This window comes from Clarias gariepinus, chromosome 18 (genome assembly GCF_024256425.1).
Source record: "Clarias gariepinus isolate MV-2021 ecotype Netherlands chromosome 18, CGAR_prim_01v2, whole genome shotgun sequence".
NCBI lineage: Eukaryota > Metazoa > Chordata > Actinopteri > Siluriformes > Clariidae > Clarias > Clarias gariepinus.
Window position 1 is genome coordinate 19,047,726 of NC_071117.1, and position 57,827 is coordinate 19,105,552.

The window sequence follows — 57,827 nt, forward strand, 5'->3', positions numbered from 1 at the left end:
ATATTGCTATAAAAATGTTTCACAATATATTTTATAGAGGGCTGAAAAGAGTTTAAGCAATCTGTCTGCCTATAATAATCCCTGAGAAAATAAAAGATTATTGTGATATTATGGTTTATTTTATTCTGATCAATAATAAGGAACAATGTGTCTCCTTGCAATCTTTAAACCATTATCTTTAATTCTTTAAAAAAATAATCTTGGTTTATAAGGACGAATACAAACATTACCTTTTACATAGAGACTACCCCTTTGCCTTTGCACGCAACACCCACTCACTCACTTCCAAAAAAAAAAAAACATTGCTATTGTTAAAAAGACTTCTTAGATCTTATAAAGACATGTCTGTCTTGGTGTCTCACACACAAATGTGATAAAGAAAGGGAAAAAGGCAGCCAGAGGCTATGGCTCCTCACCGTTTCAGTACAAACCTTGCTTATTTCTTCTTATTGTCCAGTACAACCACATGTCACAACATGCATAATGATTAACGTGAACCTTGACTACAGAAGACTTTGTGTCTTTAAATCTACTCTGTTTTTTGTCCCATATTCACCGAGTCAGCATTCCAGCGTTGTCTAACTTGCAGGATGTTACCGCTTTCATCCTGCTCTAAGTGCATGGCCCCGCGACCAGACTCAAAGCAAAACTATTGTTAGGAAAGCTACAAAAACTGGTCTGAGATCAATATAAGGCAACTGCTCCAACATCTAGGGCTCTGAGGGGACCTTGAGGGGATTTGACAGTGTCACCATGTCAAGTGAAGGCAGATTAAATCCACAATGGGCCATTAGTGCTCTTAGAAGAAGGTAGGCTGCTGCGGGCTGGACCCCACACTGAGCTACCTCTGTATAACCACTGAGAGGGGTGACAGCTGACACCAGCTTTAAAAGGAAAGGGTCAATTAGAAGGTCAATCCTTGTAAAGATGGTCCCAAGATAAGGCGTCCTGGCCAAGACAAGATGTGAAAAAAATTCCTTCACGAATAATACTCTGTGACAGGGGTGTGCTATAAGTAATAAATAAAACACTGATTCATGCTGTTAGGGGAAAAAAAATAGGACAGGATTGTGTGATGCAATGTGACAGAAAGTGAATAATAGTTCATGTCGCATTTTGCACAAGTAACCAGAGTGATTCAATTTTAGCTAAAATGCAAACATTTATCTTCAGCAGAAAGCAGTTTCAAAAAAGATGCTTCTATGCTTTAGCCTAAAAAAACAGATGGCTTAGAGAAGGCGCTAGAAGTGCTGAAATAGGAAAGAGGAACAGAGGGAGAGAACTGCTGCCAAGCGGTGAGTTACTTCATCCCGTACACCCATAATCGAATTGCTGTCTGTGTTTCATAACGCACTGAGCCTCTTATTTTCTCTCTGGGTTGAACCATGTCCTGATAATCAGATGATGGTCTACCCTCAGCATGACCTGCATGCTGAGGCCTTGTTCGCAAAGACACTAGGACAGCCCTGGATAATACAAAGAGATATATAAAAAAAAGAAAGAAAATTACTGGGTGCATGGCCTTCTGATTCGCAGACCATAAAATTTCTATGAGTTTGCTAGGACAGTCTTTCTGCTTTGTCTACCTCATCTCTGAATAAAAAGGCATCACTATAGAACCACGGCTGACCAGATAATATACCTATAGCTTGTGTATGAATGTGCACTGCTGTTGGTTGACTATTTTCATCTGAGGTGTTTAATTTTCTGCATTAATGCAACAGACATTCACTATATGGTCAAATTTCTGAGTAGACCATCACATATATGTACAGTATGACTTCCCTAAACTGGTCCCACAATTTTAAGAGGACATTGAGAGGACTCAAATTTAAATGCTTTAAAATTGCAATTTCCCTTCACTTGAACTAACCGTCCATGAAGCAATGGTTTGCTGGTGGTTGGTGTAGAAATATCCTGCACAGAACCCTGACCTCAACCCCACTGAACAACTCTGAATCGAACTGGAATGCTGAGTGCACCCAAGCCCGCTCCTTCAACATCAGAGACTGACCTCACAAATGCTCTTTGGGCTGAATGGACAAATCCACAAAGCCACACTTGAAAATCTAGTGGAAAGCCTTACCAGAAGAGTAGAGGTTGTTATAACAGCAAAGAAGGGATTATATTTGAAATAGGATGTTGATGATTGTCAGATGTCCACAATTTTTTTATTATATGATGTTCTTGCACAAGTGTCACAAGCCTTGGCTGCAAAGTACAGTGCTCTATAATATAAAAAAAATACTAAAGCTTGGTAGTTTTCAATCCCAATGCATTTATGCATTTAACATTCATAATTAAATCCGCCTACAAAAATATTGACTTATGTTTTGCCAAGTTTGTACAACATGCGTTTAACCAAACACTAATAGAATGACTACAAGTACATACACAAAGCTTTGAAAAAGCTTTTACAATTATTTTAGGTTTTCATTTACTATAAAAAAAAAAGTTTGTCCAAAAACACACAAAAGACTTTTTAAGGTCTTTTCTCCACTTGGCAACTATATATGATAAAGTGCACCTCAGTAATCCAGCCAAAACCTCCCACCAAGGAGCACCAAGAAAGCACAAAGTGCTGTCCATTTCAGTAAACTGATTTGAATATACTAATTCTAATATATCAATACAGAAGTCCAAGGCAAATATAGCTCGCATGGACCAGAGAGTTATATTTCTTTTCACTGCAGATAACGGCTGAGACTCCCACATGTGGTGGAGCTGATGTTTTTGGAAGAGTTTGAAAAAGACGCCAAATTCCTGGATTGTCATGCAGTCAGCATGAGAAATCAGGAACAGGTGGAGGTGATCTTTGATCTCTCATGCTAAGGACGAGAGAATGAAAAATCTTTTTTACTGGATGGTATTATTTTGGTAACACTCCTGTATTTTATTTGAGTTGTATGTTTTCTCTCATTTTGAACCTGTCCAAATTTCTGTATCTCAAGAGTTTGTTTTCTATGTCAGCCATGTGTGTTAGCCTAAGCACTATCACAGAGACACGTATAGTATAAGAAATAGCGCCATGCCTAACCCCAAAATATTGTTTCCCTAAGCACTTACTGAATTTTTCATTAAAAAAAAAGTCCCATTAAACGTTCTTACATGAGCAAATGTGTGCAAATTCCCCTCATAAGTATATATGTACATGCATGTATTTAAAGTGTATGAACAGTTTGACATTTAAGATTTCTTTTCTAACAAAGAACCAAAAAGTGTTGCAAACTAATAACACATAATTTGTTATTGTATTCTTTCCGTCACAACAGTGTTAAAAAATACAAATGCCAAAATATTATGCCAAATTTGTTTTGGTTATTTCAGTGTGAATTTTGTGTGATTTTGCGAAAAGCTATAATCTATCTCCCACAGTTTTGTTACAATGGGTAAATTAGCCTGCAGTTGTGTTTGTGATTATTTAAGTATGGAAATTAACATTAATAATATGTTGATAATATGAGGGTTTACTGGCGGCCTTTTTTTGGCTCTCATTTCACACAGTCCAGTCCCTATATCTAAGCAGCTTCAGAGAAATGTTTTTTTGTTTGTTTGTTAAGCTATATAGTGACCTATGAATGATTCAAGCATAAAAAAACATCTAATGTAAGGCATGAACCAGTGAGAACCAGGTGCAGATGATGACAGATGATCAGGCCGGTGATTAGTATACTGGTGATGCTGAATGCTGAGCGGTTGGAACAGATAAAGAGGGGAAATAAGGTTTCTGCAAAATGGTTGTTACATAAATAACCAATTGTAGAATTATTTCTTTGGGCACTGTGCGACCTAGGACAGTAAAATATTTTTTCCACTATTCATTTAATCTGCATAATTTAATGTAACAGAAATTCTGCTATCTAATATCACTCAAATGAAATTGGGTTCCCTGTTAAGTCTGGTTCCTTTTAAGGTTTCCTCCTATTGCAATCTAAGAGTTTTTTGCAGCAGCCATTGCCCACAGCTTGCACATCAGGGACAATCAGATAATTTTGACATATTTCTGCTTATATGTACTTTATATACACATATGTATTTTTACAATTTTAAAACTAATTTCCCCAATTTTCTTTCTGATTCTGTCAAGCTGCTTTGCGACATTGACCACTGTTAGAAGCCGTATATAAATGAAAATGAATCAAATTAAATTGAATGTGTAATAAATAGGGAAAAAACATTACTACCTTAAGCTCACTTTGAAGAATGTTTCTATTTCCATACTTTGATTTAATCCAGCTTTAGTCTACCATTAGAGAAAGTCATTTCATAATCTGACAAGCATTATTGCAGTCAGTTATTAGAACTCGGCAGTCAGAACTCAGCCGAGATATGATTTGAATCATCTCATATGGTGTGACATGTAATAATCTTAAAATGCTGCTGTAATTGCAGTTTAATGCCAGCTTAAGTGATAAAAACTGTGTGTAGATATGACTGTGATGCATGTGCAAGCTGCTGTCTGGACCTCCCTTTTCTAAAGAAATCAGACAAGCTCAGTACGACTGATCTAGACACTTCAAGCTGTGCCTCACTTTTAGCTGTAGCCTTTAAAGCTCAGAGCATTTTAGCCATTATTAGTTTTGCTGGGTTTTTTTTTCATGTTTTTTTAAATAAAGGGCTCAGGATTGTGGAGTATAGCTTGACATGTCCTTTTTCAGGCAGAAAAACAGGCTAAATCTTAGTTCATTTTAACCAACTACCCAAACATGACTGAGCAAAAAATTTTTAAATGGGTCTCAAAGGAAAAGAAATAGCACAGATACACATGACCACATGTTTTTATTGCTGTTTTCTGTGGTTTCTATGATAAAAAAAAAATAATAATAATAACATGCTGTTCTGCCAGCATAGATCTGTGCCACTTGAGCTTTAAGGAATTTATTAAAATACATACATTTGTAAATTGTTTCTATAAGCTAACCAGAAGCTATACCTTTTCATAAATAAACACTTTAAACATCGATTGGCCTTTTTATATTTTCACCATCCTACTATGTCAGTGGTACTGTATAAGGATGAGGTAGGACAATATAAACTAATTCTTATGACCGTTTCAAGGATTTGTCTATTTATCTATTTATTTATTAACTGGAGGCTCCACCTGTGTGCAGATCCTGACACCTACCTGATCCTGACTACCATTACCTGCCAATGCAGTCACTGCCGCTCGTCATGCTGCTCTAATGTTTCAGCAGCTCTTGCTTTTCCCAGTCTTTTGACAGTCTGATCTGGGGTTTCAGTAGCTATGAACTCGGCCTGACGTACACGTTTTTGATGCTGCCCACTGTTAAATACAGTGAGGACGATGCCTATTTAGGTAAGAACGCCTGTGAAAGGACTACCTGCATAAATAAACAAGGGCACAAAGAAACAAATATATAAACAGAACTTTGGGTTGCATCGAACAGTGCATTTTACATATTACACAGGTCCAAAGGTCTGCATCCTTGAGCATTTTTTTTTTATTTGATTTACTTATTTGTTTATTTATTTCAAACTCAAGAAGACTTACAACAGGCACATTTCACAGTGTTGAATTAACACCCCGGTGACACTCATATAAACCCAGAAAGTGTTAAACAACACTGGGGAGTTTATTGTGAACAGAAGACTAAAAAGATCAAATTCAAAACATCACTTCACTAAAGGAGGAAATCATCTCTACATGTAACAACAGTTCTGGTATATTAATAAATGTGTAAAATCTCTGTATCAAAGCGCACAAGTGCCGCAAAGGGACCGTCAATGTAAGCATTTTACTCCAATTTATACTTTTGATTAAATCTTTGCCTACGGATCCAGACTTTTGAGTATTTAAGAGTCAACCAGAGCTTTTACATTATGTTGTTTGATATTTAATGAAGCGATAAATCTCCTACCCTCCGTAGGCACTGAACACATTAAGGCTTGTCTCCTCCTCGTCCTCCTCCTCCTCTCCCCCTCAGCACCCAGTGTTTGTGGTCATGTGGGATGGAGCTTACCTTAAAAAAAATGTAGTTTCTTGGGAAGCAGGACTGCGTAACACCAGGCATGTGTTTCTAAAGGAGAACATCAACATACACCATCAACATTTACTCTGAGGAAGGAGAAAAAGGAGGAGAAGCTGTGAATCCAAACCAACTTCATTTTCTTATTCCATTTCAATAGATGGAAGTTTGAGGCTTTTAACTCACCTGTAAGGAAAGGACTAAAGGGTGTTTTTTTTCTTCTTCTTTCATTCCTAAATGTTTCATTTTTACAAATACGGAAGAAGTGAAAGATACACAAATAGACAACAATAAGTATCTGTAACAAACATTTTGTCCATTTTTGACTGCCATTCGGGTAATATCATTTCATTCCGTTATTTTAAAAAGAAAAATACCTTAACTGACTTTCTTTATTCATTTATTTATGTATTATTTTTTGAAATGACTAAACTGGAGACTAAATTGATATTTTGGGCTCTCGCGCTGTTGGCGCTCACCTGCGCCGAAGCCGAAAACCCGGATGGAAAAACGACCGGTCTGCGCGCGCTCAACGTCACGGCCGCGCGACTACCGCGCGCGCCGCCGCCCATGTGCACGGGACCCACAGAGATCCGGGACGCGTTTAAGTACATAAACGCGGCCGTGTCGTGTCTCGTGTTCGTGGTCGGGCTCGTGGGCAACTCGGCGCTGCTGCGGATCATCTACGCGAACGAGCGCATGCGCAACGGGCCCAACCTGCTCATCGCGAGCCTGGCGCTCGGTGACCTCGTGCACGTCGTCATCGGCATCCCCGTTAACGTGTACAAGGTGAGAACTGCATACTCGTGCATTTTAGTGTGGACAGGAAGGAAACGTTTATTCTTTTAGTTATTAATAGCATGTTTTTGGAATTCTTGAGGAATTAATTATTCATTTACCTTTAAAGATAAACGTCTGTGATGTCTTAAATGTGTTAAACGTAATTAATGCCAAATATCCTATTATGCTATATATACTGTATATATATATATATATATATATATATATATATATATAGAGAGAGAGAGAGAGAGAGAGACGTAATCAGAGAGATATTATTATTTCAGGTTGAAGCCTACATACATGTCCGTCTGTCTTTCTGTACTCTGCCTAACTTATTAATACAAAGAAGTCAACTTTTGTAAGGTTGAGTATCTTGCGTCCAGTTTACGCTAAGTTGTGCATCTTTCATTGTCAGCCAAATACACTCCAGCGCTTGAAATTTACTTGCATATGACTCGTGACTTCACTTCTGTTAAACATTTTGATTTCATTTTATGGTGCACGTTAAACTTTAGGCAAATACCTCAGTACTGCCAGAATATCACTCAATTCTGTCCAGTCAGTTGCATGATGCTGTAACAAAATCCATCTGGACAGACATACAGGTAGACAGAAAATGTTCTGAGACTGAGTTCAGGTCCTCCAATGTGGTGGGTAAGAATATCATCAATAGAGAGAGTTCTGACCAATATGCAGACAAAACCTTTCTTCTACTCACCAACCATTTTATTACATACACCTGTTCAATTGCATGTTACCACAAATATCAGCCAATCATATGGCATGTATTCAGGCATGTAGACATGATCAAGGCAATCTGCTGAAGAAGAAGAAAAGTAATTTAAGTAACTTTGAACGTGGCATGATTGTTGGTGCCAGACGGGCTGGTCTGATTATTCTTAAACTGCTGATCTACTGGGATTTTCACACACAACTATCTCCAGAGTTTACAGAGAATGGTTTGGAAAAGCTGATAGAAAGGCACGAACGCTGCATGGTCTAAAGAGTCTCGATTTATGCTGTGACATTCAGATGTACCATTTGAGCATGGTTTAAATGCCACAGCCTGGTATTGTTGCTGACCGTGTTCATCCCTTTATGACATGCCATGTCCCAAAACTAAAATAAACTGGTTTCTTGAACATGACAGTGAGGTCACTGTACTCAAATGGCCTCCACAATCACCAGATCACCAAATCTATTAGAGCACGTCCAGGATGTGGTAGAAATGGGGAGTCACAGCAGGTATGTGCAGCGGACAAATCAATATATAGTATATATTCATCACCAAAAAAAAATCATACACCCTTCAGAAAAAGAAAAACTTGTATAAATATTTGAATACTTAATTTATTGCTTTATGTTATATATTGATATATATATGATAATATTATTAATATTATAATAATATAATATACATCCTATTATTTTTCTTTTCCTGAAGTGTACATTGGTAAAGAAACTTCTTTAAGAATAAAAGAATTTGATATAACAAATGACAAGTTTGTGATAGGCCCATTTGTCTTATAGAGTAATGGCCTCTTCAAAAACTTGCATCTTTCTTCTATGCCACATTATTCAAATTGGGAACCCAGAGGTAAAAGAAGAAATCAACATTTGCCAGCCTCTACTTAGACCTTTTTCTCTACTAAAACTAAACCTTATGAATTGCCGTAACGTCATGTCTTGGATGATGCAATGAAGGCTTTACCTGTGGTATCACATCAGCATACAGTAGTCAGATCTGTCGCCAACAAACTGAGACAGTATTGCGTACATTTTGAACATTAGTCATGTGCATTATATTACTTTAATGCTGAGGAGAAAGCAGTGGGTGTTTATTCATTTATAGGCGGTGGACTTTTAAATTAAATAATTTATATTATTATTGTCAAAGTGTAAAAAATGCTCCTTTATGTAGCTTGATATTATAAATGTTTTGCTTGGTGTCATGATATCTCAATAGATAAGACCTACCTAATATCAAACACTCACTTACTCACACATCATCTATACACGGAAAAAACCCACCAATCACAGGGAGAACATGCAAACTCCATGCACACAGACCCGAGGTGGAAATCGAACCTGGACCCTGAAGGTGCAAGCCAACAGTGCTAACCACTAAGCCAATATCAACCATATCAATCAAACATATTACATTATATTAATTATTAAGTATAAGTCTATAAAAGTGACAAGGATGGATAGGATCAAGAATAAGTCCATCAGAGGGACACCCCATGTTGGAGATAAAGGCAGAGAGGCCAGATTGAAGTGGTTTGGACATGTTCAGAGGAGAGAGGAGGTAAGTTCAGGGTAAGAAGGAAAGTCCATGAAGCGATGCCCCCCTCATGCAAAGTGCCCACAGGCTGGTGGAGGCAGTGTTATGATCTGGGGTTGCTCCAATTGTTTATGTCTAGGCTCAGCAAAGTTATGTGGCAATAAAATCAAGTAAGGTTCAAATAAGTTTTTTTTTCATGGATATTTCACATTAACCAAAACTTATTCCTTTTTTTTTAGCTTCTGGCTGAAGACTGGCCTTTTGGTGTTGGAATTTGTAAATTGGTTCCTTTTGTGCAGAAGGCATCGGTCGGCATCACTGTCTTGAGTTTGTGCGCATTAAGCATAGACAGGTATGTCTTATTCACAAATTAATTTGTATTTTACTGCATGTTACAAATGCATATATAAATGTAGACAGTAATATTGCACATTGTACAGTAATAATGGTATTAATTTTATAATTCTGTTTTGCTGTTGGTCAGCTAACTCTCAGAAATTCAATGAGAGATTAAAGGTCCATCAGTTTACTTTGACATACTACTATTAGATATGGACAGGTATCCTGTAGTATCTACTCAGTACTTTATACCATGTCACTATGTCAGAATTACCAAATAATTCTCTGTATGCATTTAGACCATGCAATCTATGTGATATTAAATAGTAGTTTAATTAATAGTTGCAATTATTACTGCCTGTCTTACTTTCACAAGGTACCGAGCGGTGGCATCCTGGAGCCGCATCAAAGGTATCGGAGTGCCCAAGTGTACGACCATCGAGATCGTACTGATATGGCTGCTCTCCGTCATTCTGGCAGTGCCCGAGCTCATCGCCTTCGATATGATCACTATGGATTATAAAGGAGAGCACTTGAGGATCTGCCTGCTGCATCCCATGCAAAAGAGCCAGTTCATGAATGTCAGTGTGTGTTTATTAAATGTATCCCGAAGCTTTGAAGCTTTAGATATCTGTATCTTATGGTTAAGTCTGTAGTTGAATATACTGTATACACATATTCACATACACACGCCTTGAATATTTCTGCAAATTAAATTGGAATCAAGTCATGCCTTGACTGTGGGATTGATAATGGATTAGCTGTCTGAGGTCTGATACAAATGAACAGCCATTACATTATTAAGTACAGTACTTAACTTAGAAGAATTCTTCAAATTTAAAAGCAAAACGATTTAATGAATCATTATGTAATTTGGTCATTTTCTCTAATGGACACATTTCTGAGAGATTTTAGTTTTTTTTTTTTAGATTACTGAGGTTTTCCGATCGTGTTTATTTCATATTAACAACATTAATCTTTTTTCTTACATATTTATTAAAAATGGGGGGAAAAATTAGGCAAGTTCACGATGATAAGAATTTTATTTACTCCATATGATAAAATATACTATATTAAATCCTAAGTGGAAGATTATGAGGCTGGGAATTAAGTTAGTGTGTCAGTAAGAAATTCAATTCAATTCAATTAGTTTAACAATGATTTTCTCACAAAAATTAAAAGAAAATCAAAAATCCTTTTGATGCTTAATACTAATGTGGTTTTTTTCTCTTCTCAGGTTTATAAGTCAGCAAAAGATTGGTGGCTCTTCAGCTTTTACTTCTGCATGCCGCTGGCCTGCACCGCCATCTTCTACTCCCTCATGACCTGTGAGATGCTGCGTAAGAAGGGCAGTGCACAGATTGCTCTGACCGACCACCTAAAACATGTTGGTGCACTTTTTTGACTGTTTACTGTTGGGACCTCTGAATCCAGTGCCTTAAACCGTAAACCCCCAATCGGCAGGTGGCAGTTTACAGAAACATGCATTGTACGCAATAACCCTTGCAAAATGTCTTTTGAAAATATGAAGATGAAGCCATTAAATTACCTCTTTATCCTTTCTCCAAGGTAGCCAAGATGAGACCTTTTGTGGACAAATCATTATAGGCCCCTGCTTATTGAAGCTTGAGTATAATCTGTAACAATTAAAGTGTGATACCGGTAGCCCTTTTCACACAGAAATCGCTTTGTAAAGGTGATAATTAGACCTCCTCAATATTGCACTTTTTCCTAAGGTTTGGTTATTCAGTGTTTCCAGGTTCAGAATAATAAAGGTATGGAGCTTATGACGTCAGTGTCTAGTGCGACATGTAACATACTGTTGCGTCGGAAATACCATGCATCACTTTGTTTTTTTAAACACACGGGCAGATGAACTAAGTGTTAAGGTGCTATCCATGCACATTTAAAGTACTCACCAAATTGAGCACTTTCTTACTGACCAGGCACTTAACTAAGCTGCCTTAAGGGTACGTCTTTGCGTTCTATGATTAGCTCCTATTTCAGAACTCTTACAATATAACCAATCATATACTTAGCCAAATATTAAGGAAAAATACTAATTACATCTTAGTGCATTTCTTAGTGCTAGCCTGAGCCCAGAGCTGTCAATCGTGTCAATCAAAAAACATAACCCTGAAACTGCTGATCAGTCTCAATCTGTCAGTTCTTTTTAATTTTTCTTGATGAACTACAGCTTTGGCGCTAATTAAGCGTGGTGGTTATATCTCATCTACTCCTTATAAGATATCAGCGGGTTAGCTGCTAAGTGTCGTTTAAATTTCCATACATCACGCTTCTCATGACATCTTGCGATGGGGGTTCTTTCTTTTCACACAGATCTCATCTCACCCTCGGGATTACAGTACCTCCATTTACAGATTCGACAAGATCCCCGTTTCATACAGAACGGCAATTTGCAACGGTGGTGCAATATTCCCGCAGTGAACCGCCTGTGTGAATGGGGCTACCGATTCTCTTCTCAAATGTATAGTTTAAATGATTGCTTAATTATTACCGCAATACTGTGTGTCCTTATACATAGTGATTGTTAAGGAGGAATAAAATAGGCATGCGGATATGGGAAAATAATCAGTAATGTGAAATGGGAGGGCACACTGAAGTTAAGTGTTTCGTGATAACACATCACAAAGTGTTTTATTCGTGTTTAGTTTGTTATTTTGTATAATAGTAGCTGTAAACAGCTGCTCCTTTACCAGCTACACTATCAATCTTAATAAGCCCCAAAAATACACACAAACGCAAAATCCTCCATCTAAAGGACTTTTTCATGGCGGCAATTGTGGCATTTAAAGTTGAAAGTAACTTGATGGTTGCAAAATGCTGACACTGGAGACTCCTTACGAAATGTCCTAACAGGACGCATAAACATTATTTTTTATTTTTTAATTCGTCAGTGTAAACCTTTGAAATGTCTGTGAATGTGTTACCATAGCAACGATAACCTGCATGAGCCGCTGTTACATAATTAATTATCTCCTTCTGCCAATTAGAATCAACCTGAAGGTTATACAGTTCGAATATTACGTAAATAAAACCTTTCTGAAGTGATTCTGTCAACGAACGCTGTTTACCTCGAAATCTTGCCCCCCCCCGCAACCCCCGCATTCTCACCTCCTCTGATCTTGCTCGCCTGAGCTCATCATGCTCTTTATGTGGCTGCTTTTCTTGTGTTTGTGAAGTCTCTTCTGGCATATACCGCACTTTGATAAATTGCCAGTTAATGGATAGAATGGAGTGAAATAACTCCAAATGATCATTCATTTTCCATCTCTCTATATATGAGGGGGAGCACGGGTTCATTAACTCGTCTCGTGTGCCTGTGCGTTTCTCCGCATGCTCCTCTGGGGGCAGGAAGTAAAAGGAAATGGCAAGAGAAGTAGTTATCACACCCGTTTGAAAATTGTGAAAAATAATCAGCTTTTTTTTTTTTATTTAGAGGATCAGGTCTAGTTTTAGTATCAAGGTACCAATTAAAATGATGTAAGGACTAATTCTCCAAATGAAACATCTTTATGCCTGGTTACAATATATTGCGTTATTTTTCGTATAAACTTTGATATCGAAATGTGATATTCTGTCCCGTAGAGACGCGAGGTGGCAAGGACGGTCTTCTGCCTGGTGTTGGTCTTCGCTCTGTGTTGGCTGCCTCTGCACCTGAGCCGTATTCTCAGACTCACCCTTTATAATGAGGACGATCCGAACCGCTGCGAGTTTCTGAGGTAAACCTCACACATATTAGCAGTTTCTTCTAGCAATTACCTGCCACTTTTAAAACTTTAGTGGCAGTTGTGTCACATTTCCTCTGACATGTTTTTCAATTACACTGATTTAATGGGTTTCAGAAAGAGAGTGTGGGGAGAGACAGGAGATATATATTTATATGTATTTTAGTCCATCAGCTCACAAAAAAGCAGCTCCGGATTTTTATTTATTTAATAAATAAATTCCCTATGTCTTTATGTTTGTAAAGATATTTGACGATTCATTTTGGGCATTTTAATTTAGATGTTCTTATCATTAATGACCAAAATACGTACAGTAGATGGAAACCCTATTATAGATTAATATATATATATATATATATATATACTCAATGCTCTGTATAGTATAAAATGTGTGTGTGTGTGTGTGTGACATGTTCCTTCAGCTTCTTCCTGGCCCTGGATTACATTGGGATCAACATGGCTTCAGTGAACTCATGCATCAACCCAATAGCTTTATATATGGTCAGCAAAAGGTTTAAGAGTTCCTTCAGGGTAAGAAAACTCATTTCATCATTTATAAATTCCTCATTCACACATAAACGTAATTTAGGCTGCTTTCGCACTGCTGGCCCAGGCACGGATCTCAGCAGACTTCACCCCAAAGTCCGATAGTCAAAATTGCGCCTACTGTTTTTTATTTTATCCAGACAGTCGCCAGTGGTGACCCTCCCCCATGCAAAAAAAAAGCAATCTTTAATTCTGTGAAAGACTCTCTCTCTCTCTCTCTGTCTTTCTTCTCCTGCTCCTGCCTTCACAGCATGAGAGTATAGGACTGTGCGTGATAGCACAGCAGGGCTGCGTTCAATAACAAGAACAGTAGCGAATATAAGATTAAACCAAACCATTTCACTTACACACATGCTCTCTTGATATTAAATACAGCCCTGCTGTACTATCACACATGTTCCTACACACTCATTCTTCTGTCCATACAAGCAGATAGTGAAGTGAATTGCAAAACAATAAAAGAGATTCATTTACCACTTAATTTGGCAGATTGGTGTTAAATTTATTTTAGGCAGGAACTATATTTTACGGGGCGGCATAGTGCCTTAGTAGGGTCTGTCGCCTTGCACCTCCAGGGTCTGGGTTTAATTCCCAGCCATGTTTGATTCCCGTCTTTGTGTGCATGGAGTTTGTGTGCGTGACTTGTCCAGCGTGTACCCCGCCTCACACCCTTCAAATCTTCTGAAATAGGCTCCAGACCCCCCACAACCCTGTATACAGGATTAAGGGTTATAGATGATGATTGAGAGACTTGACTGAATCCTTTTTGAGAGCTGTTGCCGGTTCAAAGAAGATAAGATGGCAAAGCGGCTAAAACTAAGTGTTAAGGTGCTATCCATGCACATTTAAGATAATCACCAAATGCAATACTCTGCTCAGAGCTTACTGTCTCCCCAAATCACTGCGATTTCTCACCACCAAGGCACTTAACCGAGTTGCCTTTAGGGCCCGCCTTAACGCTCTAGGATTGGATCCTAGACCAATCACCTAACCAATCATAGACAAAGCCGGATTTTCAAAAAAGGGTATTTTTACACCTTACTTACAACAGAAGAAATTAATTCACCACTTTATTTGGTAGTTTTTTTCTGATTATAGGACTATAAGGACTATATCTTACGGGATCGTAAGAAGTTCACAAGAAGGCTTTTTGAATGAGAGTTTTGGTAGAGTTCTGACTTGTATACTTTTTCAATAGATATTGCTTGTTCAAAAACAATAAGTTTATAAAATCCCAAAGGGACTTCAGCATTTCATTTCTAAGATGACTGTATAAATGGCATTCCAACATTCCAACTATTGCATATATCTAGCATATATATATATCATATATTGGAATATCTAGCTTTTCATATCTTTTGATCCTCTGTATGTAATTTATGACAACCTTAATATGGTAAAATTATTGCAGTCCTTAAACGTACTAAGACATTTTTCTAGCTTAATAAGTTATTACTTTAATAAAGTTTAAATGACCAAAAATTCAATTATTTCTTAATCTTTTCAATATTTTTGCCTCATTTTGCAGTTTTATTTATTTTTGCATAGCATTAAAGTTGTGAGTTTGGAACAGACCATGTGACATTAGTAATAAATTTGAGAAGTATGCTTGGAACTACAAATATATATATAGGGTGGAATTATTTTCCAAACTGCACACACACAACCAGAGAACTCTTAAAAATATCCTGCAGGGAACTCCTAACAGTCCCATAATAAATCCGCTGCCCTTATTTTAGTGATGTGCAGAATTTCCTTTTTGATTTTTTTATTCTCGGTAGCTTTTGAAACTCTCCCAGTGCCACGATAACTAACAGTCATATACATTTATCAGTAATATACAATGTGGAGACAAGTATTTGGGGAAATCTGTAAGCTATTGAATTCAGGTGTTTAAATCAGACGCCTTGTCCCTAGTGAAGAGCAATCTTAATGCTTCAGCATACCAAGACATCAGACATCTTGGGCAATGCTATGATTCAAACTTTGTGGTAGCAGTTTGGGGACGACCCTTTTCCATTTCAACATGACTGTGTCCCAGTGCACAAAGCAAGGACTATAAAGACGTGGTTTGATCATTTCTCTGTGAAAGAACTTGACTGGCCCAAACACAGAGCCCTGACCTTAATCCCATCGAGCACCTTTGGGATGAGCTAAAATGGAGATTGCAAAACCAGACCTTCATATAAATGCTCAATGAATGAGCAGGAATTCCCACAAAAACACTTTATAATCTTGTGGACACTGTGATTACATGTCCTTTACACCCATATGTGTTTTTTGTACACGCCAGTCCAGATTCAGTCCCCTCTTACTGTTGTAATATCCTCCACTGTTCCGGGTAGAATTTCCACTAGATTTTGGAGCATCGCTGTGGGGATTGGACCTCTCAGCCAGAGGAGCATTTAGTGAGGTCAGGGACTGGTGTTGGGCAAGGAGGTCTGGGATACAGCCTCTGTTCCAGTTTATCCCAAAAGTATTCACTGGCATCGAGGTCAGGGTTTTACAACAACCTTGGGAAACCATGTCTTCATGGGCCTTACGTCATGTACTGTATAAGGGTGTTGTTTGCTGGAATTGGTTAAAGAATCTTTGTTCCAGGAAACAGGGATGTAGAAGACCACAGCATGGAAAGACAGTGTATCAAGTTGTTTGCTTCCAGCTTTGTAGCAACAGTTTGTAGAATTGACAACTGGTTGATTGATTGATTGATTTGATTGGTTGAATTGATTGGTTGTTCACAAACTTTTGGCCGTATAATGTACGTTTAAACCTTTGTTTATGATCTTTTGTTTATTTTTGTGCCCAGTCTTGCCTCTGTTGTTGGTGTCTACCTCCTGAGGTGTTAGCAGTGGATGGACAGCAGTCCTGCGTGAAGCTGAAATCGGCAGAGCACGGGTCAGAACAGAGCAGCAAACAAGTACACTTCGCTTTAAGTGCTCACCCCAAGGACAATTCTGTATATACAAAGGGTAATACTATATGTAATACAAACCTTTTGACTTTGAGTGACCACTCTGCTCTCTGTGCACCATCTGCGCCATTCGCAGCACATGAAATGAGGATGTATTGTGGAGTAGGTCACTACTCGGAGTAGCTACTGTACAGACACCTAAAGTGTATATAGTCATATTGTCTTGCTGAATGAGACACACCAATCACTATGTTGTTGACATGATCATTGTAACTGATGCTCCTGTTAGCGCTACTGATGTCAAACATTATTCTGACCAACCAGATTTAAGAAACTCAATATCACTATGGTATAAAATTGTCGAAATTATTGCAATAGGAGGTTAAATATAACCGCTAAATACTGTACTGTATGTGGAGCCAATTGACAGAAATACATCCCAGTGTTCCACTGCATACTCAAAGCTACCGGCACATTCTTTCATGCTGACAAGAGCAAACATATAGTGCTTCATGCCTTCTGTTAGCGTGATATGATTTTAGTAGGGTTGCTTGAAGCCTGCTTGAGGGGTTCACTTGTAATCAGAGCTGTTAATAACTCCGGTGAATTATTATTTAATATAATTTTGTGGCTGTATGTTAAGTTTGTATCTCATATTTAAATTAGCAACTGTGTAATTTGAAGTACCATAAAATGTCTCGACTATATAATTCCATTTTATAATATATTGCATCATATATGGGTGTTACAACACAATTTAAACAGAAGATTAAGGGAACGCAGGGGTGGCGGAGTGGCCTAGTGGTTACAGATTTGAATCTTGACCGCGTGAAATCTCCATGCTTGGTCGTTTCCTCCCTCAGGCCTAAAACATGCAGCATAGGCTGATTGGCATTTACAGATTGCTTGTGTCTTCTGATGACTTGGCAATCCATCAAGTGTGTACCCCGTCTTGTGCAATGGGAAGGACTCCAGCCCACCTGCAATCCTATACAGGATAAGTGGTATATAGATGACGGATGGATGTTTAACAGGTCCTATTCTATATGTTGATAATGGTTACATTGTTCACAGAGAAATCAAGAACGGCAAATGCAGCCAAGATTTACTGCAAATAGGTAAACAATGAGATCACGTTCAAGCTGGTGAAGAACGTCAAATGACAGAACTCAATACATTACAGTGGATTCAGGAACCCAACAGACAGAAAAGTCTGTTTTTTTGCCAATAAACTCTCTCAGTAGTGTATGTGAACTCCTGATGTCCTTCCAGAGACACTCTGCCCCACACTATGGGGGGACATTTACTGAAAGTATTGTGCTTCATTCTGTTTCCAAATTCTCACATGTTGGTCACAGTTGGAAATGTGGAAACTCTGTGAACATTTTTCAACAATCTAAGTCTCCAGTGAGAAGTTTGCCAGACCTGGTATTCCCTGCCAAATGCCAAGTGTGCAATATCTTGGTGTGAGCTACTGTATAGACCTCGACGGGGAATTCTGCTCCTTAAACCACTTTCATTCAAACAGTATCTGGCAGTCTGGCCAACAATTTTCTGATGTTTGTTGGCACTTAAAAAGTCTCTTTGCAAGGGAATTTTTAAACCCCAATTTTATAACCTTATGGGACCACGGACGTATTCGCACCATAGACGACCATAGGTACCCAAGTTTCACTTGTGTCTGTGGGGACTAAAAGATAAAGAAAATCCCAACATCTTAATGTGAGCTACTATAGAGACCTCGACAAGCAAAAACTGGCAAAAAAGGAAACTCTGGCTACAACAGAAAGGCACCAGAACCCCCAGTGCACCATGGCCTGCTGCGTACAAATCTTACCAGGCAAAGAGTTCAAAGTTGTTGATCTGGCATCCAAATTCCCCCGGATCCCAACCATCCATGGAAGCCCCACCTACAACCCACAGCACTAAAACAATCGACGCACATATATATCTTGCACCTTTAGGATAGAGGGTTCAATTCCCGCCTGTGCTTGGCAGGTCTCCTCCAGGTACTCTTGTTTCCTCCTACAGTCCAAAGATTATGTTAATTGGGATTTCCAAATTGTCCATAATGTGTTTGTATGTGGACCCCTGTGAAGGATTAGTACCCCATCTTGTGCCCTTAGTCCCCTGTTATAGGCTCCAGTCCCCCACGACCCTGAACGCAGGATAAAGCAGTAAAGAAGATCAGAATCAGAAGGAGGTTTATTGCCAATTACGTTTGCATATACAAGGATTTAGTTTTAATGACAGAAGCTTCCAGAGCCAACAACAAAGAAATGGAATAAGATGTGGGATAATATCAAATAAATATCAGCGGTGACTGAACGAATATCTTCCTCTGAGATATGCGACACAAGTCGACCACAGCTGCCGGAGCAACATTAGGGAACGCATAAACACACTCAGTGGGAAGCGTTATCCTCCTCTTCCGCTACTGGCGCTATGATTGATGTGAGAGAATGTCGTATGCACCCTAGAGAGAGAATGGCTAATCCGCTCTAGACTCCAAGCAAGTAGTTGTAGCAAACAATAACAGTCCTGAGAACAGTTTAAGAGTCTCAGAACTGGTTTAATCCAATAGGCAAAAAATTGCAGGACTGTTTTCAGAACTCAGTTTGAATTCATCGTGCATCACAAGCAGGTACAGTACGTACCAACCTCTGGCCCAGCTCGCCAGAAAAAAAAAACATTTAAAAAGAAATTTGTATAATTTGAATTAATTTGCATTAAAAACATTTTTTATTGTTGTCTTAACATAGGGGGCAATTTTTGAGTAGTGTTCATTAGATCTGCATATGTAATCACAGCTTCTTAGACTAATCAGTGCGTATTGTGGATTTCTTTCATCTTTAACCTGTAGCTGGCTCTCCATTCGAATAAAGACATGACAGAACTGGGTCAGAGACAAGAAAAAAACAAAAGAAAAATCAGCAGGTGGTTCAAAGTTGGCAAAGCTCAATTCATCTCTGTTGATGAAAACCAAGACCGAACCCATGCAGCTTGATTTACTTGTTTACTTTTAGACCAAAATAAACTTTGGTAATTCAGTTTTCCAACTTTGCACTGCTGCTTCAGAGAGAATTGCATAGCGACTGTTTTCTGTCAGGCTTTGAAATGGTTTCAACCTCCTGCCTTTGTTTATTTGAATAAAGAGAATCTGAAGTGAACAGTCTGATGTACAATTGGGTTGTCACTAGAATACACACAGATGCAGCCAATTTGGGATTCTACAATATCACTTTACCCGAATGATTCATCTCGATAAAGTGATGAATGGATTTGTCTTTGTCACATTTTTTATCGCCTTTGTCTACGCAAAGGTCATACCATTTATAAGAGTGCTCTTGAAGGACATCACATGAAAGAGGGAATACACTAGCACCTCATATGACTCCCTCATTTTACTCTCCGGTCACACACAGCACATTAAAGCAGTGAATTCTCTCTCGGGTACTTTTGTCCTGCCTCAGGGGCTGTGAAATTGGCAACAGTGGCGCTGCTGATCAACGGCAGTCTCCCTCCACGATGCTTGTCAAATCATAATGGCCAAAGGGCCTTAAATGACAAAGTAGATTACCTTCCAGGGGCATGTCTCCATGGAAATGACAAGGGACAGAGAGAAAAGTTCATACAGTAAAAATGGTTTAATACAGTTGTAGTGGCGTCCAAACGTCTGAGTTTAATATTAAAGAAATGTTTATTTGGTTGCGTAAAAATGTGTTTTGTAAAATTATATTTCTCATTTATGAAAAAAAAAAAACATAAAGAAGCCAAAATAAAAGCTAAAACATCCCAATATTTTGTTTGTGATCTTGCTTTACTGATATTTACATTAAGTTACCCTGAGCTGCATTCACACACGTCTTTAAAAAATGGAGTGAACATTTACATCATATTACTGCATTTGCCATTATTATTACATATTTCTCATCATATCTGAGCAGTTGAGGTTGCTCAAGGATCCAACAATGGCAACCTGGTGATGCTGGGGTGTGGTGCTTGGGTTTGAACCTGGTGCTTTCTGATCAGTATTCCAACACCTTAACCACTGAGCTACCCCTACCCCATACATAAATTCATAGACATTTCTAACAGTGTACATTTTAGACACCTTAACCACTGAGCCACCACTGCCTATAAGAACTACTACAACTTGCCTGGAATGCAGTAAAAACTGGTACATGGAGCTGCCACACTTTTGGACAAACAAGGTGCCGGAAGAACTTGTATAACAGGACATACTTTATATACTGTTATACTGTAGTAATGAAGAAATTGACAAGTTATTGACCAGTCAATGGGATGTCAATGCGTTGTTGCAACAACATTAGACACAACCTCTTGTGTAATGACCATGGTAGGTCCAAGCCATGTTGTAGAAGACAACAAGATGTTTACCACACATGCAGCAGGTCATCAGCTTGCCCATTTCGCGTTGACAGAGGTTAGTAGAAATACTGGATCCAGTTTCCTCACAGCATCATTTCATGCTGAAATGCACTGTGCATGTGGCAGTCATTACTGTCTTGACTTAAAGGAACCTGGTAAGAGTGTGACATACTGTAGTAATAACTCGGTTTGGTTACATTGAAGCTGAAAGCATGCATTCCCTATGTAAGGCTTGTTTAGTTCATCCAGTCGTAACTAAACCAAAATCTTTATTTGTAGTACGCTTTTAACAATTGTCATTGTGGCAAAGCAGCCTTACAGAATCAAAAGGAAATTATGGGAATTTGTACGAAATGTGGAAAATGTGTATGAATCAAAATGATCAGATTGTCTCTTATGAGCAAGCCAAGGGCAACAGTGGCAAGGTGGCAAGGAAAAACTCCCTGAGATGACGGTAGGAAGAAACCTTGAGAGGAACCAGACTCAACAGGGAGCCCATCCTCATTTGGATTACATATTGTCTTTAAGTAAATATGAAGTCCAGTTCGTCATTGGAGGCTCAGGTAGTCTGTAGGAAATAACATGAAAAATAAATTCTTTTTTCTTGTCCTGTCTTTGTCGTGTAAAAAAACTTTATGTATTAGCTGTATGACTAATTATGGACGTACAGTATTAGCCCAGCTTGTGAAATACGAATACAACTGAATATGAATGCAAGACCAGTTTGTGGAAGCCGAGCTGGTCTGTTACCACATATACAGTAGCAAAATACCCACAAGTACTCAAAAATTATATCCGGAATATATGCAGAACCTGCAGCATTCTGAGCATGACAGTAGAATCTGATAGAAGATATGTGAGCCACGTCAACCTAATAACATCCCAAAAACATAATAAACCACAAATGTAATACAAACCTGCAGCTTTTAATATAATGAATCCCACAAACGTAATAATTTTCCTGCAAACGCAATATGAAAATTGTAGGAAGTTATTACAATTTTGAAAGATGATTTCCACTTTCCCACAAATGGAACAAATCCCTGCAAACTGCTGTTGGGTTTGTTAGAAATGTATTATGCTAGTGGTATTATTACTTTAAAAGCTGCAGATTTGTATTATGCTTGTGGTTTATTACGTTTGTGGGCTGCTATTATGTTCGAAATGCACAAACTTTTGCCAGATACGATGTTGATAGATGGTTATTCTCAGCTGTAATCTGAATAACAAGTTTTTGATTTGGGAAAAGCATTACTGCAGTAATGTTTAGCTTGTTAACTTAGTCATATTAAATTACAGATTGAAAGTTGTATTGTGATAATGTGTGGATTTTTCTTTTTCTTTTCTACAGTTGCTCAGATTAGTATATTATTGAGCTTTTACCAAATTCCTGAACAGTTTGCAGAATTTTCCCAAATTGCAATTCCTGACATTTTCTTGGTAACTTGCTCTAATCATCCATAGACTTAACTACACACTAGCTACGAAATGTTAAGATGTATTTAAGAATCACATGTGTCTCTGCTATAACCTTTACCAAACTTATGCTGAACTGTCATGGAGTTATACATTTTGTAACTGTATATAAAACATGTTGATTTTTGATTACATTATTAAACTAAAATATTCCTTTTTTTATTTTACTGTCCTACAGTAATCCCAAAAATTTAAATAATACGCAGCAGCTCAGCTTTAAAGGAGATATTTGGAAGAGGGGTCAGTGTTGCATTTCCTGCCATAACCTTTTAATGGAGAACATGTGCAAATGATTGGCTCGGACGTCCTGAAATGTAACTTGGTAGTGAGAAGTGTCTCAGTATGCCTGGTATCTTGGTATCATCCCCAAGGTCAAGCAGAGTGCGCAAATCGAAACATTAGACATTTTCCGTTCACATTCTACACCAGGGATCAAAAGAACTGGGCATAATTCCATCCATGGGTGGAATATGAGCAGAATTCCTCTCAGGCATTCTCATCTTCTAGTGGGTCCTTGGGTGATGGTCACCATTGTTTTCATGGAACACCAACCCTACTGCATGTCTTGTATGTATGTACAGTGGGGCAAAAGGACACCAGAAACAAAATTGTAGACCTGCACCAGGCTGGGAAGACTGAATCTGCGATCGGTAAGCAGCTCGGAGTGAAGAAATCAACTGTGTGAGCAATTATTAGAAAATGGAAGACATACGATACATACCTCGATCTGGGGCTCCACGCAAGATCTCTTTTTGAAGTAAAAAAAATCACAAGAACTGTGAGCAAAAATCCCAGAACCTAGTGAATGACCTGCAGAGAGCTGGGACCAAAGTAACAAAGGCTTCCATCAGTAACACACTGCGCCGCCAGGGAATCAAATCCTACAGATGTGTCCCCCTGCTTAAGCCAGTACATGTCCAGCCCGTCTAAAGTTTGCTAGAGGGCTTTTGGATGATCCAGAAGAGGATTGGGAGAAGTCATATGGTCAGATGAAACCAAAATAGAACTTTTTGGTAAAAACTCAACTTGTCGTGTTTGGAGGAGAAAGAATGCTAAGTTGCATCCAAAGAACACCATACCTACTGTGAAGCATGGGGGTGGAAACATCATGCTTTGGGGCTGTTTTTCTGCAATAGGGACCAGGACGACTGATCCGTGTAAAGGAAAGAATGAATTGAGCCATGTATTGTGAGATTTTGAGTGAAAACCTCCTTCCATCAGCAAGGGCATTGAAGATGAAACGTGGCTGGGTCTTTCAGCATGACAATGATCCCAAACACACCGCGCGGACAACGAAGGAGTGGCTTCGTAAGAAGCATTTCAAGGTCTTTAAGTAGCCTAGTAAATCTCCAGATTTTAACCCCATAGAAAATCTTTGAAGGGAGTTGAAAGTCCATGTTGCCCAGCGACAGCCCCAAAACATCACTGCTCTAGAGGAGATCTGGATGGGAGAATGGGACAAAATACCAGCAAGAGTGTGTGAAAACCTTGTGAAGGCTTACTGAGAACGTTTGACCTCTGGCATTGCCAACAAAGGGTATATAACAAATATTATTTGAGATGAAAATTTGTTATTGACCAAATACTTATTTTCCACCATAATTTGCAAATAAATTCTTTAAACATCCTACAGTGTGATTTTTTTGGATTTGTTTTTCCTTTTTTTGTCTCTCATAGTTGAGATGAAAATTACAGGCCTACGTCATTTTTTAAATGGGAGAACTTGCACAATTGGTGGCTGACTAAATCCTTTTTTTGCCCCGCTGTACTAGTAATGGGAAGTTTAAATCATTTTAGTGACTCGGTTCTTTGAATCTCATTCATCAAAATGAACAAATCTTTTTTGAGTCATTTAGTTCATTTCGTTCTTTTGATCAGAAATAAAATAAAATGTTACATTTTCAAGAAACAGACCCCCAAAACAAAGATTTTGGCTATAGTTCAAGTAATGAAAATATTACAATGCAGCTAGGAACATAATTGAAACAGAAAATAAAAAGAACAACTCTGTCTAGGAGATTCGTTGAGAACCGTTCAATTCTGTTTCCTCTGTACTGCACTGCATAGCGTCTATGGGAGTCACGTGACAAAAAAATGACCAAAAGACTGAAAGGTAACTACTAATTTCTGTTTCCTGTAAATAATCTACGGAGGTTTTTGCGATGCTTTGCGCATGTGCGCCCAGTAGAAAATGAACGACTCGCTCTCCGAGACTACTCGTTCTTCTCAGTCACGTTAAAAATTTGTTCAAAAAGAAGGAATCATTCATGAACGACCCATCACTAGTATGTCACCTTAAATAAAGCAAATGATCTAGCACACCAAGAGATTCACAGACCGGCAGCACAACATTCGGCCCTTGCATCCTGCCTGGACTCCAGACTCTCTGACGTTCACAATCACCTGATTTATTATCTTATGAATTCGTTCCCCATCACACAGTATATAAGGACTCTTTGCACTTTCACCCTTTGGTGTAATGTACAGTATATGCACCGTGCTTCTCATACCAATCATTACCAAGCCTTGTTCATTGATTTTCTTGGTTTCACACCCAAGAAAAACTTAGTTCACAATGTCCGCAGATCTCCTCACCATTTCCTGTAACTTAACATTGACTTTAATTCATCATTAGACTGCAATTAATAAAGGTCCCGATATACATTACATGCACTTACAGTACATCTAGACTTGCATATCTTCCAATTTCAGACTTTAAAATCCATTTTTGATGCTGTGAATGCTAAACCTAATTAATCGGGTTAATTTCATTAAAATGCTTTTAAATCTGAAAATATTTGAAAAGGTTAAAGATCCAGTAATTCCCCTATGTATTACTCATGGCTACTATTATGTAATACGGTTTACTCTTATAAAAATATTTTCTTTACACAGTTTACCTATGCTAAAGATAGTTCAGCACGCGGTTAAACGTGCACCAATATTTGCAGAGGGGAGTGAAAATGGGTTTGCACATACTTCTGGGTTAGCCGGTCAAACAAACAAGGGGAGAGAAATGTTTGAAATAATGAAAAGCTCAGTGGTGGGGAAAGAGAAAGAGAGCCAAAGAAAGGTTTAAGGATCCTGAGGAATTCCGTGCGGACATCCTATCTCTGTTTGCCAAATGGAACGGGGTGGAAAAGCGGAGAAATGGCATTCTTTCTCTCGTTTGTCCCTTCTTCTTTTTCCCCTGTCAAAATGCATAAACACATATAGATAAGCCCGGCTGCTAGTTATTGTAATTGAGCTTTGAAAATAAGCAAGTCTACTTTGGCAGAACAGATCAGACTAATGTTCTTATTTTCACACAGAATTGCACCCTGCATTTTTATTCTCATTTTCTGTTGTGTTTCTAGAGTCATAGACTGCAAAGGGCTCAGGGCAAAGAAGGAGCGCTGTTTTATTAAAATATCTTCAAAGGTGAAAAAAAAGCAATAGCTATTTGAAGACTGAAGCAATAAAAATGTCTGCAATATATCTGGTCTTAATTGGATTTTTTTTTTAAGCAAAAAAAGTTTAAAATACTTTTTATTTCTGTAGAATGTCATATATATATAACATTCTACTTTTAATCCTTAAATGATCATTCTCTGAAGAACAACTCTAGAGATACACTTACTGGCCACTTCATTAGGTATACCTGTCGGACTTCTTGTTAACACACATCAGCCGTTCAAATGGAAGCAACCCGATACATTTATGGTGGCATGGTGGTGTAGTGGTTAGCACTGTCACCTTGCACCTCCAGGGTCCGGGTTCGATTCCCAGCCAGGCTCGATTCCCATCTCCCATGGAGTTTGCGTGTTCTCTCCGTGCTTGGTGGGTTTCCTCCTGGTACTCCAGCTTCCTCCCACAGTCTAAAGACCTGAAGATTAGACTATTTGGCGTTACCAAATGCATGCAGTGCACCCCTTAGTGTGTGTGCACCCTGTGATGGATTGGAACCCTGTCCAGGGTGTACCCTGCCTTGTGACCTAAGCCTCCTGGGATAGGCTCCAGTCCCCACCACGACCCTAAATATAGGATAAAGCGGTATAGAAGATGAGTAAGAGAGTCTAAGTCTTAATTTCGGCTGTGACATTCAGATTAATGGTGTCAGACATCTTCTCAGCCTGGACAACATGAAAGCATGCATCCATCCTGCCTTATGTCAAAAGGTTCAAGCAGGTGGTGGTGATGTAATGGTGTGGACATGTATATTCTTGGCATACTTTGTACCCCTTAGTACCAATTGAACCTGTTTTTTTTTTTTTTTTAAAGAATAAATAAATAAATAAATAAATAAATCAATAGCAATATTTTAAAAGAATTATGAGCAGCTATGGGTTTTACATGATAATTGGAATCTGGTGCGAAAGCTACAAATGATGAAGAGGCCCTGCTTTTCTGGTGACAGCTCTCATGCATAATATTCCGCAAATAAATATATTATTATTTCTGCATAAATAAAGCAAGTTCTCCACCGATACAGGTCTTCACATTTTTTCCCTTCTTTCAGGGAAAAAAAAACAAAGTGTTATATGACAGATTGTGCGAGACAGACTCAAACCATTTACAGATGGATGGAAAGAGATCAAATCAAAACAGGCCTCTGGAATTTTTTTTTTTCTTTTCATATGTTGGCTTGATTTACACACATGGCACCATATGCTCCAAACATCACAAGTTATATTCATCCACTTTCCCTATCCACCCAGGACCACAGTAAACTAAAAATGAAAAAAATAATAATAATAAAAAGGACTTTAGAGTGACTCAGTGATATACAAATCCTACAAAATGAATATCTGAAAGTTTCTTGGCTCATGGTCAGGTAGTTTAGAAGAGACAGAAGGTGATACTGACGCAGATGTGAGATCACTTGGAGTTATGGTTTCAAGACAAAGGCCAAGAAGGGAAGTTTTTTTTTTTCAGGTTCTTTCCACCCACGCCGTCATTATAGGTGCAGAAATCAGGTCACCCAACACGTTTCCTCAGAACGAGAGATTGCAACAAGTGGGAGAGGTTTCAGAAAAAGAAAGAAAAAAAGTTGATGAGGTGTAAAGTCAAGGCTGGTATAACGAGAAACGTTTTCCTTACTTTTCATTTAAGTGTGTTCACTAGCAGCCATTTATTAAGTAGCCTGAATGATATATACTGTATATAAAGATATTTATCAAATTTAAAAAAATAGTATGATGTATATTATATTGATATAATATCAATATTATTATCATATCAATATATAACATCTAGCCATCAATTTAGTATTAAAATATTTATACAAGGTGGCACGGTGGTTTACTGGTTAGCACTGTCGCCTTGCACCTCCAGGGTCCGGGTTCGATTTCTGTCTCTTTATAGATGTCTCTCTGTCTCTCAAAGATGATGCTAATCTAACTTCATTATTTCAGTCTAATAGTACACTAATAAAGTGCACTCTACAGTACACTCACTGGCCACTTCATTAGATACACCCAGCTATTACTGTGTTGGCTCACCTTTAGTCTTCACAACTGCCTTAATCCCTCATCGCATATACAGTACTATATTATGTAAGGTTATATGTAAGTGCATTACTTTGATGGTATAGTTACCGTAAGCCCGCTGTACAGCTCGATTTGTAATAGAGGATTTTAGACAATGTTACTATCAACCATAAGACAAGTGGTTGGTGCCTCATGAGCGTCATCCAGGTCTGGATTTCTGCATAAGGACCAGACATTTCTAACAAAGCACTTCCCAGTAGTTCACTTTTATCTCATTTTTCAAGTCTAGAGTTGTAACTTTTGCAAGTCAAATGTGAACCCTCTAGGGTGCCAGGCTAAGAACAAATCTCATAGTGACCCCTACTGGGCAATCAACAGGTTTCTCCTCTTAGGATGACCAATCATGGTGTCTGCATTTTGTTAAAATTGTTCTTGCCTTGTTCTAGTTATTTTGTCCAGCTGTTATATAACATTGTTATTACACATTAGCTTCAGGTATTGCCTGTCTAACAAAGCTCAAATTGTTTTGATTAGCCAATATAATTATACATTATAATATAATATGAACTAGAACTTATTTAGATCTGTTGCATTGTAATGTGTTGCATGATTTTATTAGCCTTGCGACTACAACTGTACATCAATTTTACTTGTGGTATGATTACATAAGTTATTAATACATACAGTAGGTAACGCCCACTCGTGCATGGAAATTATTATCATCTCCATTTATTCCTTATATTATTTATTCCAATAATGTAAATTATAAACTACTAGCCACAACTATATATATATAAGGAAATTCTTTAGTAATTTATTCATTAGTAATTTATTACTTTAATTGAGTTGTATTAATAACGTTAGTTATTAATGCAGTTTTATAGAAAGCAGAAATGCCTTCAAGTCATTTACTTAACATTTAACATTTGATAATTGCTTTACGTGGCACATTGGCTTAGTGGTTATCACTGTTGCCTTGCACCTCCAGGTTCGTTTCCCAGACAGGTTTGAGTTCCACCTCTGTGTGCATGGAGTTTGTATATTCTCCCCGTGCTCGGTGGGTTTCTTCCGGGTACATCAGTTTCCTCCCACAGATTAGGCTAATTGGACCAAGGCATTGGACTACAGTTTAAAAGGTGCCAGGTTCAAACCCCACCAACACCACTGTTGGGCTCTTAATCTTCAACTGCTCATAATGTAATGTAAGTCACGCTGGATGAGGGCATCTGCCGAATGCCGTAATGTAAATGTACTGTAAATGTGTGCCTCGCGATGAATTGGTACCCCATCCAGGGTGTACCCTGCCTCCTGCGACCCTGTATACAGGATAAAGCGGTATAGCTGATAAGTGAGAGTGCTTTAATTTACACTCACTTTATTAGGTACACCTTGCTAGTACTGGCTTGAACCTCATTTTGTCTTCAGAACTGAACCGTTGATAGTGTACAAGGTATGGAGCCGTGCTTTTATTTTGATTAAGCCAGTATTCTGACCTTACCATCTAAATGTTGCGGTCGAAATCGAGACCGTTAGCAACATTTTCCTCCAATCTTCTATTGTCTATTGAATTTGGGTGAGCCCATGTGAATTCAAGCCTCAATTTACTCTTCTTATCTGACAGGTATGGGTTTCTGCTGCTGGAGCCCATCTGCTTCAAGGTTCAACGTGTTGTGCATTCAGGGCCTTTCTATTAGCTTGAAACAGTCTGGCCATCCTCCTCTGACCTTTAGCATCAACAAGGCATTTTAACTGGATATTCTCTCTTTTTTTCAGACAATTCTTTGTTAACCCAAGTGACTGGTACCAACGAACGTGCATTGCCTTTATTCCTCATTCTGATTCTTGGTTTGAACTTCAGCAGATCACCTTCACCATGTCTACATGCCTAAATGCATTGAGTTTCTGCCATGTGATAGGCTGATTAAATATTTGCTTTAACAAACAACTGAACTGAACAGGTGTACCTATTGAATTTGGCCTAGGTACACCGGAAAATATTAAATAAGCTATTATGTCTATTTTACTAAAACAAATACAATTTGTAATGTAATTAATTTAATTTGTTTAACATAAACATACCAATTTTACCATTATCCAATGTTTTGTTCAAATTTTGTATTGTACGTTTGAGCAGAATTTCTGCCCATAATTCTATATGTTGATATACGCATCATTTTCTAAGTGTAGGTTCTGGCCTGTTTTTGGCTTTGTATGCAAGCATCAGTGTATTAAACCTGACATGAGCACCTGCATGAGGTTGAGAACAAATTGTGCAACTGCATTCGGGATTAGCTGCACAGGTCGGATAACGCGTGGAGGCAGACCTGCCAGCAGTCGTAGTAGTCTTGTCTTAAAATGACAAGGACTAAACAATGGCCTGAGTGGTGTCTGTGGATAGAAATGGCCACAGATCTCAAATCTCTAATATTGTCAAAGAGAATCCAGCCTGAAAGTGTGAGTTAAGTAAAGGGGCGCAACAAACATAGAACTATCAAACGTAGTTATATCAGTGTGGTGCAGGTTCTTTTCTTTTCTTTTTCAATTATTTTTTATTAAAGTAAATTAAAAAAAGTAATAAAAAAAAAAGGATAACGATGTTGTTCATGTGAGGTTGTATTTGCTGAATAACGAGACACTCTACGGTCAGATGATTTTTATTATGTTTTTACCCCCTCAAAAAACAAAACATAGACTTAAAAGAGGGGGTACTAACTTTTGAACATGACTACTGTATATATATATTTTATGGGCTGTAAGATGTAAAATCACTAAAATTCATACAAAAAAAATTCTGATTATCATTACATTTAGTATTTTTGAGATGCAATGTATATAAAAAAGCAGCATTTCTAGAAAAATACTCTGGACAATACCAACCTTTACTTTCTGTTGATCTGTCTAGGAACCGCTGCAGTCCAACTAGAGATCGGGGAGGCCAATGGTGACTACCATAAATATTTACAACTGTAATGGGCCCTCCGGCTAACATTCACATGTGCATTTTCACACACAACGGGCAATTTTTAGAAATGCCAATGAGTCCAATCTGCTTGTCTTTGGACTGTGGGAGAAAACCCAGCAAGCATGGGAGAACATGCACAACGCAAAGCACACAGACCCTGAAGCAGGAATCAAACCCGGACCCAGGAGGTGCATAACGACAGTGCTAACCATTGTGCTAAGCCACCCAGCTCCTAACCTTTACTTTGCATGCATTAAAAATGTATCAATATCACTTGATTACAGGTACACAGCTGATAACAGTCAGTCATTTGTCATTTATATACAATTTTGAACAAATATTTCTGGTTCTATCATTTTTTTTTTTACTTTATCAGTAAAATTAGCACACTTTGTTGATTTAGTTCATTGCACTTTTTACATTAGGTCTAATTCTAATACCGGATGCAAAGTGTGCCAGGCGTCACATGCATTCTAACTACAATAGCACCATCGCTTACACGTTGGTGGCGTACACCATGTTCACTACAGTATCATGCAACACATTTTTGTGCATATACTTTAGCATGAAACTATGGGTGTCTTTTGGCATCCTGCACATCTGTTTGTTTAGCATAGAACAGTGTTCATTTGGTCACACTCGTTTGCATGCTAGCATAATTCAGGTTGTAGCCACAGGCAGGGTTAATCATTATAAGCTCAAGCAGACTAACTCTGCTTATTAAAACAATGTTTATCACAGTAGTGTCATGGGTGGAGGCAAGAGAGATTTGCTAGTAAATAACTCCCAGTTGAGAAGAAGCTGAAACGCTGATACGCTAGTCGTCGGAATGTGTAATTTCATGACGCAGATTCTGTCTGCCAGAGGAGCCCATTCTCGTTTTTTCACATACTGTGGATATAGCAGGCCACATGACAGCAACATGGACTGATCTACTGAAACTGATGTGCTAAACTAAATAGTTGCAGGCTATTTTCCCTCCCTTTATTGATTGCATAATGCCTCAGGATCTCTATTCAACCCCTTAGAACATACCACTCTAATGTAGTCACGCAACACATTTTATACTGGGAGACTTCAAACTGATATCAGTTATAATATGGCGTTTATAACAAGGATATGCAATAATATGGCTATATTATTATATGGCAATATGGATGGGCTTAATGATGCTAATGCCTTGAGGGCTCAGACTGCTTATAATTGAAACATGAACTCATGCTCAGTCCTCTACAGCTTGCACTCTTCTTTATTACGCTAAAAATAACAAATAAAGAAGTTTTATAAAATACCTATAAGTATTTTTACTCTCACATAGTGCCATGATTGCATTGTGTTATATTGGTATATTAAAACATTTTATGTACTATACTGTATGTTTACGAGGTGGTATAAAACCTTTACGAGACTAGGCTGCACGCACCTTCACAGGGAGATCCTACCTTCATAAGTCAGTGTGCCAAAAGACACTGCCCTGTGCAACTGGTCATCTGGACAGCAAGTTAGAACAAAGAGCGTGTAGCACCGCCACATAAAGGGGTTATATAGATGTTTTTTTAGTAGTTTAACGTGAAAGAAAAATAACTGCTATGTTTTACAATCTCGCCCACTAAGTTTATTTTGTCCCCATGTCTGTGTTTTTGGTTCCGGGGTTAAGCTCTGTTGTTGTTTGTCTTTTCTTGCTCCGCTAGGCCTACACCGCACCGAAAGTTAGATTCTAGACCCCGTTTTAGTGTAACTAGGTTTTGTAACAAAGTTAAACATTACAAGCGAACGTCAAATTCTGTGTGAAAATGGACCAATCTGCCACATTTGCATGATTTTACGATTTGGCAAGTTTGTGCCGATGTTGCAATGAGTCGTTCGAGGTGTATTGAGTGGCACACGTGCTTCAAGAGCGGAAAAACATCACTGGAAGATACGGAGAGATCGGGAAGACCTTCAATAAGCTCAACCACCGAAAATGTCAAAACCAATCCACAACATTGTCGGTGTGTCATACGGAACAGTCCAGGCAATCTTTATGTGTGTCCCCAGGCTGCTGACCCAGGAGCAGAATGGACATTGAATCAAAGTCTGCCAAGACCTTCGTCAGTGTGACGTAGATGACCCATCTATTATGTCCCATCACCGGGGATGAAACTTGGGGCTTCACAGTGGAAGAGCTCATCATTATCATATCCACGCACGAAAAAGACGAAGCAGGTCCGCAGCTCCACCAAATGCATTCTCATTGTCTTGTGCATCAAGAATTCGTCCCCAGGAGCTAGACGGTCGATAGCGTATTCTACTGCCAGGCTTTAAGGCGTCTAATGGAGAACATAAGGCGAATAAACAGAGCTCGTAAACAGAGCTAATCTCGAAACCTTTTGATACTCCCATGTAAGTCAGTGGTGGCTCAACAAATGAGGCTGGGCTACCGATCAGATAGTTGGGTCTTGAAGGTAGGTTGGCCTACAGTACTAACAAGCTGGGATGTGTGATAAAAGAATTTCACTGTGCTATAATGTGTGGATGTGATAAATAAAGGCTTCTTCTGCTGCTTTTTCTTCTTCTTCCTTTATACAATATGGGTTCAAGGCCAATGTGATTTGCACTCATAGAAATGCAGCTCTGCCTCTGCTCTGTGGCCTTTTAGCCAGATTAAAAAAGGAGGAACGTGCATTGTATAGCTACCCAAAATACTGCACTCAAATGCTTGTATCGAAGAGAGAAGGACTGCAGTAAACGTAAAATGGATTTCATTTCAGGACCCTAATCAACCTGGTAAATTGCAGTAATTGTCACAAGGCTCACTCTTTGCAGTCACACACTCAGCTATGCTGGGCGATACAACCTCAAATCAATATCATTCAATTATAATTCATTATTATAATGATTATTTTTTAGTTCCCTGACAAGGTTTTCACTGTAAATATGCTCAACTATTAAAGCCGTTATGTTTTTTTTTTTTCTAATGAAAGAGTTCTCCTCCATGTGACAGCCTGGATGGGGAGTCATGTGACTACAGACAGTACATGAATGTACACAAAGTGGGGAAAGTAGTCATTTCTAACTGGGATTAACTGCCCAGACGTACTCTCATCAGACACCTTCAGGTACTTTCATTTACATATAGAGTGGCGTCCAGACGTCTGGGAGCACTATTGAAAATTTCTCTATTTTGCATTCTTTTCTAATTTAATACAACAGTTTTCATTACAAAATATATTCCCTACATCAACTTAAGTAAAAAAAAAAAGAAAAGAAAAAAAAGTATAATCTTTTAAATATTTAAATGAATTTTTAAAGGAGTGAACTTTTTCCTCTTCATCTTTTTTTTCTTTTCCTTTTCGCTTTAATGACACTGTGTACCCGAGCTGGGGAGATTAGGCATGAGCAGTATCTGACCTTTTGTACAAAGCAGTTAATACGCTACGTATCACATATTTCCTTACATTTACTGTAAGTAGGGATGTAGAACTTTTAAATCTTGAATCTTGAAAACTCAAGATCTTCATCTTTGTTTTAAATATTTTAAAATCTATTCGTTACATTAATTTACAATCTATTTATTTATTTACTATCTAACATTTATATATTTCTTCAAGTTTAATGTACAACTGCTTTGGATATGACTAGCAACACATCCTATACACAATAATTATATTTTATAAAAGCTGTCGCCTTGGGTTCGATTCCTGTGTGGGGATTCCTGTGTCGATTCTCCGGTTTCCTCCCAAAGTCCAAAAAGATGCAGATTAGGCTAACTGGTATTTTTAAAATTGCACCAGTGTATATAAATGCATATGTGAATGTTGACCGGAGGTCCTACCACAGTTGTAAATTGGAAATGAAATACAGAGGTTCTCAGATGGATGGATGGAAAGTACTGATTGGTATTGCCCAGACAATTCTTCTAGGAATGCTGCTTTTTTATATACAGTGCATTTAAAAAAAATTAGAATATAGTGGATTATTTATTTATTTTATTTATTTTTAAAAAGTGAGTCTTTTATACATTCTAAATTCGTTGCATATAAATTTAAATATTTCTAGCTTTTTTTTGTGTGTGGCATACATTTCAATGATTAGCTTACAGCTCATAAAAATATAGTCATGTTTAAAAGTTAGTACCCCCTCTTGTATGTTTTTTTTTTTTTTTGGGGGGGGGCTAAAAACATAATAAAAATCATATGACGATCAACAATTAACATATACAGTTGTAAACAACCTCTAAGTGTGTGAATGTTGTCCGCAGTTCCAACTAGAGACCATGGAGGCGGTAGTTAGGGGCTAAAATCATCTGACCATGGAGGCGGTAGTAGAACCTCTGTAGTACAACTAGGGACCATGGAGGCGGTAGTTAAGGACTAAAAACATAATAAAATTCATCTGATCGAACCTCAGACGAATAACATATACAGTTGTAAACAACATATAAGTGTGTGAATGTTGACCGGAGGTCCTACCACCTCCATGGTCCCTAAGGTGGACTACGGAGGTTCCTAGATGGATGTAGACAGACAGAGTATGTGAGTTTCAAATATATTTAAACCTGTTCAAATAGTGTAAGTACTGGTACACAATAACTTTAACATAATAAATTAATCTGTTGGATGACATAACCAAATATGCTTTTCATATCTGTGGATAAATATTAGGTTTTAGGATACCTCCAGGTATGTTTTTCACATGTTTCACCTTATTTTAGTTCTTTTTATATATTCTTAATAAAGTAAAAAATTTTGCTTTTACTTTACCTGATGAACAGAAAGACAGATGACTATACGCTTTTATTTATATAATACAATACGAATGTATAACCACACTTTGATAATTAATTAATTATATAAACAGAATGGTCTTTGTACAACCAAAATATTGGCTCATGTACTGGATCTCTGTCTATTGGAGGAGGCATAATATTGGTTGTTGTATGGGATATAGTTAGCATGTATACCAGGTATATCCCATATAAGAATGTGCTAATACTAAGAGCTTATTGTATATGTGATTAGAACCGATAAGTCCCTGAGACGTGTCATAAAAAAAATACCTTCAAAGTTCTAAAATCTTGTGCAGTCTAGACCACTTTGTCATTGGTAAATCCCACTTTGTAATCCAGTTACAATAACCTAAAGCTCATAAACAGCCGTTGGGTGTCAGCAGAGACAAGCTCAGGTCATCTTTCACACCCCTGCTTAAACATGCTCTTTGCACTTGTCTGCCTGTTAACAAGCAACACCTTATCTCTGTTCCTCCACCACGAGGGCTGAGCTAACAGTTGCTATGGGTGATGTGGTTTTCACTCAACTGTTTGACGTCAGGCATAAAAGCAGAAGTGGGCATTCCTTTTCAGTGCAACAGAAGGAGGAACTCACCTTACAACGCAAACAAGCATTACAAGTGGCGGCCGAATGCCACAGGCCAGGGGGTTGGGAGGCAAATTCTGTGGAAACACATATGAAGGTATGTTCAAGCTTAAGAAATTAGATAAGAGAATGTGCAAGTATGCGAAAGTAGGAAAACTGCAGTTTGAAAGGTACAGTTTTGTCACTTTGCTACAACTAGGAAAAGTAGTGGAGAAAGTGAAAGTGCTAAAAAGGTTGTGGTTGACAGGGGGACATTTTGGGCTGTCAGTTATTCAGTGGGTTCCGTTTTTTCCACTGTTGAAACTTTACCTTGACGGTTAATGAGTGACTACAGTGTCTTTTCTCTCACGTTACAAAAACAGGCCAGGGCAAGGTACGTAGAGACGAAAGGAAAAATTAAGTATTTACCATTCAAGCAATGTACAAAGTGTACACTTAGATATCAGGGTTAGAGACGAAGTATGGTATGTTCAGTTAGAAGACTTTTATTATATACGTACAATATGCATGTACCTACAATTATTAGCTGTTTTATGACTAGATCATGCAGCGTAATATTGAAATTCCCATGCTACAGAAATGACTTTTTATCACAGTTTTAAGTCAAGAATCATTGCTTGTGGCCATGTGGGATGGTGTGAGATGGCCCCACGCAAAGCTACGCTTCAGTTTTTTTTTTTTCCAATTGCACATCACATTTTAAAGTGTAGATATTATTAGTAGTATTACAGAGCAACTGTAAACTGAACAAGGGAAAAGCTATCATATGTTTGACCTACAGTATGTGTAGTAATGTTTTTCTTTTTTCGTGGGTATTTTGGAAAGCGGTAAAACAAGTTCCTGTTACCATTTATAGCCTCAGTTTTAAGATAAAACAGGAGGGGGAAAATTTTTTAGCTGGTCGTGTTACCAAAACGCACTTCATCCCGTATGCTGTACAGTATTAGAAAAGTTAAAGTTACATTACAAGACAAAATTGCTAAAGAAACATTGGCTCATGGTAAACTGTAGTATATATTTACACTTGTGTGAACCAAATCAATGTATATATATATATATATATGTGTGTGTGTGTGTGTGTGTGTGTGTGTGTGTGTGTTATATAGTTACTGTAGCACAAACTGTGTATATACAGTATACACATATACTATATATATATATATATATATATATATGCACACACACACACATGTGTGTGCCTCCCATGTAAGTCACTGTAAATGTGCTGCTACTATAAAAATAAAAAATAATATCGTATTAAATCGAATGCATTAATATATTGTAACGAGGCGATATTGTACAGTATTATATTTGTTGAAAAAGACTGCATTGCTAATTATTTAGAACAATGACTTGGTTCACTTTTTTCCACTGAATTCTATGAGCACTGTATGATCTGTAAAAAATGCTTCAGTTAAAAGGATGCTGTGAAAAATGTCCAAACAGCTACACTTATTATTCTTTGCAAAAGTAAATGCAAAGGTTTGTTACATTATTTCGGGTTCGAAATGACTCTTCTGTAAACTGTAAACTTTTGTAAGTTCCACGTAATACTTTTTTATTTTCCGGTACATACCTACTGTTGTGAATGGAATATCTATTCTCTACGGCACTATAGATCATTGAATCCTTATAAATTCAAGTAATGAAGTAGTGTTTGCATAGGATTAGACGACAAGCTCCATACAGGAGAAAGGAAAAGCAAACCCTTGAAAGTGTAATGATTCCCATTTCAAATCAATAGAGAGAGACACCAAGTCAATTAGAGGCCTAATGCAGTTCTTACTGGCTTAATTTCCTTCTCAATCTGTGTGGGGGTGGTGGAAAGCGAGCCCGGCAGCGCGAGCGAGGGAAAGAATGCATCATCCACACCTGGCCATACTTCAGTGCTAATTTTGTGCGTCTGCGCTTCGCCTCTATGCCTCGCTGAGTGCGTTTGATATGTATATCACCAGACACGAGGCTCGATCAAACCGGCACCTTGGGGGACACTGACTTATTGCAAAGGCTCAACATCATAATCATAACATCGAACAGCCTTTCCCAAAAATAGGCCAAGGTTGATAACGAGACAGAAACCAGTACCAGTATAGTATTGCAGCAACATTGGCTTGTCTCTTACGCTTTTCCACGAGGAATACAGTGACGAAGGGGGAGGCGGAGGGTGAAAAAGTTGCTCCTCTGCATAACAACATGTGAGATAAAAGGCAGAAGAGGTTCAGGCTCTTGCCAAGAGTTTGACCGACTTCAAACTCGATAAACATTATGTCAGAGGTAGGGCAGAGCAGATTCAAAGCCAGGAATTATGTACTGTAAGGCAAGGTCTTCAGGAGCAACGGGGCAAAGTCTATTTAAGATCTACTTGATATCTGTACAGCACTGTGAATATTCCATTTGAATATATCTTTTGATTTATGTATCATAAAAAAGTAAAAAATTCTTCAACTTTATTGAAAAAAATCTATTTGCAATATAGACAACATTTATCAAAGTACATGTGAAAAAAAAAAAACATTCTCAGCAAAATGTCAAGTAACGTTTTACCAAAATGACCTAAATGTAATTTCAGACCGTTCTAGTTTAACATATTAAAGGTTCTCGAGTATTTTTTTTAAAGATAGGGGACCTTTCATTTACGATAGAAATTCCAAGGATTCTCGCAGCATGGATTTATTTCATAACCTTAATCCAACTATTCAAATTTTAGACTCATTATTCAAATGCACGCAGTAATATTTTGGCTATTTCAAAATTCCTTTCCAGGAATAGAACACAGACTCGCGTTGACATTATAAAACTATAATCGTACTTATTTGTGAGTGGTTGAACACCATTAAATTCAAGGGTCTGGTTTAAAACTTAATAATTAATCATTAATGAAACACTCTACCACTGTAAAACAGACTCCCTAGTTAGGCTTCATAGATCATTGAGTGTCCCTAGCCCCCCATTTTGAAAACCACTTCATAAAAGAGGGCATGGACGGTTGTGCTGAACTACTTCAGCATGAAACAGAAACATGGGGGTTAAACTTTGTGAAACATTTCCCACCCACTATTTCCGCTTAGTCGGTTAGAATAAAGTGCCTATTTGTAGCGAATAAATATTGTACAGTCTTTCTGTATAAAAAAATATATATCTCAAGTATGGACATTAGGAATTGTGCTCAGTTGTCTCTCCCACCTTGCAGAACAATGGTATGGGTTAATTGTTAACGTTTGATCAGTAGGTTGTTATACGGTGTTTGCACGAGCTTAAAAAAAAAACTCATCACTATGTGGCTGATTTTTTTTTTTTTTTCACTGCACAAGTTTCCTCTCTGTTTCCTCTAACTGTTACACTTAGCTGTGCCGGTCTTTGAGTCTGGCTGATCAAGTAATGAAGATACAGTATACTGCGCTCATTTAATGATGTGAGCAAACAAAGGCAGGTTGTTCAAAGCTTGATGTGCTGCATTGTCTTTTCCCCTGATGAATAATTTCTATTATTATATAATATAAATGTCACACCCATTATATCAGCCAAGTTATTCTTTATTAGGAGTGTGTAAAAGACAAACTGTTTTTTGGTTGTGGGTGTAACTGTGTAGTGAGCAGCAGGTTATAGCGCTGTGGCTGTCAAGTCATTTCTCATCATTGACATGCATGTTTAAGTTTAGAAGTATTGAAGGAATGAAAAGCAACTATTTGTGTTTCAGAAAGGTCATAGTGGTTAAAGTTAACTGGCAAGGAATCAGATGCATTTGAAGCAAATCAGTAATGCAAACAAAATCAGATTATTAGTAAAGATTTTACGCGGCAACATGGTGTGGGGGCCCGTGGTGGTCATAACTGGAACGCACATTTCTATTTTAAAACCTTCAGCGCATTCTGAGAAAATGTAGACTACTGTGGCTTGGTATTTTTGAGTCAGTAATTCTCAATTCTAACGGCAATGTAGTGTCGTGTTTCAATGGTCAACAAACACTTTAAAATCAGGATTGTTGAATAATAATAATAATAATATTAATAATAATAAAATTATTGAGGTAGTAGTATCAGTATTGGTAGTATTAATTGTATTATTAGTAGCACTGCTGGGAATAGTAATAGCAGTAGTATCAGTAGTAGTAGTGGAAGTAGTATAGCAGCACTGGCAGTAACAGTACTAGAAGTGGTAAAAGTAGTAGTAGTATCTGTAATAGTACTAGTAGCATTATTAGTATTAGTAGAATATTAGTATTATTATGGTATTTGTAGTAGTATTAATATCAGTTTGGGTAGTGGTAGTAATAGTAGTATCAATATTGGTAATGATAGTCGTAGGTTTAGTAGCACTAGTAGTAATAATAGAAGATGTTTTAGTCCAATAGTAACTAGTGATAGTGGTATTTAGATGCCAAAAATATTGTAATGTGTATTGTAATATCATAACATCCAGTATACTATTACTTATATTATGGTTATTACTATATATATATATATATATATATATATATATATGGTACTATTTTGTACCATATACAGTAGTACTGTGTGTGTGTGTGTGTGTGTGTGTGTGTGCGTGCGTGCGTGCGTGCATATGAACTATTCTATATTACAATATAGAATGTAAATCTACTATATATTGTAGTATATATACATATCTACTATATATTTACTACTATATACTATACTATTAGAATTATACACTACAATATACATATATGCAGTATACAAATATCTATACTACAATATAGAATTGTATATATGCTGTACACACTACTATATATTGTAGTACATATACTATATATTTACTATATACTATACTATTAGAATGAAACACATATATATTACAATATATATATCATATATATGTATAATACAATATAGAATTGTATACTGTATATACATGCTACTATATATTGTAGTGATATATACTAAATATATATGCTATATATATATATATACACATACTATATTATATACTATACTATATTATACACATATATACTACTATATATATCTATATATATATTACAATATAGAATTGTATATATATATATATATATATATATATATATATATATATATATATATACACACGACTATATAATGTAGTATATATATATATATATATATATATATATAGATATATATATATATATATATTATATAATTACTGCTATATACTATACTATTAGAATTATACACTACAATATACATATATACAGTATACAAATATCTATACTACAATATAGAATTGTATATATACGCACTACTAGGCCTATATATTGTAGTATATATACTATATATTTACTATATACTATACTATTAGATTTAAACACATATATACTACAATATATATAACACACACATATATATATATATATATATATATATATATTACAATATAGAATTGTATATATACACACTACTATATATGGTAGTATATATTGTAGTATATTTACTATGTACTATACTGTACTATACTATACTGTACTGTACTATACTATTCGAATTATATATCATTCAAATGGTAAAGTATTAAAAAAATCTTATCTTTTCAAAGGCCCTTTTTAGAGCACTTGCTTGATTCACTTCCTGCTAAAGAGCAAGCAACAGCCAAATATTTTCTGTCAGGATCTTTCAGAGAGCAAGCCAAATAATACATATTTACACCACAGTCTCCCGTACACACAGACACAGGTGGGAGAACTATGGGAGAACAGGAAAAATAACCCTAGGGAGTTAAATGGCTTGGAGCTGGAGGCAGCTTCGGTAGTCCAGGTGTGCCTCGGTTGTCAAGGTGCCGTCACCATGCTTACGTCCTGTAACATGACACCAAACGAGGGAGCGGTAAGGTAAGGGGGGAGGGGAAAATGTAGACGAGTGAGAGAGAGAGAGAGAGAGAGAGAGAGAGAGAGATTTTCATAGGGCAACAGCAATGGAGTAGCTCAAAACAGGATTTTCAGGTAAAACCCAAAACATTTACTGATGCCCTGGTGTTTCCAGACTGTTAAAACCAAACAAAGAGCAAACGACAGATCAATGCCATTCTGTAGTGATCACATAGCTGCGGCAAAGGATATAAATCCATCAATGAAGAAGGTAATCTTATCCTCTAATAATCTACACTGGTTCTTTTTTATTGTTTGTTAGTTGTTGCAGTCTAACTAGGAGGAGTTACTTCGTATTCTAGAAGGCTACTTCTGAACTCTTAGGAGGCTTCAGTGTGAATGTAAGAGTGTATGTAAGAATGTAAACTGTGTTTATCTGGATGATTCCTTAGTAGACGGTGGACGTCTTGGCTTATAATAATAATAATAATAAGCAAGATATGTTGTTTAGCTGGTTAAGCTGAGTGATATATAACGTGAGGCTAAAATACAAATCATGTGCTCGTTGTACACTGTCAGGTGAGGTTGGAGTACCTGGATTTGCATCGCTCATGCATTGCATGTACTATAGTTTTCTATGGTCTTATAAGTAAACAGTGCTTATTAGTTACTTACACGAGCAGTTAAACATATGATGTGAACATCTAGTGACTGCTGACTGTCACTGGCCCTTCTTATTCCAGCCACAATGTGCCTGTGCGTCTCACATGATTGCCAGAGCACTAAGTATAAACTATATGTTTATTTTTGAAAGATTTAAATGAACATTTATAGCGAAAACCTAGGGCTTTTGGTTTGTATTGGTTATGGCTCTTCCACCATTATGCCTGCAGCTGCTGTTTTAACCCGCTCTTGCTTGCTGTGACGTCAACAGTACATTTCCTTCCTGTTTCTTCTGTGGTGTGTCTACAAAGAAAGATAAGGGAGAGCAGCTAGAGCAGTCATGGAGGACGAGAGAAAATGTTGTTTACAGAATGCTACCGAAGCACGGCTGGTGTAAACGCTTTGGACGGAGCGAAAAAGGCTAATCTAAATTGTAACGTAACGTCTACTCTGAATTTTTTTGTCTGCTGATTGAATAGATGTGGAGAAACTGATGATGTACGACAGTTTACACTTAGGAAATGTGCTATTGCTCGGAAATGTTTTAGATGATACAACTTAACATGATGGCAGACATCAGACTCAAGTTATCATTGGTAGAAACACTAACGTACAGGGTTCCTCTTTTGCAGATTCCCAGCTGCTCAACCACTGGAAACAGCAATGAAGTGAAACTTTCCAGTGCCTCTTTGGTGCTATTCGAACATGGATTTTCAAACGTGTTTCCTCCGCGCCGAGCTTGAAGTGTTCTCTCAGTCAAACTGAAACGTTTTTGGAACTGAAACTAGCGCTTATAAGCCTGAAAAGGCCCACTGTGATGACTTCTTAGGCCTGTTACTGGTGTTCAACATGGCCGCTGTGGTTCAGCAGACCGAGGGCGCCTGGGATGGCGCAATGAAACAAGAAGACGACTCTCTGCAGGTAGTATTTCATTTTCTAGGTTTTACAATGTCTTTATATATGTGAAATCAAAGTGATACTAAACTAGCTGTCTTGCACAATAAAAGGGGGATGAAAGCCCATTTCTGTTGTCAATTATTCATGTGCTTCACTGTGTGGGCAACATAATGAAAGCTGCCATGACCTTGATTCACTCAGCCCGCTTCTATTATGGAACAAGCTAATGCTGATGACAGCGGGATTTTCATTCATTGCTTTATGAAGATCTGCTTGACATTATTCACAAATCTTCTACTTTTTTTACCCCCTCCTTCTTCTTTTCCTCCAGTTGGAAGATCCATCCTCTTTCCCAGCTGTAATCGTGGAGCAAATGCCACAAAGCCCCATGCTCAATTATTCGGGTCTGACGTGTGATCAGCCATTAAGATTGGGTCTGGAGCGCGATCCTGTTGATGAGATGACACAACTGACAGGTTAGATCACATATCACATATAACACAGGTTCCTTAAAACTTGACTTAAAGGGTCTTTTATACACTTTTGTGAATAGAGTAAGGGGGGGGTGTACATGCATAACTGGGCCTTCAGTAAGTTTAAAAACATGGGGCTCCCTCGAAAAAAAATATATATATAAATAAACACAATGGAAAAGGAACCACTTTTGTCATTTTACTATAAAACATCTGTTTTTTATTAAAGATTTTCTAACAAATATACAGTAGGCTCTGAAACATATCTTATTTACATTTACATTGAAACATATCTTATTCACAGCCATAAGCTGCCGCAGCATGACGTTCCCCCTTCATAGTAAGCAAAAATATCTATATACTCTACTTGAAATTCATGTACATTTTTGTTTGTGCTTGACGATCTAACCACCTATAAAATGAATATCATGCAAGAGAACTAATTAAAAAAAAAATAAAATAAAAATAAAAAAAAAGTCGGTGTACTATATTTTAAGGTCTGTTGATTAATATGGATGCATTAATTAATAATTTGATTATAAAAATAGTAGAAAACACTAAATTCTTTTTTTTTTTTTTTTTTTTTACTTTTTATGGCTAAAAGGGTAACATCAATTAAAAAAAAATCCCATGTGTGCCTGCTATAGGTGTGCTCAATTTAAAATGCACCTCACAGAACCCAAGAAGAAAACAGGAACAGCAAATAAAATATGCTGAGCTCAAGGCAGCACCGTGACTTAGTGGTTAGCACTGTCGGCTTGCACCACTGGGGTCCGGGTTTTATTCCCGCTCCGGGTCTGTGTGCATGGAGTTTGCATGTTCTCCGCGTGTTTAGTGGGTTTCCTCCAGATTAGGCATTCCCAAATCCCCTTTAGTGTGTAAATGAGCATGCGTGTATGTATGCTTGTGCCCTGCGATGGATTGGCACCCTATTCCAGGGTGTACCCCCCCTCATGCCCTAAGTCTCCTGGGATAGGCTCCAGGCCCCCCGTGACCCTGTACACAGGATAAAGCGGGATAGTCGACGAGTGAGTGAGTGAGAATGAGCTCATAGTGCTGTTTACTTAAAATACTTGAAAAAAATCATTCCTTCCTTTTAAATGAAGATCATGATGTACAACCTGTACAACATCATGTACTTACATCTCACTGACATCAGTCTCTAAAGTTTAATAAACCCCCCAAAAAGATCCAAAAATTCACAGACACCCACTAATAGCAAGCTAACAAAGAAAAGCCTCACATCAAACACAGCTCAATCAATATCTAAAAAATAATAATAATTAAATGTGACTGTAAATATAACTCATCTGACATGCTAAAAACATTGTTTAAAGCTGAATAAGCTGGACATTCCTCGTGAAGGAGCAGTGAGTAGTAGCCAATCCAGTAAAGGACTACAAACACTACATCACTAATGGCTGATTTGATATTTAGTTAATCAATCATAATTCAGTTACAATTCAGAACCCCCCCCCCCCCCCTTCCCCTCCCAGAAAGCCTCTAGTGGTCAGTAACCACATAGCAACAGAAGAAGAAAAAATCTGATTGGCTCAATTTGACCTTGCTCCCCAGGGTCCTAAAGCTACATAGTTTATTGGGAAAAGAATAGGACTGTGTGTAAGTACAGTAACATTATATTTAAAGTGACAAGAATATACAGTGCATCAAAAAAAGAATTAAAAAATAATATAGTGGAAAACTTTTTTGCAATTTAATTCAAAAAGCAAACTCTAATATAATCTATATTCATCACACATAAACTGAAATATTGCAAGTCTTTTTTCAATGATTGCAGCTTACATCTCATGAAAAATGAAAAATCCAATATCTAAAAATATTGGAATATTGACTTACAAAGAAGGATTTAAAATACAGAATTGTCCAATTTTATTATATATATATATATATATATATATTTTTTTTTTTTTTTTTTTTTTTTTTTTTTTTAATGCACTGTATATCTCTTTTTTGTACAAAAATGTTACACCTTCACTAAAGGCTTTGGAGGCCTTAAGGTATTGGCAATGCTTTTCCCCTCGTAAATTGGATTTTTTTTTATTGTTTATGCTTTTAAATATATACCTTAAGTAGATGTTTAAGTCCAAAATTAAAAAACATGGATAAACAGAAAGTGGATATGTGCCCTGCAATTACATTAAATGTAATATATATTTATACTCGAGGTTACCCGCGGCTCCACCCGTGTAAATGAGGTTTACCCGCGGATCCGCCCACGTGCAGATCCTGATGCCTGCATGCTATTAGTGCTGGTGCATGGAGTATGGAGTGTGGGGTCAACTCTCGGCAGCTCCTCAACCTGCTCCAAGATTTCTCCCTGTCGTATGAACCATCACTGTACACGCATCACAGTATGATCCAGGGTTTCAGAAGCTATGAGCTCAGTCTGATGTGCCCCTGGACGACGCTGCCTACTGTCACAATATGTGAGGAGCGCCTGTGACACGGCCACTGTATGATATAAAAGTTGTTGCCTATGATCATGATGTAACCTACTGTTACATTACAACGGCCTGTGACATGCCTGTGACAGCACATAGCTGTTTTAATGTAAGTGATAATGCTCCTGGATGGACATAAATTAAGAAAACAACAATATCTTTTTCCTTCATATGGATTATGGTCTAAATGTCCATGAAAAGGAGGAAGGTCTTTGCATAAAACTACAAAGGGCGTTCAAGTCAAACCAGGACTTGGAATTAAGTCTCTCGTGAAGGATGGCATGAAATCGATTGACATTTACAGAAAACTTAAAGCACTGTACAGTAATGAAACTTGAAAGGTGATCCTGTTCAAAGTGGCTCAGAGATCACTGCAGTCGTTCCCATGAACATATAGCAAGTGAAACCCTAAAATTTTTTTTTAAATAAATAAATCGATGGATAATTTGTCAACATTAGTGGAAGAGACGTGTCTGTCTGTGGGAACTATACACACAATAATTCACGAACTCCACGTGCACATTACAGGAAGTCGACTTTTGCCACATCCCTTGTACAGTCTGACCTTACTATAAGCCATTTTCACATGTTTGGGCCAACATTTCAGATGTGATGCAGGCCACTTTGATCATGGCTCGGTTCTTACAGAGAAAACTTTCTACCTTGATGGTGTCCAAGCACTAGTGAAACACTGGGATAAGTGCATCAATGTAGCAGGGGATTATATAGAGAAATTAAGGGAGTTTTTTACTCTCAGAACTGTGTTCTGCTATTCTGAATGATCAAAAGACCCAGGGTAGCTAGAACACCCTACGTTTATAAAGTTAAAAACCATGCGCGTTGGTCATTCTACGTACAGAAAAGTTGAAACTTGCTCATAAAAACCTCCTGAAATATATTTCTTCTTTCACACCTAAAACTTCTTCAATAGCAATAGCTTACCTTTTTAATTTTTATGAATCCACAAAAAGGAAAGCTTGCATATGCATAATGTTGTATACATTTAATAATTGGTGTAACGTCTTTTTCTGGTAGCATCAATGACGGTAACACCAAAGATAATTTAGAGAAAAATCATCCCTTTTTACAAAATAGCTTGCATGTGTAAGACCACATGGTTTTCAATTATGTCAAATTTTTCAATTGTCAAAATCAATTCATTATTAGAAGTAATGTGTTAAAGTCTTAAAAGGTGTTTATAATCATAAATCGAGTAACACCAATGACGCATAAAACTGCTAAATAAATGATGACATTTCTGAACAAATGAAGCCATACCGTTTGCTTTTGTCCAGTGAACAATTTGAATAATTTCACATTAAAAAATAAAATAAAACTCACACTTTTTGTGTAAAACTAACACCAGTTACAGAGTTTGGTTGAGTGATATTTATTTCATATTATTATCATATTATTATAAACAATTATTGTTTTATGATTTTAGTGTTTAACTTACTTTAAAATATATTAATGTTAGTGAGAATCAGATTTAGTTAATGAAAAAAAAATGCTTTAGATGAAAAGTACTGTATATGGTCCCACTTTGATGTATGATCCTATTGACAAGACTTTTCTTTGAGCTTGGCCTTTTTATAAATCAAGGGGAAAAAAATGCTACAATTAAATATTGAACATTAAATTAAGAGAATGTATTGTATGTGTAAAAGTACAGACAATGCTATACTTTTCTCTACAAGCAATGTGTCTGTTCTTTAAATGGTTTTTAAAAGAAGTGACAGCACTTTCCACAATTTTTGTAGGATGGACCAAATTCATCTTTATCAAACTGAAAATCTTTTCCTACTCCCTGGTTCAACGGAACATTTAACGCTAATCCCGTCACTACAACCTAGTAAACACTGCGAGTCAGCCAGCAGCTGTGTCTGTTGCTCAATCCCAGACGGCTCCCTTTGCAGCCTAGTGCACTTCAATGCTATTAGGTCGTACCCTATATAGTGCACCTACATAGGTCATGAGGAGTATATTTGGCATACAGCTTCAGGCCCCACCCGGGGCAAGTTCTCACGTGGACGCGCAGCACGGACGCAGTTCGGGAGCACAACACTGACGTCGGCGCTGTTTGTCAGGGGCAGAAAGTGTAACAATGTAACAGTGTTAGCGTTTAAACGGGTTTAATTAAAAAAAAAAAAAAAACGGTTTGGGGACCCGTTAAAAAAAAAAAAAAAGTGAGTACACTTCAAAGCGAGTACTTGGTTATGTTCTGGTCTGTTTAGTTATATCATGTTTAATCGTTAGCCAAGTCGTTACATTACATGTAACATGGTGTACATTAATATAAAACTCTTTAAAAAGCTCTTTATGTGAGTGTAAGAACTGCTTGAAATGCTTAAAGGTAACTTTCTGTGTTGTTAGCCTCTTAGCTGATCTTATCTCAGCCTAGAAGCTCCATGGTCTAAGACTGCACATATACTATAATAACATCCCATAATAAGGTCTGTTGATAGAGTAACAAAACTTTGCATAAAAAGGATTAACAAACCGTTCCTGATGTAATGTTTGTTTTGTGTCCTTCAGTGGAAGCTTATCAGAGTAGTAATGAAGATGCCATGATGGAGAGCGCAGAAGCTGCTGAAGCTCTGATGAACATCGATTCCTCCACTCATCTTTCACTGGATGACAAGCACAGCAGTAAGTGTCTGCTCTCTATGGAGGGGACTGAAGCTCGGCTTGTTTCTCTCAAGCTCAAATTTATGGAAAATATATGTTCCAGCTCATCAGATCTGGCCGGTGTTAAGGGTTGAATTGGTAACGCCCCAAAAAAGGGCTTGAACTTTTCACAGTCTGATAAAATCTAATCTAAAAATTTTAAGGTTTCTTGGTTTAAGCTGAGTTTTAAAACAAACAAAACTAACGAGTGGATAAAAAAAAAGAAAAAAAGTAAAAAGAAAGAATAAAAATAATAATAATTAAAAAAAAAATTATATAGAAGTCTGTAGAATCTATGTGGCCAAAAGTTTGTGGACACTCCATCATCTTTCACAAATTATTGCCACAAGGTTGTAAGCACACAATTGTATGAGATGTCTGCATTAGAGTTGAGGTAAAGAATCGATTCAGTTATGACTCGTGATCTATTTGTGTGAACTCCAAAATCGCTTTAAAAAAAAAAAAACTATTTTTATAGGAGGCATTTAAGGAGTTAAAGCAACACCTTTTCTTCATAATCCTACAATTATCACAGTCTGTACTATTTATATACGTTCATCCCATGGTGACAGTGAATTATTTGCTAAATTTTTTAAAGAAATAGTAATAATTATGGTGGATGACAGAGATACATGCTGTTAAACATTAAACTCTTGTATGAGAGGTTAGATCATATTGTTTAAATGCGCGCTTGATTTCTTAAGTCTGAAAACGAATGTTATAAGGAACATTTAATTACTCATTAAAATATTTTTAAAGGGTTTGAAATTATAACAATGTGGGGGGGGTAATGTAATATTAAATCAGATACTTATAAAATGATATTTATCGTATAGCAATTTAAATCGAATCGGCATGGAGTTATCATGATAATATCGTCTCAGGTAGTAACTGGTGATTCCTATCCCTACTTTGCATACGTTGTAGCAAAACAGTTTCATTTAGTTAATGCTGGTGCTTATTTCAGCATAATAGTGTGCACAAAGCGATATCTATGAAGACATCATTAAGCAACTCGAGTGACCTCCACAGAAGCCTGACTTCAACCACATCAAACAGTTTAGGGGTGAATTGGAAAACCGATGGGATCTTTTTGCTAGGAACTGATGGATTATCAGCCTGCCCGATTATCAGATCTGATATTTTTACAATTATAGTTATCTGTAATATTTTATCAGTATCTGTAGTTTTTGTTCAGAGTAAGTGTGTCTTCAGTGAAATCTCTGCGATTTATTAGGAGCACAAGCGGTCTCACTGGACAGCATGCTGAGCAGCTGTGCTTTCTTCACCACATTCTGGTGCTGAATTGGGACTGCTAGTTGAGACTCAAATTTCAGTACAAGTTCTACTAGTGCAGTTTAAATTTTATTAGTTTTGTTTAGTTTTACTTTATAAATCTTTAGACTGCTTTCTTGTTTGTTTATTTATTAATTATTTAATTAACCTTATATGATATATTGCTGGGAGCGCTTTTTACTTTTTATTTAAAAATAATGTTTTTTTTTATTATTAATCACCAGGTGATTCCCATACCCATCAATTGACCTGTACGTTTTGCCCAACATCATGTTCAAAAAGTGATGCAAAATGAAGATTCTCTTGTTTTATTTGTTTACTTTTCAGTAAACTGTGACAGTTTATTAAGTTCTTTTTATGAGCTGAAAGAAAGAGAGTTGACTCTACTGATTCAGTGATGGGTGAAGCAGTGTGCTATACTACCTAAACAAATATAGATTTTTATTATATTTAGTTCTGGTCAGCAATGTCATGTTTAACATCATCATGAATAAAAAATGTATGAACATGCTCGGAATTTCAGCAGAAGTAGCAATGAAACGTTTCTATCAATAGTGAATTAGACAGCCAAGGGGTTTTCACTGCAGTCCACCAAGAAACCGAGGTCGTCGTTATCCGGTTTAGATGGAGTCAGGATGGCGGAGGTTCTGAAATTCAGCCTGCATTTTAAGAGAAAAATTGCAGCCGGATCCAAAAGAGATTCCTAAAGGAAGGAACGTGATTAAAAAAAAAAAAAAAAAAAAAAGGAATTCTGCCATAAACTGTGGTCAGATATCCAACCAGAAATCTCCCAGAAGCTTGTTGACAGCTACCCAACTATGAAATCTTACAAAATGACCCTGATCAACCCAGGACAAATTAAACCTCGTGCTCCAAATTCTTGAGGTTTTTCTTCTATTACAGATATATGTTGTACAATCATCCTGTCCGAGATAAAGACGATTCACAGAAAGCATTGAAATCCCGATACTGGCACGACCTTCATGTTTGTGACGAGTGTATGTAAACTTCTGACCACAACTCTAAATAGAAATGCATGTTAATCACTATTGTTAAAAAAAATGTTAGCATTGAGGTATCCGCCCAATCACATACCATGACTAACTGTGAAACCATAACGGCCCTAGTCTTTTTTCTTTTTTTTTTCTTTATTTCCCTAAACACTCAGCTTGTCTTCTTTCTAAAAACTACGACATTTACACTTGCATGTCAAAATTTTATCTACAGTATTATCGTTTAGTACCAACAGCCATGCTTTATTGTTCTTTTCTTTCTTTTTTCCCCCAATCACATAGCTCAAATGTTTCTTTTGACGTCATCACTGGTAGAAGGTAACCAATTTTTAACGGATGCTGTTGGCGGGCAGCAACCGTGGATCCACCTGCAAAAAGGATCTCTACCAGAAGACAAACCAAAGGCTAAAAAGGGTGACTAAACCTGCTAGCTAACACTTCATACAGAAATTTAAAACATCTTTTCTTTGACAAAATATTTAAATTGTATTGGCTTATAAATTTATTTTTTTTGGTGACTCTCAGGTAGAAGGGCTAAACGGCCAAGGGCACATTCTCCAATGCCTGACATAACGATAAAGAAGAGCAAGGACAGCAAAGGTGAGGAGATTTTGTTTTTATTATTATTTTAATTTATTTATTTTTATTATTATTTGTAATGCTACAGTTTTGCTCAGCATAATCAATCTTACTTATGTGGATGTTACGGTTTACTTGCAGGAAATACATTGTACCTTTGGGAGTTTTTGATTGCTCTGCTGCAGGATAAGTCCACTTGTCCAAAATACATCAAGTGGACCAATTGGGAAAAAGGCATATTCAAGCTTGTGGACTCCAAGGCTGTGTCTCAGTTATGGGGCAAACACAAAAACAAACCGGACATGAACTATGAAACAATGGGAAGAGCACTTAGGTATGGTTTATTCCAATGCTTTACTTTCTGCTTGAATTTAAAAATAATTACCAGTCTAGATCTTTGCTGATGATGCACAAATACAATATGTATGATTTACTTCATTGTCCTTTTAAATAGGTACTACTATCAGCGTGGTATCCTGAATAAAGTCGAGGGTCAGAGACTCGTGTATCAGTTTGCAGAGATGCCAAAAAACATCATCTACATAGGTGACGACAGTGACAACTCTGGTGGCAATAATTTCAACATTTCACATGAGGATGATGATGATCACTCCAGTGAGGCATCCTTCAATGAACTATCACACTTAAACTACACCCCTCCCTCCCAATCCAAATTGCTCACTCCCAAAACACCGTCGATGAGCACCAAAGTTCGTAGGGCTGTGAACGGAAGCCAGCGTAAGCCACCTAACAACCCCGGTGAGGCTACAGGAGCCACCAAACAAGCTCGTCCATTAGGTCTCATTCAGCAACAGCATCTACCCATTGTTTCTGCGGAGATGATTAAAACTTTTCAGAATGTCCAGTCCATCCAGCCAGGGCAGCATGGGTCAGTTTTCCGTACGGCTCAGCTATTAGAAAGTCTTCGTGACAAGCAAGAGACCATTGATGTCAAACAGGAGCAGCTGGAGGTTCAGCAAGAGGGCCAGGCACCTCAGATTGTTACTCTTCAACTGGTTCCCGTGTCTTCCACTGATGAAGGAATGGACGGATCTATAACTTCTTCTCAGTTCATCATGCAAGCTATTCCAGAGACCATGCCAGAGGAGGTAACCCTTGTAGTCCAGAATGTCACCTTGGACAAGGCTTCTCCTGATGCTTGCCAAGATGTTGACAGGGAAGCAAGCGAAGAGGCCATTGTCTCTAGTTCTGTGTCAAGTAATGCCTCTGTAGTGACATTTGCTGGAGGTCAAGTGGTTTCTCAACCTTCGGGTACGGTTATCCATTCTGTAGTCACTGCAATGGAACCAAATATACCAGGTCAAATAAGTGACCCAGACCTCAAAGATATCTGCGGAGCTCCTGAAAACTCCTACGATATCCCGCAAAGTCCAGACATGGATAGGAAGAGTCTTTCGGAAATAAAGGTGGAGCCATTAAGTGTGGTCATCCTTAATGACTCATGGGTGGGTTACACTTCCAACGAAACCACAGAGTCATCAGGCTAAACTCAGGCTAGACTGAAAACTCATATTGTCCAATGCCATTAAAGCCTTACTCATCACATTCCTTTGGGACTTGCACATGCACTGGAATTTACAGGCACTCCTTTTTCTCTCTCTATCTCTTGTTGTTTGTTTGCACCAGCCTTGCCTTGCTATGCCATGCAAAGATTATTTTTTAAGAGGACCAATGATACTTATGCAGCTTATTCTGACTTATTTTCTTTACTTAAGTGCCCTAAATCATATACTGCAATGTTGTTCCTCAGGGTTCTTATCTGACACAAGCGGTAATGTGTCAATAATGTCGCCATGTAATGGAAGGCCAACAGCAACCACGTTGTATCACTCGCAGAAGAGATAGAAAGGACTTAAAGATATCTCCTGGATGGTGATGGTCAAAAATTAGTGATACTGTATGTAATGCATATTTTTTTGGCAAAGATGCACAAATGCAGACATGGAGTAACTGCTGCCGGTCTGAAAACTGCATTTAAATCTGTATTTTACAAACACATTTCATTCCTTAATAACCTTATTCATACCTGGATCAAATGTGTGACTTGGCTATAAATATTAACAAAAGATGCTGTATTTTTATTGACCAAATACATTTTGTTTGCAAAGAAGCTATATATATTTTAAAAGCTGATCCTGTGCTGTCGACTGTATTGCTGTTAATGTTTGTCCGAGAAAAATGTGTGACCAAAAGAACCTGAGAATTCAGGTGCTGCATTAATGTGACAATCATTTCATGTTACTTAACGCCCTAAATATATAATATGCTGTGTTTAAAAGAATTTGTTGATGATGCACTGCAGCCTGTTTTGAGATGAATCATTTTGATGAAGATGATGATTATGATGATGTAAAGCAGATGTATAAACATTCCTTATGACAAAATGCTGCAGTCATATTAATTGTATGCATTTTAGGATCTGGCCATGGCCTGCCTAACTTGCTATGGGTTTTTTGATAAAATCACATTTTAACTTAAATGTGGTCCAAAATGAAATTCGAATTAAGCGTTCAGATACAAAGAAATGAATCTTTAACTATCCTGAAGTGCAGATGCATTTGTCCATGCACATGTTGAAACTTTTATTAGGTACTTAAAATAGTGTATTTTGTTCCATTTGAGTTTTTGTTTACGTTGACTGCATGTTTAAAATTGATTAAAATTCAGATCACAAAATGCTCTAGTTTTAATAAATTTTAGACTTGGCAAGCCATTAACTCAGTGGCTGAAAAGAAGATGGATTCTTCTTCCAACATTACTTACTAATATTGGGTCATCTCTCTTTTGTATATGCCAGCTGGTTAAACTATAATCTTTCTTTTGTTTTTGTGCCGTCTTTGTTACTTGCTGTAGTACTGATAACTGTAACGGTTGAATGTGACTTCTATTTTTTATTGCCTTTTTTATTGAAAAAGCCTCTATAATGCTCATGGATATCAAAGCCATAATGATGATGTCTCTAACTGAAAATTGCTCCCATTTTTCTTAACATTGCATGGACCTTTTTTTTTTTTTAATCTAAATTTCTTGACATCATTAAACAAACCTCGAGCACACCTTGTGTTAGTTTGTTTTTTTTGTCTATCATTAACAAAGCCATAATGTTAATATACACTGCCTGGCCAAAAAACAACAACAACAAACTTCAAGATTTCATTGAATCATCTTTAGCTTTGATTACAGCACACAATGTGGTGACCAGGTCATTTGTAAAAATAGTTCTTTATGCTTCCAGAACCACTATTTTGCAATTTGAGTCATGGAATATACCTATGCCATCAAGGAAGAAAAACTCTATAGATTTGATAACTAGATCATTCAGTACATTCAGGTCATCAGCTGATTTTATTTTTTGCTACATAACATTGCTGAGTTCAAGTTCAAGTAGGCTTTATTGTCACTTCAACCATATACAGTTAGTACACAGTGAAACGAAACAACGTTCCTCCAGGACCAAGGTGCTACATGCAACATAAATTTACAACATAAATTAACAGAGAAGCTAAACTAGCTAACTAAGAGGCCTAATAAGCTGGCTAGCAGAGACAAGTCAGATAGTCCTAACATAAATTACAACATAAATTAACAAAACCTAACTAACTAATGAAGACTATCTGCAGGTTTTACAGACAACATAAAGTGCACATGCAAATGTGCAGACGAGCAACAACAAAGTCACTGTGCGACAACCACGACATAACAGAACATAAAATATGGTGTTAAGGTAGTGGAGAAACAGTAAACATTCCTTAACATAGCAGCAAGAATTGAGGAATTAGTGCAAAAAGTAATGAATATTGTGCAAAGAGATAACAGTGAAGCATTTACAAGTTTGTGTGTGCGATAGTTTGGTAGTGTAGGTCAGTGTGTCTGCGCTTGTGATAAGTCAGTCCAGTCTCAATGTTTTGATGTAGTTGAGTTAAGCTGAGTGATAATGTTGTGTGTGTGTGTGTGTGTGTGTTTATCAGTTCAGTCCCTTTTTGTTGAGGAGACGGATGGCTTGTGGGAAAAAACTTTTGCACAGTCTGGATGTGTGTGCCCGAATGCTTCGGTACCTTTTTCCAGATGGCAGGAGTGTGAAGTGTGTGTGAGAGGGGTGTGTCCGATCAGCCACAATGCTGGTGGCTTTGCAGATGCAGCGTGTGGTGTAGATGTCTTCAATAGAGGGGAGAGTGACCCAGATGATCTTCTCTGCTGTCCTCACTATCCGCTGTAGGGTTTTGCGGTTTTGGGTTGATGCTCAGCAGAGAGTGACCGCCTCGTGTCCTCCTGAAGTCAACAACCATCTCCTTTGTCTTGTCAACATTCAGAGACAGGTTGTTTTCGTTACATCAGATTAAGTGTAGTGGAGATGGCGTCGTCTGTTGAGCGGTTAGGACGGTATGCAAATTGCAGTGGGTCCAGTGAGAGGGGCGAAAGGGGTCCTTGGGGGCAGCAGGTTCTTGATGTGTCTCATGACGAGCCGCTCACAGCACTTTATGATGGTGGGTGTAAGTGCAACGGGACGGTAGTCATTGTGACAGGACACAGAAGACTTCTTGGGCACGGGGACGATGGTGGTGGCTTTGAAGCACATGGGAACGACGGCGCTGTTTAGAGAGATGTTGAAGATGTCAGTGAGAATATCTGCCAGCTGTTCAGCACATTCTCTTAGCACTCTGCCTGGGATGTTGTCTGGTCCATCACCGTAAGTTGCAGCCTCCCTAAACATGTTCCAGTCAGTGTTTTCGAAACAGTGCTGAAGAGCAGAGATGGCTCCTACTGGCCAGGTTTTCACCTGCTTCAGAACCGGAGTCTAGACCTGACCAACTGAAGCAACCCCAGATCATAACACTGCCTCCAGAGGCTTGTACAGTGGGCGCCATGCATGATGGGTGTCTTGTTTACTTAGCCTGCTGCGCCAAACGCATTAGACATTTCCTTTTGCCTGAACTCATTAGACAAGTCCATTCTTTATGAATCCTAATAATAAACAAGTGGTTTTCTTAGGTACACACATTTCTTTAGCCCCAATCCTGTGAGTTCTCATGCTATTCAAAATTTCACTATTAAACATAGGTATGGTTTTAACTGGTAATTCAACTTCACCAAGTAATCTCAATTAATGTTTTTTTTCTTTTCTGTCCACATTACTTACTAAAAGTTGAAGGTTTAATGCTACACTTCCAGGTTTTGATAACATGTTGAACTGTTCTTAATCTAGTTCCAGTACTTTGTAATCTCCTTAGTTGTTTTCTTTGCTTGATGCACCCTGAAATGGTGACTTTTTTTGACCAGACAGTGCAGCTTTAACTTTCGTTAACGAAGAATTTTCCAGTGATGATGGATAAGGCCAGTTTTATATACTTTTTTTATTTTCCTTTGAACACAAATCCTAAATTGCATTCAAGAATTTGTTAGCTTTACCACAATCTTCCTATTGTTTTGATTGGTGATTAGTTGATTAGAAGGTTTTTGTAAATCATAGGATCAACCTTGGCCCTAGCTGGATTCTCATCAGGACTTTTGTGTAATAGCCGAACATTTTTCACTTTGACAAGTTGAAGCTGAACAGATTATAGATTTTTCTGCGATTTCTTTTTATTTATTTATTTATTTATTTATTTTATTTAACTGGGTGATGGGTTTTAAAAAGTATTTTCAAATTGCTGGAAAGATGAACAGTGGATATAAAAAGTTTACACGCACCTTTTTGAAATTGTAGG

General features: G+C 37.5%; 2 protein-coding genes across 5 annotated transcripts; both read left to right on the forward strand.

Moving 5' to 3' along the window:
• Positions 1-6,258: 6,258 nt before the first annotated feature.
• ednrba (endothelin receptor Ba) lies at positions 6,259-20,333 on the forward strand. Its single transcript, XM_053476415.1, has 7 exons — positions 6,259-6,776; positions 9,294-9,406; positions 9,770-9,974; positions 10,631-10,780; positions 13,003-13,136; positions 13,565-13,673; positions 16,498-20,333. The coding sequence occupies exons 1-7, from the start codon at positions 6,411-6,413 to the stop codon at positions 16,783-16,785; spliced, it is 1,365 nt and encodes a 454-aa protein (XP_053332390.1). The 5' UTR covers positions 6,259-6,410; the 3' UTR covers positions 16,786-20,333.
• Positions 20,334-36,223: 15,890 nt separating this feature from the next.
• On the forward strand, positions 36,224-55,178 carry LOC128506460 (ETS-related transcription factor Elf-1-like). 4 transcript variants are annotated; one of them, XM_053476904.1, is made up of 9 exons: positions 36,224-36,351; positions 43,347-43,635; positions 43,943-44,087; positions 44,389-44,424; positions 49,082-49,195; positions 51,805-51,936; positions 52,048-52,122; positions 52,243-52,435; positions 52,556-55,178. In XM_053476904.1, exons 2-9 carry the CDS (start codon positions 43,564-43,566, stop codon positions 53,607-53,609), a joined length of 1,821 nt encoding a protein of 606 aa, XP_053332879.1. In that variant the 5' UTR covers positions 36,224-36,351; positions 43,347-43,563; the 3' UTR covers positions 53,610-55,178. The 4 variants fall into 4 exon arrangements, with proteins under 4 accessions (XP_053332879.1, XP_053332881.1, XP_053332878.1 ...); XM_053476906.1 differs by lacking the exon at positions 36,224-36,351 and adding an exon at positions 42,231-42,322; XM_053476903.1 differs by lacking the exon at positions 36,224-36,351 and adding an exon at positions 43,007-43,147.
• Positions 55,179-57,827: the final 2,649 nt, after the last annotated feature.

Excerpts from the sequence above, each read along its gene's own strand:
- ednrba (XM_053476415.1), top strand. The coding sequence starts at position 6,411 with ATGACTAAACTGGAGACTAAATTGATATTTTGGGCTCTCGCGCTGTTG. Across the intron at positions 6,777-9,293 it reads TCCCCGTTAACGTGTACAAG|CTTCTGGCTGAAGACTGGCC; the intron begins GTGAGAACTGCA and ends CTTTTTTTTTAG. Across the intron at positions 9,975-10,630 it reads AAAAGAGCCAGTTCATGAAT|GTTTATAAGTCAGCAAAAGA; the intron begins GTCAGTGTGTGT and ends TTCTCTTCTCAG.
- LOC128506460 (XM_053476904.1), top strand. The coding sequence starts at position 43,564 with ATGGCCGCTGTGGTTCAGCAGACCGAGGGCGCCTGGGATGGCGCAATG. Across the intron at positions 43,636-43,942 it reads AAGAAGACGACTCTCTGCAG|TTGGAAGATCCATCCTCTTT; the intron begins GTAGTATTTCAT and ends CTTTTCCTCCAG. Across the intron at positions 44,088-44,388 it reads TGAGATGACACAACTGACAG|CCATAAGCTGCCGCAGCATG; the intron begins GTTAGATCACAT and ends TCTTATTCACAG.